Source organism: Hevea brasiliensis, chromosome 9 (assembly GCF_030052815.1).
Source record: "Hevea brasiliensis isolate MT/VB/25A 57/8 chromosome 9, ASM3005281v1, whole genome shotgun sequence".
Classification (NCBI taxonomy): domain Eukaryota; kingdom Viridiplantae; phylum Streptophyta; class Magnoliopsida; order Malpighiales; family Euphorbiaceae; genus Hevea; species Hevea brasiliensis.
The window spans coordinates 27,866,944-27,939,032 of NC_079501.1; the positions used below are offsets into that span (position 1 = coordinate 27,866,944).

General features: G+C 32.4%; 5 protein-coding genes and 1 non-coding gene across 6 annotated transcripts; 4 read left to right on the top strand and 2 right to left on the bottom strand.

Moving 5' to 3' along the window:
• The first annotated feature begins 5,807 nt into the window (after window positions 1-5,807).
• Window positions 5,808-5,913, top strand: LOC131183495 (small nucleolar RNA R71). Its single transcript, XR_009151548.1, has one exon. It is a non-coding gene; the product is annotated as a small nucleolar RNA R71 (small nucleolar RNA).
• Window positions 5,914-19,175: 13,262 nt separating this feature from the next.
• LOC110651918 (leucoanthocyanidin dioxygenase) lies at window positions 19,176-21,452 on the bottom strand. The gene is made up of 2 exons (XM_021807398.2): window positions 20,796-21,452; window positions 19,176-19,932 (listed from the first exon to the last, which is right to left on the bottom strand). The coding sequence occupies exons 1-2, from the start codon at window positions 21,296-21,298 to the stop codon at window positions 19,368-19,370; spliced, it is 1,068 nt and encodes a 355-aa protein (XP_021663090.2). The 5' UTR covers window positions 21,299-21,452; the 3' UTR covers window positions 19,176-19,367.
• Window positions 21,453-31,413: 9,961 nt separating this feature from the next.
• On the top strand, window positions 31,414-36,772 carry LOC110669043 (PGR5-like protein 1A, chloroplastic). The gene is made up of 11 exons (XM_058153630.1): window positions 31,414-31,809; window positions 32,056-32,171; window positions 32,321-32,417; window positions 32,528-32,628; window positions 32,912-32,968; window positions 33,808-33,884; window positions 34,099-34,150; window positions 35,613-35,723; window positions 35,810-35,907; window positions 35,996-36,071; window positions 36,528-36,772. The coding sequence occupies exons 1-10, from the start codon at window positions 31,614-31,616 to the stop codon at window positions 36,063-36,065; spliced, it is 975 nt and encodes a 324-aa protein (XP_058009613.1). The 5' UTR covers window positions 31,414-31,613; the 3' UTR covers window positions 36,066-36,071; window positions 36,528-36,772.
• A 3,865-nt stretch (window positions 36,773-40,637) lies between these two features.
• Window positions 40,638-42,960, top strand: LOC110669051 (uncharacterized). Its single transcript, XM_021830505.2, has 2 exons — window positions 40,638-41,941; window positions 42,445-42,960. The coding sequence occupies exons 1-2, from the start codon at window positions 41,040-41,042 to the stop codon at window positions 42,563-42,565; spliced, it is 1,023 nt and encodes a 340-aa protein (XP_021686197.2). The 5' UTR covers window positions 40,638-41,039; the 3' UTR covers window positions 42,566-42,960.
• Window positions 42,961-54,397: 11,437 nt separating this feature from the next.
• Window positions 54,398-59,669, top strand: LOC110669084 (B-type cell cycle switch protein ccs52A). Its single transcript, XM_021830566.2, has 10 exons — window positions 54,398-55,053; window positions 55,176-55,298; window positions 55,421-55,525; window positions 55,957-56,136; window positions 56,358-56,420; window positions 56,714-56,908; window positions 58,245-58,346; window positions 58,426-58,488; window positions 58,615-58,683; window positions 59,176-59,669. The coding sequence occupies exons 1-10, from the start codon at window positions 54,553-54,555 to the stop codon at window positions 59,227-59,229; spliced, it is 1,455 nt and encodes a 484-aa protein (XP_021686258.2). The 5' UTR covers window positions 54,398-54,552; the 3' UTR covers window positions 59,230-59,669.
• A 1,234-nt stretch (window positions 59,670-60,903) lies between these two features.
• Window positions 60,904-62,927, bottom strand: LOC110669045 (protein STAY-GREEN homolog, chloroplastic). Its single transcript, XM_021830499.2, has 4 exons — window positions 62,391-62,927; window positions 62,103-62,276; window positions 61,628-61,795; window positions 60,904-61,525 (listed from the first exon to the last, which is right to left on the bottom strand). Exons 1-4 carry the CDS (start codon window positions 62,502-62,504, stop codon window positions 61,163-61,165), a joined length of 819 nt encoding a protein of 272 aa, XP_021686191.1. The 5' UTR covers window positions 62,505-62,927; the 3' UTR covers window positions 60,904-61,162.
• Window positions 62,928-72,089: the final 9,162 nt, after the last annotated feature.

A 72,089-nucleotide genomic window follows, 5' to 3' on the forward strand; every position in this document is an offset into this window, starting at 1 on the left:
GGGTTAAGCATAAGGTTCAGCAGAATTTGCTTAAGACTCTGCTTGACAAGCAATGTCATCAGCAAGTTTCGGCAGGTTTTGGGAAAAATTGTAGTTTTACTTACCAAAAGTAGTCCAAATGCTATGGAATGCTATCATGACCTTCAGCAATTACCAAATACACACAAACACCATAAAATTGAGAAATTTAAGCTCATCATCTCTTAGAACTCATCAAACACTATATATGTTCATTTAGCTTATGCAAGTATTTTTCAATTTAGGCACCAATTGTGACTACCTTTTTGCACATTCAATGAAATGGTCTCCTTTCTAAACTTATACCAAAAGCATATTTTCAGCAGCATTTGAGACAAGTTCCAAACATTCAAGAATTGCAGAAAAGACATAGAAATTGACCTTTTTAGCAGCATGAACAGTAGCATGAACAGTAGCAAAAATCTGCAGATTGCAAAAAATTAGCAGCAATTCAAACAAAAACATGTAAATTCCTAACAGACTACAAAATTATATATACACTAAAAGGTAAAACCTAACAAACACTATTTTTGCACTTCAATAAAGCTCTCATCAGTCCTAAATATCAAAATTGATCCTCATCCAAGTTGTATATCACATAATTTACACAAGACACAAAATCAAGCATGTGCTATCAAGTGGATTGCAATATCAGTAATTTAGCACAAGTTTAAAGGTGTTACTGTTCACAAGCACTGGATAAAGTGTAGAATGTTGCTTATACTTGCTTCCCTTCAATTCTTTGTTTTTGCCACAAGTGTAAACTTGCCCAATCTTCATGAATGACCTACAAAAGATAAACAAATGTCACTTTTGAGTTTACTGAGGGTAAAAACTGAAAATGAAGTGAAATGGAAAATTAATAATCTATAAAAGGATACGCTTGGGTTGCCTCCCAAGAAGCGCTTGTTTAAGGTCTTAAGCTTGACCTTCCACTCTAATTCTAAGCATCCTTGATTGGGGAACTAAGCCATGAAACGTCTACAACCCTTTGCGTGGGTTCTCCAACAATATAATGCTTTAATCTCTGCCCATTAACTTTGAAAGTCCCTGAGGTTTCATTGCCTATCTCAACAGCTCCATAGGGGTATACCTTTATAACAGTGTAGGGTCCTGACCATCTTGACTTTAATTTTCCCGGAAATAACCTTAACCTAGAGTTGTATAGAAGAACAACATCACCTTCCTGAAATTCTTTCCTCCTAATATGCTTATCATGCCATCTCTTAGTTCTTTCCTTGTAAAGCTTGGCATTTTCATAAGCATCCAGTCTAAGTTCCTCAAGTTCATTTAGTTGCAGCATTCTTTTTTCTCCTGCAGTTTTTAAGTCAAAGTTCAGTGTTCTTATGGCCCAATATGCTCTATGTTCCAACTCCAAAGGTAAATGACAAGCCTTCCCATAAACCAATCTAAATGGGGTAGTTCCAATAGGAGTTTTAAAAGCTGTTCTATAGGCCCAAAGAGCATCATCTAACTTTAGTGACCAATCTTTTCTTGAACTATTCACTGTTTTTTCAAGAATTCTTTTCAGCTCTCTATTGGAGATCTCCACTTGACCACTAGTTTGTGGATGGTAGGGTGTTGCAATCTTATGCTTCACTCCATATTTTTGCAATAATCTTTCAAATTGATGGTTGCAAAAATGAGAACCTCCATCACTTATAATGGCACGTGGAGTTCCAAATCTTGTAAAAATGAACTTTTTAAGGAATTTAATCACAACTCTTACATCATTAGTTAGAGATGGTATAGCTTCAACCCATTTGCTCACATAATCTACTCCAACTAAAATGTATTTTGTGTCCCAAGGATGATGGAAAAGGTCCTATGAAATCAATGCTCCACACATCAAATAATTCCACTTCCAGTATATTTTGGAGGGGCATTTCATCTCTCTTTGAGATATTACCCATCCTTTGACACCTATCACATGCATTTACAAACTTCCTCACATCCTTAAACATGTGTGGCCAAAAGAACCCTGCTTGAAGAACTTTTTCTGCAGTCTTTGTCGCACTCATGTGACCCCCATAAAGTGAAGAATGGCAATCTTTGATAACATTCCCTATCTCCTCATCAGCTAAACATCTTCTAATCAGCCCATCTCCACATTTCTTGAACAAAAATGGCTTCTCCCAATCATAATCCTTCACATCAAAAAGAAATTTCTTCTTTTGCTGCCATGTTAGATCAGGTGGAAGGATTCCACACACTAGATAGTTCACAAAATCTGCATACCAAGGGGTTTTTGCATTCATGATTACTAACAGTTGCTCATCAGGAAAATAATCATCTATTGGGGGTTCTTTTCCCAGATTGTCTCCTTGTTCTTGCCTCAATCTAGATAGATGATCCGCTACCACATTTTCTACTCCTTTCTTATCTTTAATTTCCAAGTCAAACTCTTGAAGGAGTAACACCCACCTTATCAATCTAGGTTTAGCCTCTTTTTTCTGAAGGAGATACCTGATAGCTGCATGATCCGTGTATACTATGACCTTAGACCCCACAAGATAGGACCTGAATTTATCTACTGCAAATACTACTGCCAAAAACTCTTTCTCTGTAGTAGAGTAATTTATTTGAGCATCATCTAAGGTCCTACTTGCATAATATATTGCATACACCTTCTTATCTTTCCTTTGTCCCAAAACAGCCCCAATGGCATAATCACTAGCATCGCACATTAACTCAAAAGGTAATGACCAATCGGGTGGCTGCATAATAGGGGCAGATATCAAAGCTTCCTTTATCCTGCAAAAAGCATTCATACAATTAGTATCAAAATTAAATTCCACATCTTTACTCAATAAATTGGTAAGAGGTTTAGAAATCTTAGAGAAATCCTTGATGAATCTCCTATAAAATCCAGCATGCCCCAAGAAACTCCTCACTCCCTTCACAGATGTTGGGGGTGGCATTTTCTCAATAATTTCTACCTTTGATTTATCCACCTCAATACCCCTGTTTGACACAAGATGTCCCAAAACAATTCCTTCTTGTACCATAAAATGGCACTTTTCCCAATTCAAAACTAAATTGAACTCTTCACATCTCTGCAAAACCTTAGACAAGTTAGATAAGCATTCATCAAAAGATTTACCATACACAGAAAAATCATCCATGAACACTTCCATAATTCCCTCAATCATGTCAGAAAATATGGACATCATACATCGTTGAAATGTAGCAGAGGCATTACATAGTCCAAATGGCATCCTTCGATATGTAGAGGTACCATAAAGACATGTGAAGGTAGTTTTATCCTGATCATCTGGGTGAATAGGGATCTGAAAGAACCCTGAATAGCCATCCAAATAGCAAAAATAAGAATGATGAGCTAGTCTCTCAAGCATTTGATCTATAAATGGTAATGGAAAATGGTCCTTTCTAGTTGCCTTATTCAATTTCCTATAGTCTATACACATTCTCTATCCAGTTACAGTTCTTGTAGGTATTAGTTCATCATTTTCATTTTTCACCACTGTGATGCCCCTTTCTTAGGTACAACATGAACTGGACTTACCCAATTGCTGTCAGAAACAGGGTAAATAATACCTGCATCAAGCAATTTCAAGATCTCCTTTTTCACAACCTCTTTCATGTTTGGATTCAATCTCCTTTGTGATTCTCGAGAGGCTTTATGGTCATTTTCCAACAAAATTCTATGCATGCACACAGAAGGATGTATTCCTTTAATATCATCAATGGTATAACCAATTATCCTTCTATGCTTCCTAAGAACTCTCAATAATTTTTCAACCTCACAATCAGTCAATTTAGCACTAACAATCACAGGATATGTAGAATTTTGCCCTAGAAAAGCATACCTGAGATTTGTTGGAAGAGGTTTCAACTCTACCTTAGGTGCTTTACCTTTTTCAAACTTTGATGATGAAGTCGTTTCTTGCTTCAAGTTCCCAATCTTTTCAATATCAGCCATAGGCAATGGTGGATTTCCTTCCAAAATTGTAGCATATTCTGCAGCTTCCTCAATCTCATCCCCTTTTTTGATGTTATGAACCAAACAAGCTTCTAAGGGATCTTTAGGATGTTGCTTTTTAAGCATTTCTCTAACCTCTTCATCTATCACATCAACTCTCAAGCATGAGTTTGAATCATCTTTCTTTTTCATTGCTTGAAACAAATTGAATTCTACTTTCTCTTCCCCAACTTCTAATGTAAGCCTCCCATTTTTTACATCAATCACGACTCAGTGTAGCAAGGAAAGGTCTACCAAGAATAATAGGAATGTGTACATCCCCCTCCATCTCCAATACCACAAAATCCACTAGTATGAAAAATTTCCCAACTTTCAGAGGAACATTCTCAACTACCCTAATTGGAAATTTAATAGACCTATCTGCTAACTGTAGTGATATGGTAGTAGGCTTCATTTCTCCAATCTTCATTTTCTCATAGATAGATAATGGCATCAGACTAACACTGGCTCCAAGATCGCATAAAGCCTTATCTATACTGATATCCCCAATGTGACATGGTATGGAGAAACTCCCAGGATCTTTCAATTTGGGTGGAAGCTTATTTTGCAAAATAGCACTGCTTTCTTCCGTGAGAGCTACAGTCTCAAATTCCTCCAATTTCTTCTTGTTAGATAAAATCTCCTTCAAAAATTTGGCATATGAAGGCATTTGTGCTAAGGCATCAGTGAAAGGAATAGTCACATGCAAAGACTTCAATACCTCCAAAAATTTCCCAAATTGTTTATCCAATTTTGCTTTCTGAAACCTTTGTGGGAATGGTAAAGGTGGCATGTAGGCTTTAGGTGCAACATATTTAGATTCTTCCTCTTTGCTCTCCCTCTCCTTACTTCCTTTTTCTTCCACTGAATTTTCTTTCTCAGTTTCAATTCTAACTTCAGCTTCAGTTTGTTCATCTCCTTCTCTGCTTTTCTTTTCTTCAACTTCCTCTTCAATCTTTTTATCTCCATTCTCCAATATTTTTCCACTTCTCAATGTAATAGCCTTGCAATGCTCCCTTGAATTTTCTGGTTGGCTAGGAAGCTTCCCAAATGCTTTGTTACTTGAAGAGCTAGCTTGTTGAGCTATTTGATTCTCTAACATCTTGTTGTGTGTTGCCATTTGATCCACTTTAGATGCTAATTGAGAAATCATTTCTTGTTGACTTTGATGGCTCACAAGTAGAGTTTCAATCATAGATTCCAATCTAGCTGTCTTGTCTAGTTGTGCTTGTTGTGGTAGAGGTGGAGCAGGTACATTTTGAGGTTTAGAAATTCCAGGAGGGGGACCTCTATTCTGCTGAAAATTCTGATTTTGCCCTTGTCTACCTCCCCATGAGAAATTGGGGTGGCTTCTCCATGCTGGATCATAAGTTGCAGAAAATGGGTTACCACCTAGTCTTTGATTGTAGTTCCCCATATAATCCACTTGCTCACTTGAAAAATCTTGATTTAGTGCAGAAAAATCTGCTGCACAATTGACATTTGCAGCTCCAACTTCTACTGAATTACTAGAACCTCCGGCTGAAGAATCTACTTTCATGCTTAGCTTGTCCATTTTCCTTGTCAAAGCATCAAACTTAGCATTAATCATATTCATGGCATCAAGCTCAAACATACTAGCATTGGTTTCTTGATCTCATTCCTCTCACAACTCCATTGGTAGTTGTTATAAGTAATTTTATCAAGAGCAGAAAAAGCTTCATCTTCAGATTTCTCCATAAGGTCACCTCCAGAAGATGCATCAATCGTACTCCTAATGGCTGGTGAAACTCCATTGTAAAAGTGTTGAACAAGCATCCACTTAGGAATCCCATGATGTGGACATCTCCTTTGCAAATCCTTGTACCTTTTCCATGCTTCATACAAGCTCTCATCATCTCTAGGTTTAAAAGAAGTCACTCATTTCTCAATTTGTCTTGCTTGGTGGAAAATATTGAGCTAAAAATGCTTGAGAAAGTTCATCCCATGTTGTGATAGAACCCGGTGGCAAAGAATGTAACCACTCTCTAGCTCGGTCCTTCAGAGAAAAAGGAAATAATCTGAGTCGAATTGCATCATCAGAAACTCCATTTATCTTCAACATATCGCTGATCTCAAGAAAGTGTGCTAGATGCACATGTGGACTTTCACTTGGATTTCCTCCAAATTGTGCTTATTGTACCATTTGACAGAGTGCAGGCTTCAGTTCAAAATTATTAGCTTCTACTCTTGGTCTTGTAATACTTGGCATGAAATCTCCAATGTTAGGATAGGCATGATCTTTCACAGAGCGGTTGTTGTTGGCCATTTCTTCTTGTAATTGCTCTTGCTCTTGTGCTCTTTCTTGTTGTTGTTGAGCTTTAATTTCAGCTTTTCTCCTCTTAGATTCTGCTCTTAAAGCCTTTCTTTGTCTTCTATTTAGGTCAAAGAATAAATTGATTTCTTCACTTTTTGTCCTTCTCATAAAATAAAGCACCTGAAAAACAAAAATAAACAAATTCTCAAAGTAAAATGGTAAAAAGAAAATAAAATAAAATGCCCAAATTAACCAAACAAACAATTGTTCAATATCAAACAAAAAAAAAAAATCAAATCCCTGGCAACGGCGCCAAAAACTTGATGGGGCGAATCCGCAAGTATACGGGTCGTCTCAAGTAATAAAGTGATGAATCAAGTATCGTTCCCACGAGGATTTGCTGTTTGATTACTAAACTATGAATGAAGCGATTATTTGGGCTAATGATTAATGAATAAATGGTAAATGTAAATGAGCAAGGTAAATTGATTAATCTAAATTGAAATGGGTAAAGAGCAAACAAATAAATTCTAATTCTAGTTCGCAATTAAACTAAAATTAACAATGGGTAATTTAAACGAAAGTCTAATTATGGTAAAAGTGATTCCAGAGTTGGGGGTTTATGCATAAATTAATTGGGATTTGTCTTGGGCATTCCAATTTTTAGGGAAAAATAGAGTTTGAAGGAAATTGATTCTAAATCCCTTTGATATCTTTTTCAAGCAAATCAAAGTGTATTCTAAAATAACCAAACCTACTTTTGTATGTATTTGATTACTTTAAAACCCATTAAGTTTTGTAACCAATAATTAATTCCTCATAAAGTCCTAGTTTATTTCTAAATCTAGGTGATTTTAAGTTCCCATCCATGATTACCCATCAATGACTTTCACCTTTCGGTCCTTCAATCAAAGATTAACACAATACCCAATGGGTACCAACATTAGGCAAGTAAATCAAGCACACAAGGAAGGAATCAAAACTCATATTCATATAAAATAAGGAAATACCCAGTCCAAATCCACAAATTAATCTAAAACATATTTCCCAACTCTGAAATCTAAAGAAATTACTCACTCATGATGGTATTTACAAGAAATATTGATGGAAGAATAAAGAAAAACATGACAAAAGGACTGAAATAGGAAAACCCAGGTGGAAGAACCAAGGTCTCTGGTTTCTGGAGCTCCAAACTCGTGCAGCAGCTCCTCTTCCTAGAGAGAATGGCGTATTCTCTCCCTCTTTCTATATAATTTTCTTTCCTTTTTGTTTTTCCTTCCCCTCCTCTTATGGCAAAAATAATGAAATGATGAATTTATATGGTCCCTAAAAGTTGCCCTAAAAGTAAATAAAAGACAAGGAGTGGATAGGAAATGAGGTGTAAAATTATCCAAGTCAGCAGCACTATTCACGTTCTGGGCATTCTGCTTAGGGTTCGGCTTAACCCTAAGCAGCTTCTTAGCAAATTTTAGCCTCTGGTCGCACTGTCTGCTTAAGGTTAAGCAGACCTTCAGCAAATCTCGGCAGACTTAGAGTAAAATGGACTTTTCTGCTCATGCTTGACTTGTGCTGCATCTTAAGCATTGCCGCTTTACCCTAAGCATGACCTTAAACAAAGTCTTAAGCAAATTTCGGCTAGTTTGCTCTTTCAAGGCTTGATTTCTTCAACTTTCCTCCATGCTTAAAAAACTTTAAATCTCTTCAAATTATTTCCTATTGCACTCATTGATCTTCGATTTGCCACAAAATCCTATCAAAACAATAAAAATTACGAAAATCAAATATAAAGTATCTAAAATTAACAAATAAGATAAAATAAAGCTAAAAACATAAAATATACTAAAATATGAGGGCAAAATGGATGCAAAACTATCCCAAAATGCCTATATGAAATGAGTGTAACAATGTACCATAGACAAAGGAGTAACCCATAAACTTGCCATAGTCTTGCAACTTAAGGCCTCAGCCACTACATTAGCTTTCCCTGGCTGATAGTCTATCAGACAATCATAGTCTTTTATCAACTTTAACCATCTCCTCTGTCTCAAATTCAACTCCTTCTGAGTGCCCAGATACTTCAAACTCTCATAATCTGTGTAGATATAACATTTCTCCCCATACAAATAGTGTCTCCAGATCTTAAGAGCAAATACAATAGCTGTAAGCTCTAAGTCATGTGTCGGATAGTTCCTCTCTTGCGGTTTCAGCTGGTGTGATGCATAGGCAATGGCATTCCTCTCTTGCATCAATACACAACCTAACCCATTATGAGAAGCATCGCTGTAAACAATATACTCTTTACTCGGGGTAGGTAAAGTAAGGACTGGAGCCTCAGTTAAACATCTCTTCAACTCATCAAAACTCTGTTGGCATTTATCTGTCCATTAAAATTTCACATCTTTTCGAAGTAATTTGGTCAATGGAGATGCCAACATGGAGAATCCCTTCACAAATCGACGGTAGTATCCAGCTAAACCCAGAAAACTGCTAATCTCAGTGATATTTCTGGGTGGCCTTCAATTAAGGATAGCTTCTATCTTACTTGGATCTACCTTGATGCCCTCTATCGATACTATGTGCCCCAAGAAGGATATTTCCTTCAGCCAAAATTCACACTTCGACAATTTGGCGTATAGCTGTTTCTCCCTCAAAGTCTGCAGTACAATCCGTAGATATCTATCATGCTCCTCTGCACTCCTCGAGTAGACTAATATATCATCTATGAATACCACAACAAACTGGTCGAGGTATGGTCTGAAGATAGTGTTCATCAAATCCATAAAAGCAGCCAGAGTATTAGTTAACTCGAATGGCATAACCAAGAACTCATAATGGCCATAGCGGGTTTTAAAGGCAGTTTTAGGAATACTCTGCTCTTGTACTTTAAGCTAATAATAACCCGATCTCAAATCAATTTTGGATAACATAGCTCAACCCTCAACTGATCAAACAAGTCATCAATGCGGGGTAATGGGTATATGTTCTTTATTGCCACCTTATTCAACCACTGATAGTCGATACATAAGTGGAGAGTGCCATCCTTCTTCTTAACAAACAACACTGGCGCTCCCCAAGGTGATACACTAGGGCTGATAAAGCCCTTGTCAAGCAGCTCTTGCAACTGCACTTTTAACTCTTTCAATTCTGCTGGTGCCATTCTATATGATGTTATAGAGATTGGGTCCACACCAGGCATAACATCAATTTCAAACTGCACCTCTCTTTCTGGAGGTAATCCTGGCAATTCATCACGAAACACATCCGAAAAATCACATATAGTAGGGATGTCCCTCAGTGCTGGACTCCCCACTTGGGTGTCTACCACATGTGCCAAGTATGTTTCACACCTCTTTTTTATCATTCTTCTGGCTAGTGCAGCCGAAATGATATTTGATGGTAGTAACTGCCTCCCTCATGTATTACCACATCACCATACAGAGGGAGACCAAAAGTGACTGTCTTCAGTCTACAGTCAATCATGGCGTGATCCTTGGCTAACCAATCCATGCCTAAGATGATATCATAATCTCTGAAGGACATTTCAATCAAATTCAATAGAAAAGTGTGTCCTTGGATCACCAAAGGACAATCTCTATAGATTCTATTGACTCGGACCTCTTGTCCTAATGGACTAGTTACTAGCACTTCAAAATCCATTTTGGCAGACGAAACTGCAAGTGAACTGACTATGCTAGCACTAACATATGATTGGGTTGAACCCGGATCAAACAGTACAAATACATCTTGATCAGAGATAGAGAATGTACCGGCTATGACATCAAAAGTCTCAGCCTCTTCTCGCTGTCTCATCGTGTAAATCTTGGCTGGAGCACTCCCTTGTGCCGATCGCTAACAGACTCGATCGCTCAAACATTGCCTCTACCTCTGCCTCTTCGCTAACCTGGTTGTGAACCTCTGCAGCGTGACTCAATAGATCCTTCTCTAGTAGTAGGAGCTGGACCAAATCTAGGGGCACTAGTGCAGTCCTTAGCGAGATGGCCCTTGCCTCCACAATTAAAGCAAACTCCTATTGCCCAATAGCATTCTCTCCCATGAATCTTGCCACATGTCTCACAGGAGCGAGGAGGATGTGAACCCCTGGTCGACTGCTGACCAGATCTAGGGGGTCTCTGTCTAGAGAATCTGCCCCTTCCAAACCTTCCACTTCTACCTCTGCTAGGTCTCCCAAATTTTTTCTTTTTTCCAGATGTACCACTGGGACTTTGTTCAACTGATTTTTTATCTTTTTCTTTCTCTGATTTTTTAGTCTTCTCAACTTTCTCTTTTACTGGTGTTGCTTCTAATTCAATCATTTCTAGCTCAAGTGCCTGAGAGATGAGCTCTGAGAAGTTACTATGTCTGAATCCCACTACTTGCATCCGTAGGCTGGGCTTCAAACCAGTCTCAAATCTCTTGTACCTTTCTTTGCTGGTGGACAGGAGACTCCTAGCATAGTGGCTTAAGCGGGAGAACTCCCTCTCATACTTTGCCACTGATCTATTGCCTTGCCACTGATATGCATCTAGGACATATTTCTGTCTGAACTCTATGATGAAGTCGTCCTAGGTCAATATTGGCGGTTCTGTCAAGCTATAGGGGATGGTCTTCCACCAATCATACGCATCCCCTAGCAATAAGGACACTGAGTATTCAAATTTAAGCTCATATGGGCAGTGCAGCTTTTTTAATACTCGATCCATCCTCTCTAACCACTGCCCTACCTCTAAAGGGTCTACTGTACCCTTAAATTCTGTTGCCCCATACTTCAACAGCTTGTCATACTGTCTAGCTGGAGGCTATGGTTGTACCACAGGTGTCTAAAGTGGAGCTGGAGTAGGCATGCTTCCAGCCATTTATTGAAACATTGCCGCCATCTGTTGTGCAAATTGTGCAGAAAACTGCAGCATTTAGGGGGATGGTGCCACCAACCCACTAATATTTTGGAGAGCTGGGGCTTCTCCTTGGGCCTCAACCTCTATAGACTGCTCAACAGAGCGATCCCCTTCTTCCATTTCAACTTGGAGTTGAGATATCTCCTGAACAAATAACACAAGGAGTTTCCCTCCGTTAGTTCATATTTATGATGTAATGCACTGTATGTAACAATTAAGGATATTGAGCAGTTGTAATTATCCAAGAAAAGACACAATTCATAAGTCAAAATATACTTCAAAAAAATTCGCTCTGATACCACTAAAACATGTCACACCTTACCCCTCTGTAAGGCATAACATGATCCCGTAGAATACCTAATGAACTACCGAACTTCACCTACTGATAACTTATTAAGTACCCTACAAGGGATTTTAAAAAACATTTTTCTTACTTTTTGGAAGTTGTGAGCATTTTCTTACATTTAATATTAGTTTAAAAGCTAGCTAAAACTTTTGTCCATTTTTATTTTTACACAAATTTTGGAAAAATTTCGGCAGAGTGCCGTTTGTATTTTAAGAAAACAGTTCTTCAAAAACCTGTAAAAACACTTCCAATAATTTATTTCATCAACTCAACAACTACCACAACAAACTTCAACATCATTTCTCAAACTCCAAAATTCAAATCAATAATTCACAACTCAATATTTCCATTCATTTTTCATTAAAGTAAAAACAAATTACATTTATTAACCACTTTACATTAGCAAATCCAAAATGATATTATTACAACTTTATACAACTGCTCATGATCAGTTTTTACATATATATATATATAGTTACATACACAAATATAAACATTACATTCAGGGTATAAATTTATACCTGACAAAACTTCAAGAGTGTAGCTCCAATATCCTCAGCAGCTCACTCTGCTGCTCCTCTAGTGTCTATATCTGCAACAGCAATAACAGCCATCGCTGAGTACTATGACTCAGTGGTGCACAATATAATAAAATAACATTTATACATAATTCAAATCATATTTATTCAAATACAGTAAGGAAAATGAATTCAAATATACTTATACCAAGTTTTAATATGCTAAACTTGACTTTTTTTAAAATTTGTATTTCGGGGTTACTATTCACGACACTATTCAAGTTAATTTGTTGACTTTCTAATGCTTAATAGGTATAGGAATTCTAATTTCACCCACATATCACATTTTGGTTACCTAACTTGTTGGTTTTGGTTGTTTTCTCAAATCTTAAATCTTTTAGGCACAAATTTCAAATTTTTAGTTTTGGTGTCCTGTTTTACACTGTTCCGTTGGTCATGTTGCTGTGATAATTTGACTAATTTTTCTTCATAAAAGTTGTTCCTTATTGTCTTAACTTTATTTTCCTTTTTGAATCACTCCATTTGGAGTTTTGAGCCTAAGTTATAGCCCTTTGAACATGACTGGCTGGATTTGGGGTTACCCAGAATTCTAGGCAAATTTTGGATTTTGGTAATTTTTGTGGTTGACTGCAAGTGGATTTTCAAGTAGGTTATGGTCAAACTTTGGGTTTTTTTTCTTCATTAAAGTTTTAGGGCTATGTCTCAGCTTTCTACTGATAAAAATTGTTTTGTTATGATTTTAAGTTACTTTCTAAGTTAATTAAACTAAGAACATAGAAATTTAACAAAAGAATTCAAATTTACATACTAACCTTTGTTTGATTTTCCAATCACTAATTTTCTTCCTTTTTTTCTTCTTTCTTGCTTCTTCAATCTCCTCTTCTAGTTGCCCAAACAAAGCTTAATCATAATTTAGTGGAAATTTTAGGAGATTTATGGGGTTGATTCAAGCTTTGAAAGCTTGAATTTCATGGCTATGGAGGAAACGAAGGAGAAAAGAGAGAGAGAGGAGAGATGGACGTTTTTTGTGAAGAAGCAGAATAATTTTTTTTTTTGTCTTTTAATTGTTAGGATTTATCCCAAATTTCAATTTTTTAATATTAGGTTTATTGCATCATGCTTATGTCATGCGTGATGCAAATAAACTTTTTCTTTTCTTTCTTTTTCTTTTTCATTTATTTTTCTATTAGTTCTTTAATTTAATTCTTGATCCCAAAATTTTCTTTTCTACGATTTTATTGGACAGTTAGGTCAAATGTCAGCTCTATAGGTGAATTGACCAAATTACCCCTCGCTGGTTCAATCCAGTTTGCAAATAATTCAATATTTCTTCCGGATCCCTGACCTAATCATTTGACTTGCTTAACAATTCTTTTCTATGATTTTCTCTTTTCTAATGTGTTCAAAATAGTTCTAAGCACCGCAGCATCACATTTTATGGTTCGAAATTTGAGTTTAGACTGACCTCGCAGTCATTCCGTAGAAAGTCACCTATCGCTGTGACTCCTGGCTCATTTAACTTCTTGTGTTCTGTTTTTCTTATTTATACTTAACTATTTGACAATTACTAATTATTTGTGTTCAGGACTTCTCTAGGTATCTTAGATGTGGTTCTAATTCTCTTGCTTGTCTGTATTGACACCGATCACCAGAATAGTGAAATATACCAGGCTATGCCAATAGGGGTGTTACAATAGTACTATTCATTCACATATTATATGTCCATCTCCTCATATATCATACATAAAGAAGAGCGCTAAAGCTACCCCTGTTGCTCTCTCTCCAAAGAACTCTTCTAATCTTGCAAATCTGTACCTAAGTGTTAGGGGAAATGTGTAAGCTTACACAAGTTCAGTGAGTAAATTAACAATTAATTATATCATTCATTCATACATATACAAATGCATCATCCAAATGAGTTTTCACATCATAAACATTTTATATAAGATAGACTTGTCACCAGTGACTCCACAAATCCAATGTGCCCGGCTCATACAGAGGCTCTTCAGGAATTTCGCTTAAAACATGACCTATGTCATTCACTAAGGGCATCATAAAGTTCTCCCCTTAGATTTTATGGATCCATAATATACATAACATAGTCATAACATGAGGCGAGTCAATGGGTCATCCATCATTTGTCAATGCACCGAAAATAATTATGCAAATATGCAACGTATTCGTGTTCTAGATGTATACATCCTAAATAAATATGAAATGATGCATGAGGATGATAAAAAATTAAATTTAAAAAATTTACGTTTATTAATGTTAGAATTACTCAACTCTTATAGTCTATCAACCTACTATCTCGAACAGTAGCTACCATAAGATCCTTAACCTTCTGAGTCCCTCAAGCCCAACTCTATATACATAATAAACATCCTATTCTAGGCTCTTAGAAATAATGAAATTAGGTTTTGGAACCTTAAAAAAGAAGAGAGAAAAAGTCAGACAAAACCTACTTCGGCTGCCAAAGTCTTGGACTTCAACTGTTGAAGTCTCAAGCTTCAGATAGCCTTTTAGTTTAGTGCTGACTACAACTGTCGAAGTCTAGAACTTCAGCTGCGAACCTAGAAATTTTTCAGATTTTTTGAGAAATTACAAGCTTCGGCTGTAGAAACAATGGTTTTTGGCAGCTGAACCTGGGAATTTCCTTCTCCCATTAACACCTAAACTCGTTCCAAAATTCCAAAACTCAAACCAAACATATAAACAAGTCTCTAGAGCCTAAAACAACTTGAAATCATACTCAACCAAAAACTCAAATCCTAGGTTTTTTCCAAACCCAACATAACATATATAAGGATTCCTTTAAATCCATCAATGAAAACTAGCCACTTAAGACCCATAACACTTAAACATGCCTAATCTAACAATAAAAAAACATGCAATTTTAACATAATTACAAAATCCTAACACTAATATGCATAAACTTTCCAAAACTCAGCTTAAAAATAACTTTAAATAAAATTGAAGTTATAGAAACCTAATTTCTCATGAACATGCTTGGATCTATCTATTAGATCAAGAAGAAAAGAATGTTACCTCTTTCCTTAGAGCTTAGAGGTGAGAGAATCAAAGCGCTAAGGCTTGAATCTACTCTTTCAAACTTCTAAATGGAAGAATCCACTTTCAAATCTTGAAAAACCAAAGGAAATCTCTTTAAAGAGCTCGTTGTATACTCTAACAGTTGAGAGAGAGAGAAGAATAGAAAAACCTAAGTGTTTTGGCAGCAAAATGAGCTTTTGACCCTTTTTATACCCTCACTGTCGAGGGATTTTCGGCTGTCAAAGTCCATTCTATCCAAAAAGAGTATTTAAATAGAAAAAGGGACTTTAGATGCCAAAAGTCCATCATTCGATTATCAAAGTTCCTTATGCCAAAAACACATATTTAAAAAATTTTAGGAAATAAAGCCTTTAAAATATTTTTCATTATTAAATACATTTTGAATACCTCAAACACATATAAACATATATCCACATCTTACCGCCACTCCTTTGTTAGTGGAATTTTATTTTTACCAGAATATTCCGTCAATGACAGACATTCTGACATCGACAAATAGCGAATATTACATACTCCAAGTTAGACTTGATAACAGTTGGGCTCAATTTGGTTCGTTTAGAAAACAAACTAAGCTCGAATTCAATTTTTTGGCTCGTTTAATAAATTAGTTAAACTCATGCTTTATAACATTCGGTTGTTAAGACTCGTAAGCTACTCATTAAGATCTATGAATCGGCTCGTTAAGACTCATAAACCAGCTCATAAATAGACTTATGAAATAGGTAGTAAACAAACTCATTTGTAAAAATATTTATATTAGCTATTATATTTTATTATATTATAAATATTTATTATTTTATTTATGAATGTTCTAACAATAATATACAGTTTAAAACTATGATATAACCAATATATAAAATGTATTTTATTAAATGTAGTTATTTGTAATTTAAATTTAATATTTCATGAAAATTGAGTTATTATTTTATATGAGAATTAATCAAAACTACATAATTTGATATTTATAGCCCTAAATATAAAACTTACTTTATAAATATGTCGAACTATTCATGAATTGTTCGAATCTCAAGTCGATAAAAGCCTAACTTGTTTAAAGTTCATTTTCTAAACGAACCAAATTTGGACATGTTGATATTCGGCTTGAACTCAAAAAAGTTTTGATAAATCAAGTATGAAATTTTCAAAGGACTCAGCTTGGTTGGTTATCACTCCACAAGATAGGCAGCTATATCAGCAATGGGTAACCACTCGAGCATGAATGGAAAGCAAGAGCCCAGTTACTACGCCCAGTTTGGAATTGAAAATTCACATTTTGAAAAGAAAAATTATTAAAAAAAGGAAAAATTGTTCAAGTATTTTAAATTTTTATAACTTAAATATATTAGTTTAATTTTAAATTTTTTAATTTTTTAATAAGAATTCCAATAATAATATTAAACAAATCCTACTATTGCTATTACTACTGAATTGTTGATGCCTTATAACCATGAGTAGTACAGTAATTATGTACAGAGCAGAGCACAACTAGAACGTTTAGATTGGAGGAGCCATGAGTAATAGTGACAATGAAAATTTTGAATATTTAAATAATTTTTTTTTAATTTTGCAAATTACAAATAATTATAATACTTAAAAATATATATAAAAATTTTAAGAATCAATTGAAGATTAAATTTAAAAGAATTAAAAAAAAAAGATGATAATAAAAGGATTTGAAAGATTTTAATCAAAATTTAAGGCAGCCAAATATATAATTCTACAAGGATATGTAGGAGTTTTGCAAGGTTGGAAGGCCAAATATATATTTGTAATCAAATTTTATAGAAAATATAAGGGTATAAATAAAAAAATTTGCAAAGTTTGGAGGGCCATGGCCCTTTCAATCATCAATGTAGTCCTATCCCTCAAACCTTATACAAGACTCATCTCGGTTCTCTTGCTTCCTATTCCAACCTTCTTTTTGCTTAACCACCATATGTCACTCATGCATGGGTTCAATGAGTCTTTCCACCGTAAAAGAAAAATAAATAAAAATAAAAAAATAAAAAAAAAATTATAAAAATTAAAAATGAAAACTTCATTTTATTACTTATATTAGAAAAAAAAAATCTAAAATTTCTACAAAGCAAAACTTGTTTTAAAAAAAAAAATTAGTAGAAGCACACAACCAAATTAATCAATTGCTTTTAAAATAGGGTAAAATAGAGGAATGATGATTACAGCTCAAATGCAAATTAAACTTATTGATTCAACGATTAAATAACTATATAAGTGATATAGTCCACTCAAACTTCGATTTCTTTTGGGTGGATTCGTCAGATCATACCCGATTTCATATGAATTGAATGCACTCACGCAGTGACTCAGACGTAACTCAAGACAATTCAAGCTATCCCCGATCTCATGGAGATCAGATAGTGATCGCCCAGGTCTTAGGAGATAGGCACTATAGATCCAAGATCGTAATAATGTAGACACAATACAATTTTGTAATATACGGCTAAAGGGAATTACATTGATAAAGGCACATTTTCATTACGTATGCCTAAAGAAGAGCATGAGATAGGCTGGTAGGATCATGTAATTAGCACTAACTTTCTCCTACCATAGTATAAATAGCCCTTAGGTGCCTACTTAGATATGCTTTTCACACCTTAGCAAACATACCATTTCATAGCCATTAGCATTCATAAAGCCCTTTCTAATGTGAGCACTGGAGTTGCTGCCAAATGACCACCGACCTAGCTTTGTTCTTGATTTCAAGCTACCGGAGATCCATCTACTCGCATCCAACAACCCAAGGAATCATGGTAGCATCAATAAGGATCAACAAGGGATTTAGTTTATACGCAGGTATAAGGGGTTGAATCTGATGACTCAAGGCAATCTCTTGTTAGTTTTTCTCTTCTTTTCCTTCTTTTTATTAATAAAATTTTCTTTGGCTTACAAAATAAGAATTACATAAGGATCAAATGTCATTCACTCATACCATCAAACATCAAGCTCAACATATAAATAGCAATCCATTAAATTAAGGGAAAATTACTATTTAGTCCTATATTTTAATGAAACTAACTACTTGATCCTTGTATTTTAAAAAATACACTATTTAATCCCTATAGAAACTTCTGTTAAACTATTTAGTCCCTACATCAAATTTTTCGTTGGTTAATATTGGTTAACCTACTATTTAGTTCCTCTATTTTAGTGAAACTAATTAGTTGATCCCTATATTTTGAAAAAACATATTAGTTAGTCTCTATAATTTGACTCTATTAACTATTTAGTTTCATAATTATTTTTTAATATCTAAACTATCATAATTCTCTTGACTTTATTTCTTTCTTGCCCTTTCTTATTTTTCTCTTTAAGTTTTTTTCCTCTACACCCACACCTTTCTCTCCCTTGTTCTCTCTTTATTTTTATCTGTCAATAAAAATGATGTAAATTGTCTACATAAAAAAGTTAATTAGTTTCTTTAAATTTCTAAATAATTAAGGAAAATTATTTCTAAGTAGAAAAAACATAAAAATGATGTCCAAAGAATTGGAAATTTAAAAAAAAATGTGACTTAAGATTTAGTTTCCATATAGCAAAATTTTTATTTTTATCTAAGAATATATTTAATTTTTTTTTATCTAAGAATATATTTTTCAAAATATATAAACCAACTAATTAGTTTCACTAAAATTGAAGAATTAAATAGTTATTTTTTTTAAAATACATAGATCAACTAATTAGTTTCTTTAAAATAGAGGGATAAAATAGTAGTATGAATAGTATAGACAGTGGAAAATTTGACGAAAGGACTAAATAGTTTAATAAAAATTTTTAAAGGAACTAAAGTAGTTAGTTTCGTTAAAATAGAGGGACTAAATAATAATTTTTTCTTAAATTAAAAGTGTAGGAAATTAACAGTTAAGGGAATAGAAATATCAAATGCAAGAATTTATACTAGTAATTGAATATTGTGAACTATTAGAGTACTAATTTTATAAATTTATAGTGACAATAAACGAAACAAGATTATTAATTGAACACTGATGAACTAGTGGAGTACTAATTTGATCAGTAATATACCCTGCCAAAAGACAAAGAACACATTAATTTTTATTATTCAATAATGCAGGTAGCTCTGAAGAAAGGAACCTAAAGAGGAGCACATACACATGCCAAAATAGAAGTTCAAAACATAGAAGTTCAAACCAACGCAAAACATCACGGCCGGACCCATAGATTAATTAATTTTATAACATGTTGGAGTAGTTTTTGGCATGCAGCCTCATTTGGAGAGAGGAGCCTCTTGGCTCTTCCTGAACAGCTTGTGTTCAATATGCTGAGCAAATGTGCGAGGAGGGTACTGTGCTGGCTCTGTCTCTGTGACAATCTCAGGCAATGGCTTAAGGATGATTTTCTCCCTTGGTGGCTCACAGAAAACTGCCCATGAAATCCTCACCTTCTCCTTATTAACAAGTCCCCTGTGAAGAATACTCTTGTATTTGCCATTGCTCAAGATCTCAATAGTGTCACCAATGTGCATGATTATAGAATTTGGGACGCATTTGGCTGTCACCCACTTGCCTTGATAGAAGAGTTGCAGACCTGGAACCATGTTGTGAAGGATGAAAGTGAGGGCACTTATATCGGTGTGAGCTTCAACTCCTAGGGCAAGATCTGGTTGAGGGCACTTGGGGTAGTAGTTGATCTTCATTTGGAGTAGCAGCTCTTCAACTCCACCAACCTCTTTTTCTAGTCTGCCTTCTTCCAGTCCCAACCCAATTGATAGTACTGACAAAATTTTGGTCGCTAGGCCTCTCAGTTGCCTTGCATACTCACTGGTCACCTCACTGCAATTTTTTTTTCCATGTTTTGGATTTGTTAGTTTAGGTATCATGATAAGGAATATTTGGATTTTTGGCTGAAAAAAAAAATTTACAAAATCTTAGGGCGGAATCGAGCTAAACAAGTATATAAGCAAATCAAATATATGTGCAAATCAAATAAATCATATATTTATATTCAATCCAAATATAATGTTAATATTTAACAAGCTAATTCAAATAAATTTTTTTATCAACACTAATTCATTAATATTTTAAACTTTATATAAATATATCTAATAATTATATACAATTAAAAAAATTTTAAAAAATAACTTAACCTGATTTATTTAGTGATTGAAAATATATTATTTGATTCAGATTCAATTTTTTACTTTTCATCTCTTATTACAATAAATAAAATAAGAATAATTTATTTGTTGAGAAATTTAACAAGAATTAAAGACAAAAGGAGAAATGAATAAAGGGTTAGAAAGCCAATTCCCCTACGAGAAATTTTAGAGGCTACAAGCGGACAGGAGCAGACAAAATTAGACCTTCTCGGCTTCATTTGCTCACAAACAGACAAAAGCAGAAACCAATTCCCTTCCTTAATTTACATTGACCTAGTGAAATGGGTGGATCCCCACCCAGCTTTCAACTCTCAACCAACCATTAATTATCCTAAGGTGAGGGAAATTTTTTACAATTCGTAAAATGTATTTTCTAGAGTTTTGTATCAGTGACGGGAAAATAAGCATTTTATGGTATATATTACCAGCAGTCTAATAAACATCCAAACAAAATTCTGCCAGGTTTCTCCTCCAAGATATATATGACCATTAACATTTTTTTTTCGGTTCTGTTAACAAACATTTACATCAACTTACATGTAGTCGTTGGGCGTCTTAGGCCAAATGGACAAATCCCGCTTCTCCTCAGGAAAAATAAGATGGAAGAAATAGTCCTCCCACTCGAGCTGCCCAGAAGCATTGTTAGCCAGTTTGCTTCCATATCCTTGAATTTTCCCTGAAACCTGATCATTGGCATACCTCTCCTTTTCTTCAATAGGAAGATCAAAGAAAGCCTGCCCAGCTTTTTTGACACGATCAATGAGATCATCAGAAATGCCATGGTTAACCAAGTGCATGACACCCCACTCTTTGGCTGCCTTTACAAGATCTGCCCTGCATTTCTCGCGAACGACTATGTCCTCAGAGTCCACTTCCTTCAAATCAATGGTTGGAACTTGAGGCCCTTCCTCTTTCTTCTCCTCTTCGAAGACATTGCCGATGCTTGTCAATTCTTCTTGTGGGCGCACGTACTCTTTCGGGATTGAATTAATCCCACTGCTTGACAAGCTCTCAACTCTGGTAGCCATCGTTGTCACCATTGTAGCAAGAAAAACGAATGCTTTGGGATTGGGAAACTACTAATAAATTTTTGTATGCTCTATGGAATACTGCCTGGGATTGTAGGGTTAAGCAATATGCATGGCATATATAATGCCAATATGTTTAGTGTTATATGTAAAGACAGTTTACATGAGCGGTTGTGGGTTAAGATAAAAAATTTAATACAGAGTACGTGAGCAGTGAGCCAGACTCTGTGTGTCAGTGTGTACCGGTGGTGGTAGCTTTACTACAGATACTAAGGGATTGAGAATGGTAAGTTGTCCACGTGATTGAAGCTAGCTAATGCAAGCTGACAGCCGGGAGAATAGGTCTATTAGCATGAAAGAGTTGACTGGAGGGTTCAAGCACGAGGCCTTCTAAGTTTCAAACCCCACCCTCCACAATATAAAATTCAAAATATTTTTATTTATTTTCCTTATGTTAGTCTTGATGCACAAATTAATTATGGAGAAAATTAAATCTCAAAGATCAACTTTAATTAATTTTAGAATGGTAGTAATTAAAATTAATTATTAAGCAAATTATTTAAATTAACTTTGAAAATTTGCTAACCACCAGTTGAATTATAGTAAATCACCAGCAGCTTAATTATTTAGTTTTCAATGATATTTATACAAATCAAGGAAATTCTCTAATACTTTCTTAGAGAAATTTAAAGCTTCGAGTGCTAGCTCAAAGCATAAAAATGATGGCTCTTATAGGAGCTAAAATTTATAATTAATAATTTAACCCATTAAATTGATTAATTTTAATTTGATCCTATAGGAATTAAAATCATATAATTTGTTCCTAAAACTCTTGAAACTTTAAATTAAGTCCATTCGTAATTATTATGACATAAAGCGGTCTAAATAAAATTTATGCTTCGATCTATAAGGCTTCAGAGTTATTTTATTTTATTTTCAATCAAGTTCCTTACTTATAATCTATATGTATGTGACCCATTAGATTCCTAATATGTTGGCAACAAATATAATTATAATCATTTTCCAGAATAAAATAAGATTAATACTTTAATTTTATTATCAATTCATAATTAATTAATTATATTTGTAGATTATTATTGACATCTTGTGTAGAACTTGTTAAAGTAGTTTGACTAACCTTTCAGTAATCAATCTATTAGTATAATTAATATCCCTTCATCATAATATTTCAATCTATACACTGATGCATGGAATATGTTTGCTATGTATAAATCGTTGCTTTTCTTTCAGTGTGACTAATTAATTAAATAAAATTCTCAATTTTATTTTACTTTGCTTGGGGATTTAACAATTCATATTAGTTAAGAACAATTGAAATATTTCCATAATTATCTATAGGATGATGAATTCTATCTTAATAATTAAATATCTTCATATAGTTCATACTATATCCAATAACTATCACATGTATTATCCTTATATAGAATGACAATGTGAGTAGTATTAAAATACAATAATTCTTATATAAGATAACTTAGTATCTTAAGTTCAAGGATTACTTACACGACTGTTACGCTAGTCTTTTCATAGACACAGATGAACTTTCATATAGAATACTCATGTGGGTCAAGTCAATGAACTTGTGATTGCAAGCATCTACACATTTATTCTAAGTATCTCATATATCTCAACTTAATGAGAACTGCTACTTCCTTTCAGAAAGGAAAAAAAAAAAAATACATGTACTGGCCTCAATAGTTAGATCGATGTCCAGTTTCAATATAACATTGATTAGGAACATTTTAGAACAATGTTATAATGTAATCGGAGTCTCACAATTATAATCATATTATAATTTCTACTACTATACATATAAGTTCTACGAGCTTTATCTTTACTAGTTAATATTCATTAAAACTAACATCAACATTAAAAATAAAAATTATTTTTATTAATAACAAAATATATTTATATGAAATTAAGTTCATCGACCCATTCAAGATATTGCTTTGTTTTTTTTCTTTTTTTTTTTAAAGAAAAATCCTTCATAATATTTCCTAATTTTTTAATGTAACAGAGTCAGGCATATATTTGCGAATAAAGAAGGATACAGAGATTTCTCTTAACTTAGTGTTGGAGAATTTTATTTTGACACATAAAGAAATATCGATCTGCACGATCTCTAGAAAATACTCTCTGACAAGCTCATTTTAGGGTGTGTTTGGTATGAGGTTAAAAAATTAAGGGTTAAGTGTTAACCTTGTAAAATTTAAAGGAGTAATTATTAAGGGGGTAAAAGATATTTAATGATGTAACAATTAATGATGTTTGGTACAAAGTTAAAAAATTGAGCTCACATGAAAATATATAAACATCTATTTTTTATATTTGAATAACAAATATCAAAATTATTTTTTTATTTTTATTTTTGGTAATATTATTTTTATTTGTAAATAATTTAATTTAAAAAATTTATTATATATATATATCAAGGGATGTCCGTATGTTTTGATTGGTATAGTACAAAAAGAAAAAATTCTATCAATTTGCAGATTATATATACAGATTTCATTAGGTCATAGCAAGTAAAGGAAATTTGAATATATATATATATATAATTTTTTTCAACTCATAATGAAATGAACAAAATAGAAATCCATATTTTTTATACCCAGAAAATTTATAATCTTGCTCAAGTGATTGAAAAAAAATTTGTACCTTCTTGTTATCGTACTTTCTTGTTGTTGTAAGAGAGGAAGAGTTTTTAGAGATGAAGGGACCCAAAAATAAAACAAGTTGAGAAGAAATAGAAAATGGATATATAAATAATGTGTTTAGTTTCTGTTAACCTACCCACCCCAAGGTTAACATTTAACCCCTAAAAAAATGTTAAATATTAATGAGGTTAAAAATTAACTTGCTCACTTTAAAGCATCCAAACAGTATTAAAAATTACAAGGTTAATTATTAACCCTTATCAACCTTGTACCAAACGCACCCTTAGAGTAGTCATTCACTTTTACCAAGTTAGCTTCGAGTTTTGTAAAAATTACAAGGTTAATTATTAACCCTTATCAACCTTGTACCAAACGCACCCTTAGAGTAGTCATTCACTTTTACCAAGTTAGCTTCGAGTTTTGTCTTAGGAATGATGCCATTTATCTATTAGCTGCAAATGTGTCTTGCCGTGTGGAGAAATATTTATCTACATCTGAACTCAATATATAATTATATGGAATCAATGAGTTACATCATGCATTTTATATTTTAAATTCATGATAGACTGACACTAAATAAGAAAAATCATACCTTGTAAGGGGTTATTTTCACCTGCAATTGATTTATCTTAAGTGGGTATTTGGTTTTTTCTAGTCTTGGGTTTTTTTTTTCCAACTTTCTCCTTATTATTCTTTTTCTCAGTTAATAAACTTATATATATAAAAGAAAAATTCTTGAAATGAGAGAAAATCAAATAATAGTGATATGTTGCAATATATTATAGTGAGTTTTAATATTTGCTTGGATTTGTATTTAGTAAAAAGTTGTATTCTTTGTTGCAGTAGGAAATTTATTCCATATTGATAATAATATTGTGTTATAGCAAAATATGTAAATTTGATATAAGACTTAATTTTGTTAGCAACTTGAGCAAACTGACTTCATATTGGAGTCGTACAAAAATGGCAATAAGTTTTAAAATGCACTCTTGAAATCTAGGGTTTAAGTCCCATACGTATTAAATATTAAATTCTTTTAGTAAGATGTTCCATTCGGTTTAGGCCTGGCTGGATTGATCAGTTCACTGATTACTCGGTTCAATTGATAGCATCAACCCCAATTTAAAAAACAAAAAGGTTTTCTATGATTAAAATTGAATTAATCGTTGGTCTAATTTTCAATTAAACTAGTCGAACTAACTAGTGTGATTTGGTTTTACAACAATTGATCAAATAGTTGTAATCCTTGTTAGAATAGAAAATTATTCCATATTTATGACAATCTTGTAATCCTACTCGTGTTAGGAGTATAAGTTATATCTCAAATAAAAGATTTATTTATTGTTGAAATAGAAACATTTTTAAATTAAAAAAAAAATAAAATCTATTAAAAATATAAATTCAAACTGAAATCATTAATAATATTGATTTTTCATTCAAATTAAACGCCTATTTAATTCAGTAAAAAAACAATAATAAATAGTTAGAGTTAAAAATAAATGAAAATTCTAATTTTTAGCAAATAAATTGTTAATTTAGAAATTTTTCTTATTTAAATCCAGTTTATCATGGATCTAAGATATATGATATATAGTATGACTCAAAAATATATAGATCTCGCATATTTATATCTTGGATACATAATATATTGAATTTATATAATAATTCCTGTTAATTTAGTAGCACTTTTAAAAATAAGAGTTTGATATTACTAAAAAAAATAATTTTTGCAATAACATAAAATAATAGTTTATTTATTGTTATTATAATTAGTCCATTTGCAAATATATCTGAGATTTTGACTCTGATGTTATATGAAAAAAAAAAAAAAACTATTGAACTACCTGGTAAGCATGCACGTTTTATCTAACCTGCCAGTTTGCCATATCCCAATTTCCGTTTGGAGAAGAGAAGAGAAGAGAAGAGAAGAGGAGAAGTTCCCAGCCTAATCCCACTTTCGTTTTCGGTCACATCTGCAACAGAGAATTTTTGCATTTTGATATGAATTATCTATATAAAATAGCAAAACTGACTATTTTTCAGATACGATCTTTTTCTATTTTTGCTGACATATACGTTCTTTATTCATGGAAATTTTTGGGTTTGACATTGTCGAATTTGACTTGAAAAAAAGGTTAAAAATTTTATTCTCCTTTATTTGAGAAAAATACCATCCACCACAAAGACATTTCAATATTACAAGAAAAAGCAACTCAAAATCTGAAAAAGATTGTTGTAAATTAATTAATTTTTTAATATAATTGATTTTAATTATTTACAATTTTGAAAATAATTCCAATGTGATGTGCTTCTAAATTTTGCTTTCTTGATGAAGTTATTTTTACTGTATTTATGGAGAAAGTTCAACTTAACTTAATTTTCTTTTCTTTTTTTTGAAATTAATCTAAAAATTTTAATTGATATTTAATTTAGCTTAAAAAAATTTTTTAATTGAAATCAATGAATTAAGAAATTTAATCCAAATCAAAAAATTAAATTTCTTATTTTTTTATTTAAATAAAAAACTCAGTTCATTAATATTAATTTTTAAGTTAAAATTAATTTAAATTAAATTTTACGTATTAATTTAAATAAAAAATAAAAAATATATTAAATTAAAATTTTTTAATAAGTGCATGAGTTGAATTATATATGTAACTAATTTTCTTGATGAGTGGTTGGTGACGCGTGCTCATAGCTTTCGGTCAGCCTATTTTATATATTTTTTTTCCTCTCTTTTATCGAAAGTCTTTTATGTCTCCACCATCGATTTGCGGCTCTGCTAACGTCGTGTTTTTGGAGAATCACGTACCGTACTATCTACTTAGCAGATTTTTCTCAGCACAACAGGTCGACAGCAAATCAGACCCCAAAATCTTACGAGGTTCTGATACCATTTGAATTGAAAAAAATTTTCTGTTCAGTCAGTGCATCAAACTCCCAACCTTAAAAGACTTAAAATCATTTATATATTTTAAAATAATTTAAAAATATAATTTTTATTATTTAATTATAATATTATATATTTATATTTTATAATATCACTTTCTTTTTAAAAAAAGTATTTTCTTTAAAAAATATAATTTTTTTAATAAAAAAATATTTTTAAATTAACTTATTTTTTTAATGTTTTAAATATTAAAAAATTTAAAAAAAAAATTGGAAAAATATTTTTTTCAGAACAAACGGAGCTCAATTTATAAAAAAATATATATATATTTAAGGGATAAAGAATTTAGACGGGCGTCAACCCCATGTTTTTATGGGGAGTTTCTAGAAGATTCAAGGTTTAAATTTTTCCATGATGGAATTAATTCTCATAAATAGTTTAATGATCATGTTACGAGATTTTTTCTTTTTTTTTTTTTTTAAATCAGAATATGAAGTCTTGCATATTGAATTTAATATCTATTATTTTTATTAATTATTTCTTTTTTTATTATAATTTTTCCAGTGGTACTCTTTGTGCATATTAAAATTTATTTAATAGGCTCTATTAATATGAAAAATAGTTTTTTTTATTGAGTATAAATATGCACCAATTAAATTTCATTTAATAATACACTTTTTACACCTATTAAGATTTATTTAATACACTTTAGAATTGTTCTGAACAATGATTTTAACGACAAATGCACATTTTTCTAATTTACAATAAAATAATCATAATTGATAGATTAATGAATCATATTTTGAGACCATCAAAGTAGATCTAGTTAAATTATTGAGAGAAGATATTGTTAGAGAGTGAAATTAAGTCTTCGTAAGGTAAAATTTGGTGAAACGGAGGTGATGACTTATTGAGGTAATAAATGATGGCCGAGAGAGATGCATGCTCTGATTTGATAGGGGAGAAATAAGCACGTTGGCTAGTGATGGTGGAGTGGGTGTAAGAGATTGATGTTAAATGAATTTGTGATACATGAACATTGAGGAGAGCTAGTCAGTAAGTGGAGAGGTAGAAGATAAACTTTTGTATTATTGGTTAAAGTTGTATTATTTTATTGAAAATAAATTCTGTTTTATTGTAACTTAGGTTTAGTTAGTATAAATTTAGGAATTAGAAATGCTGACTTGCTATATTTGTTAATGGGGTAACTAATAATAGGGTTCCATTGTAATGAATTTTAAAGTTCAGGAAATATTTATTAAAAAAAAATATAATTTAGGCATACAATTGCAAAAAAAAATGTAAAATTTGAAAATTTTCTAGACTTTTTAAGATGAGGTGACAAAATCTGTTAGAATCAATAGATGAATAGATGATAGGGTATAATTCTAATCAAATTAAAAATTTAGAATATTTTTATTAAAAAAATTGAGATACAATTGTTAACAACATCATAGTTTTAGAATTTTTTTAAATTAGATTTACCCTTTTTTAAAACAATAATCACCAATCCTAATCTATATCTTGTGAAGATAAAATTTTAATTTTTATTTGCAAAGATTAATGTAAATTTTAAATGATTTAAAATAATAAAGTAATTATTGGTTAGCCAAAAGATAAAAATTATATATGAATTTTGTGTATTAAATTATTAATTTATAAAATATTTTAAGAGTTAGAACTTTGGAAGGCTAACGCGTACGACATTTATTAAATACATTGGGAGTAATAAAAAAATAATAATTCCTTTTAAGGTGTGCCGTTCTAATTTTGATTTGATTCTCTATAAGAATTAGAATCATAATTAAATTTTAATTTTTTTTATTTTTTAAACTAAAAGTAAAATTGAATTTTGGTTTGATTCTAAGTGTTTTCAATCTAGATTCAATTTTAATTTTGATTTTATGTTTGATTCAGTTTAGTTTTTAATTTCTACACACTAAGTTATAGTATTATTGTATTCTTTTTAAAAGAAAAATAATAATTATATATTTCTAGCATAAAAAATAAAATAATAGCATTAATATTAAAATAAAAATACTGATAAAGTAATACAAAAATAATGGCTTATTCAAAAAAAATATTAAAATCAAATATCAATTACATAAAAATATAAGAAAATAACAAATATTCATAATAAGTCATATAATATTTTCATTCAAATTAAAAAATAACAGTCAATCAGTAAAAATAATATAAAGTAATACTTCACTCTTACATAATTCAATCTTGTAAAGCAATATATCTGCAAATTAAATATATATATATATATATATATATATATATATATATATTGCTAAACTATATAAAAAAACATATGGATAAAATCAATAGTTTAGTTTAGTTTGAGTCTGACTTGATTCTGTTCCGTATATGATTCAGTTTTTAATGAAAAATTAAAATAATAAAATAAGTTCGATTTAGTTCGATTTGATTCCTATAATAATAATTCTTTTCCTACAATAATAATTCTTTTCTAGTTTCAATTCAATTTAATGTAATTTTTTGATTCAATTTGGGTCTCATGAATTATTAACAGCCTTGTTCCCCTTAGATACAAATATTCAACCATTTTTTTTAATTAAGAAATGATTGAGGGCTCAACCTGACTCACATTTAATGTAAACCAATGAACGCCTTATTTATTTTTCACATTTTTTAGGCAAATTCTTTATTTTGTACGCTTTTTCCTTTTTCTGCTCTATATTTATTGATTTTCTCTTTTATAAGCAAATAATGATAAATTATATTTTTATTTTCAAAATAAAAAAACTTATTCTCTAAAAAAAATAGGAGTTATACCTAATATCTGAATTTTAATTTTAAAAAGCTATTTTTATTATATATATATATATATATATAGATATATACACGTAGATAGAGAGAAATAAGAAGAGAGAGAGAGTGAACATATATTAATTATACCTTTGAGTCGATTAAATATTTAGTAAAATAAATTAAATTAATTGATTTTGTGTAATGATGCGTTGATTGAATATATTTAAATAATTTATAATAATTATTAGTATATTATCATAATATTATTTGTTGCAGAAGCAAGCTACCATTCTTGGCTTCCAGTAGCCCGGCTTAGATGCGCGCATTGTCGGCAGGAGAAAAAACGTGAAACATGGAGGAATAATCCACTGTAGTTTGGACTCTCATAGTCTCTAGGGCTTAAGCTACGCATTGTAGGCAGCCATTGGGCCTTTGGCCTAGGGACTTTCGAGATCCAGAACCGCCCCGAATATTCGCAAAAATTCTTCTATGTAAATCTGAATATTATTATTATTATTATTTAAATTAATTTTAAAAATTTTGATTAAAATTTATTTTAAATTATTCAAAATTCTTTGTCAAATCAATTATTATTATTATTATTATTATTAAATTCGTTTAATTTTATATATTTTAATTAATAATTTATATTTTAAAATTTAATAATTTTATAAATATTTAAATTTTATTTATTTAAAATATAAAATTTTACAAATATTATTCTAAAAATAACGAAGTGACATTAGGTGATTGAATTAATTGCTATAGGTGATTTGATCGTCTTGCTCTAAATAATGAAATATTAGGCGTTAAGAATTAAGATTAACACCTTACTAATCCTATTAACCGTCTGCCCTCTCCGCTAACCCTTAATGTAATGCCAATTATTTGAAGAAAAACAATATGTGGCATGTGAAGAACGTGACACATGAGAATATTCTAACCTCTGGCCCAAATGCATACACAGAAGACAAAGGCCCAAAAGGCCTAAACCCAATGCCTAAATGACCATGCAATCCACACCCACATTTTTACATTAATTTAGTCTACACGTAATATATATATAAACTTAACGGTAAAATATTCAATTTAATCTTGTAAAGGAGGTTGAATTTAATTTATTTTATTTTAAAAAATAATTTTATAAGAGAAATTTTTTGATTTAAATTAAAAATTATGAAATTTAATTTCTTAATTTTCAAACTAAATTTCTTGTTTTCTTAACTCAAATTCAATAATCAATAAGTTTAATTTCTTAATTTTCTTTATTTTTAGATTAAATTGAATTTAAATTTAATTTTTTGAATTAAATTACATAAAAAATTAGAAATATGCTAAATTAAACTTTCTTAATAAATATAAGAGTGTAATTAAGTTTTAAACCAAATCTTAACTATTAATATTGCTTAGCCTGCGTGATTAAATGACTAAAAGTATGTATGTGACTTACTTATTGGATTTAAGTTAGTATTCTCACTCTCTTAATTTCTTATTTAAAAAAAAAAAAATTTAATTACATATAAATTACTCAAATATATTTTATAGAATATAGTATCGTTTTATACTTGATCTTTTATAAAAATGAATTTCACAATCATTCTATTAAATACTTAATTTAAATTGATACATTTATTTTATACATTTTAATTGATATATTTATTATATACATTTTAATTAAATTTATATAAATTTTAATATAAATATTTAATTTAATAATTATTAAATTAATTCACACCTCCGTTTATAAAATCATGACTTGGCAGATTTTGTGAAGTCACAACATCAAATTATTTGATCTTTTGAAAATACCGTTACATTTCCCTCCACACATTTCTCCATTGCCTTATCCTTAGAGGTTCTCTCTGTGTTCGTTTCCCTCCAAACAGGAGAAAATATCATCACAAAAATTGCAACCCATTAACCAAAATAATCTCCATTTCAGACTGACACCTACACCTGAGAACACAGTTTCACGGTTCCAATGGATACCAAATTGGCCTTCTCTTTTACTTCCCCTCGTGTCTCCTCTGCTCCTATCCAGAAACCTTTCTTCTCTTTATCTTCTTCTCCTTGTTCATCTTGTACAAGGGTTCAGTCATTTCAGCTCAATGGAAGGCATTTCTCTGTACGACGCAGAATTTTTTTGCTTCCAGTCAAGGCTACTGCTGATCAACAAGGTTCAGGCAGTTTCTTGAAAGTTAAAACCCATGTTTAGTCTGTGTGATGAAGTGTTTGATGATGTTGTTTTTGGTTGTTTTTTTAGTGTTAAATTTAACCTGTATTGATATAATACAGACCCTTTTTTTTGGATTTTACTTATGGTTTTCTTTTTTATGCAAAATAACGTGAATTTCGCTTTTATTTTATGGAGCTTTTCTCTTATTGCATCTCAGATTCTCAGAGAAATTTAATGTTCTTTTCAGGTCAGGTCGAAGAAAATGAGATTGTTGATAGTAAAATTCTGCAATATTGTAGCATAGACAAGAAAGACAAAAGGTCAATAGGTGAAATGGAGCAGGAGTTTCTTCAAGCATTACAAGTATGTAGAAGTAGAACTTTTTTTTAACTCCATATCATTGCTTTGGTATCGAATACATAGTTATTCTACCAAAGAAGAGAGATTACTCTGGTTTTAGTTGTTTCCTCTTCATAACATATGGAAGGTTTTTTTTTTTTTTTTTTTTGCAGGCATTTTATTATGAGGGGAAAGCTATAATGTCGAATGAGGAATTTGATAATCTCAAGGAAGAACTAATGTGGGAAGGAAGCAGTGTTGTTATGCTAAGTATGGACTGATTTCTAGTGTCTAAACAACCTATATAAGTTCATGGCATTTGTCCATTGTTCAATTATAAGATCTAAAACTTATGTGTTATTTCTATTACAATGCTATAGGTTCTGATGAGCAGAAGTTTTTGGAAGCCTCAATGGCTTATGTATCTGGGAATCCAATTATGAATGATGAAGAGTTTGATAATTTGAAGCTAAAATTAAAGGTTAGTATTTGGATGTGGAGGGATTCTCTTATTTTGACACATGTAGTGTGTTCTTCTTTAAGATTGCTTTTGGACCCTCTTATGCATTAAGTTGAATCCATGCCTTAGTTTTTGGTTGAAGATATATCCATTATTTTTTCAGTTATATTATGTCCATCATATTATTGCTTCCGCAAATGTATTACTAACCAACTGAAATTGTGCCAATGGACGTAGTTTCTTCTTATCCAATTTTGTTTATACCATTTTCATATATTTTATTTTGATCAAAATTTTTCTGCAGCAAGAAGGCAGTGAAATCGTAGTTGAGGGTCCAAGATGCAGTCTCCGTAGTAGAAAGGTGTGTGTTGCTCTGGATTTCTCTCCTCTCATTGTGCTTGAATTTGTGTGCATCGACCTTACGCTATTGTGAATTCTAAATAGCTAGTCTCAGAAGCATTTGCTTTTCTGGTGCTTATAAATGGTAAAATATGTGCAGTTGCTATTATGTTATAGACTCATATTTAGGTGAATTAACCTAAATCATATTCTCTTTTAGGTCTAACCTCAAGGGATATATTGTTCAGTTTACCACCTGTAACCAAGCTTCTCAATACTTTTCCGCCTTTCCAACATTGCAGTTATCCTGTTTGGATCTGCATCTAATGTATGCTTGTTGCAAAAACTTAATAAACAATGTAGCTTTAATTGTATACCTTTTTCCAGGACGTTTTAAGCATCACGTCAAAGTCAACATTCTGTCTGACAGCCTTTCCATTTCCAAGCTAGTGTTGACTTCCATTAATGCATAGAGATACTTATCAATGCTATCAACTAGTTCTGCTGTTACAATGTAACATTCAATAGAAAATTGCCTGGAGATCAGAAAATATTATGTTCAATCATTATCAGGAGCAATCAAAGATTCTATTAATCATGTTTTTTACCTATATATTTATTTTAATCATATACTGTAATAGACCTTATTTTGCAATTCTGTTTCATGCTTCCGCTGCAACATTTTACCACAGCTTGCCTTGTTTGAGGCTTTCTTCTTGTCTTCATTTCCCATCTTTTGGTGACATGAATGCCAATACCCCACCCCAACCCGCCCCATTTTCCTCTTTTTGCTCTTAAGGTGATATCTGAATGGAATACAGAGGTTAACCGAACTTGTGATGCTCAACTGTCTTCCTGCAGGTTTACAGTGACTTATCCGTTGACTATTTAAAGATGTTCTTGCTGAATGTCCCTGCCACTGTTGTTGCACTAGGCTTGTAAGTAATATTCCCTTCTTCACTCAAATATAGATTATGAGTACTTGAAGTTTAAAGGCTTATGAAATGTCCTTGTGAAACTTCATTTGTAGTTGCTGGTTCTCTATCAAGTCTTATTTAGTGCTGCTGCCTGACTAAACTTACCATTACCACTTTAACAATAATTTCATTAAAACTGTGTAGGTCTGAATTTCATTTGTGTTTGTTCTAACAGGTTTTTCTTCTTGGATGATCTGACTGGATTTGAAATATCATATCTCTTGGAGGTAAACAATTCAATTTAAAGTAGTTTAGCATAAGTTTATTCCACAAACAACTCAATATCAAGGGAAAAATAATTATGAACACTAATTAATTATCAAACACTCACAAATAATTACTACACTCATAACTCACGATTGTAAATCTCATTGCACACAAATCACAAATAATCTAAGTGCACATAACTTATGGCACCCAAGTCAATGAGAAAACCCTCATAATTATAAGGTTCACTTAAGCCTGCGACGCTAAGTCAAGCCAATTTCTACATGGACCTGGACCCGCACAAGATTCCCTCACTATTTCAGTTTATAATACTGAATTTCACTGACCTCCCCTTTTCTTCTTAAATTTTTCCTTTAATCTTCCTTATTAAATTTTAAATCTAATTCTTAATCCTATTTAAACTTGTACTTAACAATCTTCATCTCTAAATAAAATAAAATTAGTTTTCATAACTTGTGTAAAATTCAATTTTCACTTTATTACTTATTTACGCTTTTGATTATTGATTTTGTCTATTGCTTCAACCCTATACTTCCAACCAATATACTACCTTTCAATTTGGAGAGATTTCTCACGTTAAACTTCCCGCTCTTCATGATCATGAAACTTGGATATGTGCAAATGAACATTTCGGTTTATTTCTGAACTGCAAAACCGAAAAGCTAAAATAGGAAACTTTGAAATTTCGAATTAAAGCTCTATTATCACTCATTATTAAGATTACTCTATAGATCAATAATATAAAATTTAAAGTGATTTGGCAAAATCCCATTCCAAAACAGTCAACTATCAACAAAAAATAATTGCAAATTATACTTTCAAACACTCTCACAAATAATTTCTACTCTCACAACTCATGGCCGCACACCTCATTGCACACAAATTACAAATAATTCAAGTGCACACACTTCTTCAGATTGTGACACCATAATCCACCCCAAACTACAGCTTGCTGCAATCAAATCAAGGAGAAAGCTCTCCTATTTATAAGCTTCACAACATAAGCCTGCAGCACTTCAAGGAAAGCCAAGTTATACATGGACTTGGACAAGACTCCCTCACTAATTCGGTTACAGAATTTCACTAACCTTTCCCTTTTTACTTTTTTGCCTTTAACCTCTCCCCTATTTCTTTTCTTTTTTCCTTTAATCCTAATTAAATTTCAAAATCTAATTAATTTTTGATCCTATTTAGAATTGGGCTCAACAACAAATTTACATAATTCATTAGCTACTCAACAATGATTACAGTACAAACTACAAAGAACAGTCATTTTTCCATTCATTGAATGTGTTGGTCAATCGGATAGAATTTACCCATTGACAATATTGTTCATATTGCCAGTGAGTGAGGTATGATACAGAATAAAACAATCAGTACTTGGAGTTTCTTGGATATCATCTGTCATTATTGTATGCACTTTCCGTTTCAGTCATAGATTTTTGTAATTTTTTTCTGCAGCTTCCAGAGCCATTCAGCTTCATTTTCACATGGTTCGCTGCTGTGCCCCTCATAGTTTGGTTATCTCTATCTTTTACAAATGCAATTGTAAAAGACTTTTTGATATTGAAGGTAGAATCCGCAATGATGTTTTTTCTAAGCCTCTAATGAGCAGGCTACTTAATGACATATTAGTGAATAATTGCGTCATTTTCCAGGGCCCCTGTCCCAACTGTGGCACCGAGAACCAGTCCTTCTTTGGAACCATATTGTCAGTTTCAAGCGGTGGTTCCACCAACAACGTCAAATGCTCAAAGTAAGTTCAAAGTTGTTAGCTAGTCATGTTACTGCAGTATTTCTCGTGATCTTGCTTAGTTTTACATTTCTGCAATATTTTGCTGCAGTTGTGGAACAGAAATGGTGTATGATTCCAAGACACGATTGATTACACTGCCAGAAGGAAGCAGTGCTTGATTTGAGGTAAGAAAATGATTGGCGCATTAATGAACGCTATTATAGTAATTATAGAGAGTTAATGAGTTGTTAAGAATATGATTACAAAAAATAAATGAATAAAATACAGTTACAGAAACCAAATTAATCAAATGCAAATTTTAAATAATAAAATATATAAAATGGGTCATTATATCGAGCAAAATTCTTTGAGGTAGTTTGTCAAACAGTCATATTTGATTATTAAGCTTCATTGCTGAAGAAAATGTTCAACAATTGACTATATGTTCTATGAAAGAAAATGGGATTTGTTTATAGAATCAACATGATCAAAAATATAAAATACAGATTCCTAGCAACTTTCTTGCTGTCAAGTGGCTGACTGGAAAGGTTTGATCAATTCTCCTGGCCTCTAGATCTAACGTGGGATTGGTTTTTCTTTTTCAACTGTAGTGCTAATTTGATAATGGCTATTGAATGCAGGATCAATCCAATTTATGGGGTCATAGTATACAACTGCTACTAACTCATAAAGTTAGAAGAAATGTCACCTTATGCATAAGTTTGGGTGACAGTTGTGGAGGGAAAGTAAATTTGCAGAAGTCTACTTTGTAATACTTTGTAATATGTCTCCATGGTGTGTTAATATTGTAATGTGTAAGTACACGCTTAATACATAGACCTATTAGAGGCTTGCCAACTAGAAGATGAGATCAGAATTGTAATCATGCTGTATATTTTTGTCGGGAATTAAAGCACATATAAACGCTGCTAAAAGTTAAAAAAAAAAAAAATTTAATTCCCACAGGATCTGATTTAAACGAGTGCATAGAAAATAATATGATTATGTACCTTATAATAAATAATTATTGCAAATCACTAACCGTTCACATGTTCCGCCTCCAAGTAATCTACACAAATTGCACTCTTCTATCACTAAATTTGTGTCATATAGCACCGACTTTATATGGTGTGCCAACTATTTTAATTTGTTAATTTTACTCTTTAAATTAATTACAAATTAGTCCTAAACGGTTAAATATATAATATTTAACCACATAATTTTGAATATTTAATTCAATTAAGTCCTCATTTAATTACAAAGACCAAAATAGTCCCTGTAAATTATATTTTACTCCCTGAAACATTAAAGTTATTTTTTAATCTAATCAATTGGTTATAGTGCATGAAAACTAACAAGTTTATCTATATTACAAATCATCATTATTTATGGTAACTCAAAAATTAACACACTAAGGCAAGCTAAGGCAAATCAAAAATCAAGCTAAGGTAACTCAAAAATCATCATCATTATTACAAATCATCTATATTACAGGCTAAGGCAAGGATCTTCAAGAAACTGTAAAAGATAACTCTTCTTTTAAGCTTAGAATTCCCATCAAGAGGACATAATCAAAAGTCATAGAAAGCTAGCTAACTCCATAAAAAGGAGAGAAAACTAAGTAAATCCATGAAAAATTCTATGGATCTAAAAGAATTACCTTTATTACTAAAGAAAATATCTAAAAACCCAAAGAAATGAGAAGTAGAGGCCACCACTACCGGCCAAAGAAAGGCCGTTAGCAACCCTTAGTCGTGCTGTAAAGAGAGAGAGATGGAGAGAGAGTAAGACGGACGCTGGAGAAATAGAAGTTTATTCAAGGTGCAAATTGCAGAATTCAGCACTAGCTATTGCATACAGCAGTTAGCAATACCTGAATCACTCAAGACACTAGGAAATTATTTGTTACTGATTGCAAAAGTTAGGTTTCCTGGGATAGCTAGGGCTATCTGTTATTTAGGATCAGGGTTAGGCATCCTGGCATGATCTACATGTTCAAGTCTCTTTAACGCAACGTTTTTGTCTTTCCAAAAGCCTGAACACATGAAGAATGGCAAAGCATTTTATGTATAATTTAGCACTCTCCATAACATTGACACTCTTACATATGTTCATTCAATGATAAAGGAACCATAGGGGACCTATTTAATGAAACTTTTATCTTAAAGTGATAAAGCGAGAAACTATATGGTACATTTTAAAAATTAGCCCTAACAAATACAAGTATATAAAATGAAAAGTTTTAAAAAGTAGGAAACTTTTTTTATGAAATATGATAACTCGATGTTTAGTATGTTTGAGTTGGGCTGATATCCTTTACAAACGCAAGAATTAGAGTCGAGAGTGTCGAGTCAGGTCGGAGGAGTCAGAGTAAAGGACACCAAATCATGTTAGGCTCTTTCCATCCTTTGTTGTGAAACTTCCAACTGAGGCACCAATGTCCTGTGGAGTAGCTCGTAGTACCACTGGTCATAATCTTATATATATATATATATATATATATATATATATATATATATATATATATATATATATATATATATATATATATATATATATTAATGATGACTTTGGTGAGATGAAAATTTCTCCCTAGTTTATGTGTGTGCATGTGGGGCAAATATGCTGCCATGTTTGACCAAAGTTCTTCTGTTTTTGCTGAAGAAGTAGCTTGATGAGGGTGTTGCTAACATGCCTTCAGAAGCAACTTAAAGGAACTATATATAACTCTAAAGGCGGCCATTAATAAGATTACTCATTAGAATTCTTTTTTTAGTATAAAGAAAGAAGAAAAAACAGAGGGAAAGAATTCCTTCTATGAGATGATGAAAGCTCAAATTGCTGAGATGAATTTTTCTTTTCTAAGAAAACGTTTCAAAGTGCTATTTTTATGTGGCTTGAATTTTTTTTCTCTAAGAAAATTTCAAATTGCTGAGATGAATTCCATCCAAATGTCAGAACACCATGAGAATCACCGACTACCATCCACTCTTCTACCATTTGTTCATTTGATAGAGATCTGGGGCCCAAAATGCTTGGAAGAATCCTTTCTTGATGTACCTTATGAAAAAAAGGCTTAGGGCTTGACACATCTAACTCAAAATCTTAAGGTAATGAGACTATGAGTCCTTTCTACTTATGTCTTTCACTTATCTCATTTTTTTCGAATGTGAAAATTTCACTTACATATTCCCAAGGGTGCTATATTCTTTCAGGGTACCATGCATAAGACCTGGTGGACTTAGATTCTCATTCCAAGGAAATGGGTACTAATTGTTGGTTTATGTAATGAATGTAGGAGGAGACGGTGACATTGCTAACATGTGGGTGAAGGGAACCAAAACAGGATGAATCACTATGAGCCATGATTGGGGAGCTTCTTACCAGGCCTTTGCCAGCCTTGGAGGCCAAGTTCTGTCTTTCAAGCTTATTTCATATACAACCAAGGAGACTGTTTATGCTTGGAATGTTGCTCCTGCAAACTGGAATGTACGGTTGACTAAGACAAATGTGAACTTCCATTGATTATTCGCTATGACTCTTCTTTTATGTTCTTTTTCACTTCTTTTTGTAAGGGGGAGTCCCATATGGTTCTTGTTTAGCACTTTTTATTTTTGGGCAATTTTCTTTGTACTTTATGATTAAAGTGGAATTTCACCTGCCATAATGATGACTAGCAGAAGGTGCCAAAATAACTTGACCCATCTTTCTTGAATCTTGATCCTATTTTGATACTTGTTTCCCCTGCTTCCTCTTTTACTCCAATCAGACTGAACTCCACCGAATAGAATCCAAGAAAGTAATTATTCATTGGTATATTAGATGGGTAAAATTTTTCAATTTTGGTCTGGGTTGTCACATTATGATCTTAATTATTCTTAAGCTAATTAATTAATTATGGTAAACGAAATACCATTTTTAATTGTTAGAAATGTGTATATTGTAAAACTTGGAAGAGTAAAAGCATTAGAACTTTGAGAAATACTAGCTCCTAAATAGCATGACATTAGTCAATTATGAATTACCCAAAAGGGTTTAGTCTAGTTGATAAGTATGGGAGGTTCTCTGTTAGAGAGTATTTCAGGATTATTTATTGTAGATACATTAGGCTAATGTGGGGGAGTGTATACTTAAATTTGTTAAAGGTAAAGCTTAGTCTTGATGTGTGAAAGTTAGATCGAGGATACTTTGATGGTAAATATAATGAAAAAAAAATCCCTTGAAAAAGCTTTCCCGCTAATTGGTTGACCTCCCATGTGAAATTGGGTCCATTAGTAGGAAAAAAAATCAATTAAACAAGTGTAATTAACATTAGTAGCTAGCAAGGGAGACCCACAGAAGCTGTTGCAGTGGGAGACATGTCATCAACACAATTAAGAGCATTGAGGGACAATCCCCTCATTTCATCTCATAAGCACGCCAATATCTTTTAAATTCCTTTTGGTATGGATTGTCATCATCAAACCACACCCCAAAATCATTTCTTCTAAGGGCCCAAACCTTCCCACCTCACCCTTACCTTCCCTTTTGCCTCTTCAAACTTTTCCTTCCAAAGCAGAAAAACAACAACTTTCCTACTATACTACTATACATTTTTCATTTTGCTAATTTTTTTTTTGGGTTTTATCAGGGTATTTATCCCTGTTCGTTTTACTGTTCACAGAAAACTAATCTTTTTGGAATTCGTGGATGTGGATATCCCTGCCAACAATGGTAGAAGCTTTTCAAATACATTTTTCATCTTGCTAATTTTACGTCATGTATAAATCAAATGCATTACTTGAAGTTTTCTTTGCCAAAATACATTATGGAAACCTTATTATCTTTCATTTCTATATATTTACCCATATTTCAACTATAGTGTAAGGGTACTCCATTATATGGAAAACAAGACAGGAACTTTCCTTTCACTTTCTTCTTCTTTAATCCACCAAAAAGCTGCTTTTTCTCATCATAAATTTCCCCAGTCAGTCTCGGCTTTCCTCTTTGCAACTTCATTCCTGTTACATATCCACAGGAAGAGAAGTAGCTTAAGTGGAAATATTTTCCATAGAAATCAATTCCTTTCCCTCTAATGTGCCAGCGCCAGAGAATTACAGGAAACAACACCATAGTCCTGACCAGCACCTTTTAAATCAAGCTCACATTCTCACATGGGCTCTCTCCTTTCTTTCTCCTTGATAATTCTGCTTTCCTTGGCATCCATCAGAATTGAAGCTCAAAAGATCAAGTCTGCCCGTCTTCTCGATCTTGTCATTAGAGATTACACGTTCAAGTCCTATGACACACACGTCAGGACAGGTATAATACACACTGTACATTTGCCTACAAACTTCTCTGGAATCAAAGTGGCCACTGCAAGGTTCCGATGTGGCAGTCTTCGTAGATATGGTGCTCAGGTAAAGGAATTCCATTTGGGTATTGGTGTAATTGTGAAGCCATGTGTAGAGAGAGTGATGGTAATTAGACAAAACTTAGGACATAACTGGTCTTCTATATATTATTCCAACTATGATTTATCAGGATATCAACTTGTGTCACCTATTTTAGGCCTTTTAGCTTATAATGGTGGTAGTGATGTGAATTTTAGCAACCCTTTTGAGCTTGGAATCCATGCTGGAGAAAAACCAATTACTATAGACTTTACCAATACAACCAACCAATCAGGAATTAGGCCACTCTGTGCTAGTTTTGAAAATGATGGCAAGGTGACACTGAAAAACCCTGCGTCTCATCATGTTTGTGTAGTCAAAAGGCATGGCCACTACGGTTTGGTGATCGAGTCGCCTCCACCACCAGTTGGAGCACCAGGTCAGCCAAGAAAAAAGATCAGCCCGTGGAAAGTGGTGGTGGGCAGCACTGTTGGGACTGCCTTGGGTATATTCCTATTGGGCTTGCTTTTGGTGGCAATGTTTGTTAAGGTAAAGAAGAAAGCAAGAATGGAAGAGATGGAGAGAAGAGCCTACGAAGAGGAAGCTCTGCAAGTATCAATGGTCGGCCATGTGAGGGCACCAACGGCATCTGTTACTCGGACCATGCCTACAATTGAACATGAGTATATACCTTATCATCCTTCTTGAATTGTTCATTTCTCATTATGAACATAATTCTTTTTGTAATAATATTTTAAAACAAAACGAAATTGTATTGATTTGAGAAGAAGGACAGAATCAACAAAAAAATTTGTCTGTAGTTTATATTTGAAACAGGACAACTCTGTTTCACATACTCTTTATTTTTTGGTACCATTGGCTCAGTGACTCCACCTTGAGAACTATGTAGATAACTCCAATACCACTAACTTAAAGCTGGTTAATTCTGTTTCACTTACCCTGTTTTCCCTATGCTTCATGTTCTGTAATTAGAATTTAGAATTTCCAGGTTCATTAACGATATTCAATTTCTTGTAACCAAATTAAGAATAAGCCAAAAGTCCAAAAATTAAAAAAAAAAAAATTGTTTTGATCAGTATTTGGTAAAGGTGGATTGGAATTCAAATTGAGAAGAAAAAGAGATATGATTTTGTTTCTAAGAGAATGTCAACTGATATTGTGGCAGCACGAGTAGGCATGTTAGAAGGAACATTGAGAAAAGAAGAAGAAGAAGATGTTGGAAGCTGCTTTCCTGTCAGTGGCTGAGTCAAATCTCGTGCATGAACAGAGTGACTTCCGGTGGTTAAACACAGAACCCGCAATTTATGGAAATTGATGCTAGAAGCTTCGATTGTCTCTGTCTTGGCCCCGACATTCTTAGAAATAGAAGACATACCCTGGTGAGAGAGACATGTAATCAACGTTAGTGTTTCATGTTTTAGAATAATTTTCCTATATTTTGATTAAGAATGAATTTATTGCCTTCAAAGTCTCAAGAAAAAGATAGTTTTAAGCTTTAAAGAAAAGTCAATAGTTTTAAGCTTTAAAGAAAAGTCATTTCAGAAAGTGTGGAAAGGATATGCGTTGGCCCATCTAAAGATGAAAAAGGAAGAAAGTAACGTGGCTTAGAAAGCATCTGTAGTTGATTATATACACCTTGCGAGTTCAGGTTAAGAATGACTAGAATATTAGGATTAAGAACAGGAAGCGACAGGTGAACAGACTCATCATATATTTGAGATATATTTTATTAACAAGGAATCTCTCTCTCTCTCTCTCTCTCTCTCTCTCTCTCTCTCTCTCTCTCTCTCTCTCTCTCTCTTTTAAGATGAAAGATGAATTTTAGGATAGATTATTATTTAGTCTCTATATTTTAATAAAATTAATTATTTGGTCTTTATATTTTGAAATATATAGTTTCTGTATTTTATTTTCATTAAACTATTTAGTCACTCTGTCAATAATCACTCTGTCAATTTTTTCATTAGTCAATACTAGTCGAATTATTATTTAATCACTCTATATATTTTAGTGAAACTAACTCAATTAACTATTTAGTCATATAATTATTTTTTATACCTAAACTACCATAATCCTTTCCTCCGTATTCATCTCTTTCTATATTTTTTCTCTTCTATACCCACGCCCTTCTCCCCATCATCCTCTATTTATTTTCATTTGTTGATAAAAATGTTACAAATGATCTACACGAAAAAGTTAATCAATTTTCTTAAATTTTTAAGTAATCAAGGAAAATTATTTCTTAATAGAGAAACACAAAAATGATGTTTAAGGAATTGAAAATTTAAAAAAAATATAAATTCAGATTTAGTTTCTATACAACAAAATTTCTATTTTTATCTAAGAATATATTTTTCAACTCCGCCTAAGTAGTTTGTGCTTAGCCGGTCCCAAACCCGGATAAAGGAGGAGCATTGCGGTAGGTGACAACCAGCGTAAAAATTTCATCACACCTCATGATATTGATTCAAATGATAAAAACGTTGGGGCGTCCTCTACTATGTACAAACTGTGGTTTACCTGAAAGGAGAGAAACAAGAACAGAGTGGGCATAATCATATACAGGACATTGAAAGATGCTGTAATAGCTGTGAAAAGAGTAGGAGATAGAATTATACTAGTAAAGCTAGTACCAGAAGGAGAAACAATAAATGTAGTTAGTGCTTATGCCCCACAAATAGGACTAGATAGTGAAAGTAAACAAAAGTTTTGGGAAGATATGGATAATCTAATACAAAGTATACCGAATGAAGATAATGTTTTTATCGGTAGAGATTTGAATGGAAATGTAGGAAATGATAGGCAAGGTTATGAGAATGTTCATGGAGATTTTAGTTTTGGCAGCCGAAATGAAGAGGAAAAAAATATAATGAATTTTGCTATGGCATACGACCTAATACTAGCAAATACCTACTTTATAAAAAGAGAGTCACATTTAGTGACTTTTAAAGTGGGCAACATAGAAGCTAAATTGACTTTCTCTTAACGACGAAGACAAATAGAGCTCTATGCAAGGATTGCAAGGTCATTCTAGGAGAGGCTTTAACAAGTCAACATTGGTTAGTGATCTTAGATGTCAAATTTAGGAACAATTCAAGTAAGGTTAGAAGAAATAGTATAGCTTAAACAAAGTAGTGGGAGTTAAAAGGAGTAAAGCAAGTGAAGTTCAAAAATGAGCTTCTCGAGTCTGAAGCATGGAAGCTAGATATGGAGGCCAATGATATGTGGATACAGATGGCATCAAAGATTAGAGAAGTAGCTAGAAAAGTACTTGGAGAGTCTAGAAGACATGGACCATGTCACACCTTACCCCTCTGTAAGGCATAACATGATCCCGTATAATACCTAATGAACTACCGAACTTCACCTATCGATAACTCATTAAGTACCCCACAAGGGATTTTAAACAATTTTCTTACTTTTGACAAGTGGTGAGCATTTTCTAATAGGTATTTAAAACATATGATTAAAAGTAAATCTAGTTAATATTTTTAGTTCATTTTATTTTTTCACAAATTTTATAAAAATTTTGACAGAGTTCCCTCTGTATTTTGAGAAAACAGTTCTTCAAATACCTGTAAAAAGCACTTCTAAAAATTTTTCTCAACAACTGTTTCAATTTCATACTCAATCTCAATCAATTTCTCAACACATTTATCAACTTTCAAATTTCAAATCCACTATCCAATGATCATCAAAATACTAGCAATCCATTTCATTCAAATTAAATAAAATAGTTCCATTCATATTTCATTAGAAACAAAACAATTTAGATACATCATTATAAAATTTACATTAAGAGAATTTCAAACTACAATATATATTACAACTTTATATAATTTTTATACAAACTGCTCAAGACCCATTTTTACATGTCCATACATTTATATGCAATACATACATGAAAAGAAATATTTACAATTAGGGTATAAATTATACCCGAAGACTTTAAGCTGATAGCTCCTCACACCTCAAGAACTCACGCTCCTCTAGTCTCTCAGATCTCATGATAAAGAATAGAAGCCATCGCTGAGTACTAGGACTCAGTGGTGCACAACATACTAAATAATCTTTATGCAAAAATAAAATCACATTTATTCAAAAATTTGACTAAACATAAGCATTAAACACAAAACATGAATTATGAGATTTTAATGTAAACCAAGTTCATTTCAAAGTATCAAAGCATATTTCATAAAACCCATAGTTAGATCATGCCATTCGAAACAAATAGAATCTCAATAGCCAGAGGCTAAAGAGAAATCATATCACAAGGCTAGCTAACTCAAATATATGGATATCCATTCACATCCTCTTCTACTGGCACACCTCAACACTTCTCCAGAGAAGGAATCAAAATTCGAAACTAATTACCCCCACTAGTCGTGCTAGTGAGGTGTTCAAATATATGGTCATGACACTGTGGTTTCAAAACTTATCTTAACAATTTGCTAAACATTGCTATTTCAAATATACACAATAACTTTCACAGTTTAATCAAAACATCATAAATAATGTCACAAATAAACTTTCAACAATTCCAAATCACAAGTAAAATACATATTTCGTTCACTTTATCAATGAATTTTAAAGCATGAAGATGTTGTGCACAAACCTCAAATGAGTTGCCTTTTGGCCTTAACTCGACTCCTCGGGTTCTGTCCCGGTATTCTTTTCCACTGAAACACATAATTTTATAGTGTTTCAGTACCATAATTTAACATAAATCCAAAAATAAATTTAACTTCACTTATACCTAGCTCTAACGTGCTAATTTTGACGTCCTTGAAATTTTGTGTTTCGGGTTACTATTCACTGCACTATTCAAGTCAAATAGTTGACTTCTAAGGCTTAATAGGTATGGGAACTCCAACTTTACCCACATACCACATTTTGGTCATTAAACTTGTTGGTTTTGGTCGTTTTCTCAAAGCTTAGGTCATTTTGGCAAAATTGCCAATTTTCGGTTTTGGAGTTCTAAATTGCACTATTCCATTGGTCAATCTACCGTTGGAATTTGACAAAACTTCCTTCATAGAAAATGTTCCTTATTGTCTTAAGTGTATTCTCATTTTTGGATCACCTCAATCAGAGTTTTGTAGCTCAAGTTATGGCCAAAATAAAATTACTGTTCACGTGCACTGTTCATGCTGAGATTTTGGGTTCTGGCAGATTTTGATCCAATTTTGGTCAGTAATTTGATTAAGTTAAGTTCATAATTTGGTCTAAATTTCTTCATATGAAATGTTCTACTATGTCTTAGGTTTCCATTGGTTCAAGAATCGCCTAAATCGGAGTTTTGTAGAGAGAGTTATAACCCTTCAAACATTACTGCTCAATAGAAATTCTGCAGAGTTGCAGGTTTAGTAACTCAAATTTGCTCAATAATTTGAATGGGTTAATGGCATAATTTGGGGTGGTGTTCTTCATAACAGTTTTAGATCTATACCTTATCTAATTGCTGGTAAAATTTCAGGTCAATTTGACCTTCCTAGCTCGAGTTATGACCAAATGAACAGTTACTGTTCATTTGGTCAGTTTGGTGCAGTGGCAGCTTGCTCTCATTTCACTTTGATCAAATTGTTCACCCAGTTTTGGTCAGTTTTTGGGCATGGTTCCTTAATGAAAATTGTGCTCTTTTATGTCTATTTTCATCCCCAATTTGTGGAATATCAATTGGACTTGTAAAATTTGAGTTTTGGTCCTTCAAAGTGGGTTTGGTCATGCTGCCAACAGCATGACCATTGGACCTACGAATTTGGTTTTCATTCCAACAATTCCCACACATTTCCTTTGGTTATTATTGACCATTTTTCAGTTCATAAGTGGCCAAAGATATCCTTTATGCATTTCTTCAAAAATTTGGTTCACAAACCCTAAGTCCCAAAACCCTAACTTACTAAATTATTGTATTTAACTACATTTATGCATCTCTATCCTACTACTATACTCATACAAACTTACTACACCTTTAATTCATTCAAAATACATCAAACTTTCCTACATCCATGGCTGGCCGAAATTTCAGTTTGTCCTTCCCCATATTTTTATTTCATTTTAACACATTACAAGCTAATTCAACAACTAATGATGCATTAAAAATGGAAAGTAACAAGTTAACATGCTCACCTCTCTTAAATCCTCAAAACCCTATCTTTAACTCCTCTTTCTTCTTGAAATTCTCTTCTCAAGTTGCAACTACAAGCTTTAATGAAGTTCTTATGAGAGTTATTAAGGTTGGGTAATGAAAAATTAAGCTTAAAGGTAAGCTTAAATGAAAAGCTTTCATGGAGGATTTATGGAAGAGGGGAGGCGGCAACAAGAGAGAAGAAGAAGGGTTTTTCTAATTTTTTTTTCTTTTGTTTCCTTTATTTATTTAGGCTTAGGGAAGACCATAAAAAATTTAATTTAATAAATATTTAATTAATTCTTTTATGACATCATTCATGATGTCATCACCTTTGACTTTTCTAACTTCTTTCTTTTTTTTATTTATTTTTTTCTATTAGTTCTTTAATTTAATTCTCGATTTTGAAATTTTCTTTTCTCCGTTTTTATTTGACAGTTAGGTCAGGAGTAAGCTCTCGGGGTCAATTGACCAAATTGCCCCTCGCCGGTTCATCCCGGTTTGCAAATAATTCCATATTTCTTCCGGCTCCCTGACCTAATTATTTGACTGGCTTAACAGTTCTTTTTCATGATTTTCTCTTTTCCACTGTGTCCATAAGGGTCTTAAGGATCGCAGCGTCACTTTTTACGGTTCGAAATTTGAGTTTAAAACGACTTCGCAGTCGTTCCCGAGGAGGTCACTCATCGTTGTGACTCTCGGCTCGTTTAACTTCTTATGTTCTGTTTTTCTTATTTATAGTTAACTAATTAAACATTACTAATTATTTGTGTTTATGACTTCTCAAGTTGTCTTAAGTGTGGCTCTAATCTCCTTAATTGTCCGGACCGACACCGGTCACCGGAACAGTGAAATCTACCAGGCTATGCAAACGGGGGTGTTACAGACCACCTTCAAAAGAGAGATGGTGGTGGAATGAGGAAGTATAAAAGGCAGTGAAGAGAAAGAGGGAATGGTATAAAAAATTACTTAAGTGTGATAATAATGAGGTATATGAATAGTATAATATAGCAAAGAAAGAGGCAAAAAAGGCAGTTAGTCAGGCAAGAGTGCAGACCTTTGAAAAATTATATGAGAAACTTGGAACTAAAGAAGGGGAGAAAGATATTTATATATTAGCAAGGAGGGGAAAAAAATGTCAAGATCTCAATCAAGTTAGGTGCATTAAGGATAAAGAAGGAAAAGTGTTAGTAAAAGATGAGGACATTAAATAAATATGAAGAAATTATTTTGATGATCTCTTTAACAATAGTCAAAGTGGTAATAGCATGAATATAAACTACAGAGCAATAGAAAAGAATGTGAATTATACTAGAAGGATTAGATCTTTAGAAACAAAGGAGGCACTTAAGAGAATGAAAGTGGGTAAAGCTTGTGGACCCGATGGAATACCAATTGAAGTGTGGAAGTGTTTGGGAGATATGGGAGTAGCATGGTTAACTAAATTATTTAATAAGATTCTAAACTCAAAGAAAATGTCTGAGGAATGGAGGAGGAGTATTTTAGTACCTATTTTTAAAAATAAGGGAGACATACAGAGTTGCTTAAACTATAGGGGAATTAAACTTATGAGCCATACTATGAAGTTATGGGAAAGAGTTATGGAACATCGACTACGTCATGACACTTCTATCTCTCCCAATCAATTTAGCTTCATGCTTGGTCATTCAACTATGGAAGTGATCTTTCTCATTAGAAGCTTGATGGAGAAATATAGAGATGTGAAGAAATATCTACACATGGTTTTTATCGATTTGGAGAAGGCTTATGATAGTATTCTAAGATATGTCTTATGGAGATTGTTAGAATAAAAGAAGGTATCTATTAGGTATATACAAGTGTTAAAAGATATGTATGAAGGAGCAACTACTATTGTGCGCACAGTGGGAGGGGACACAAGAGATTTTCCTATCTCAATTGGATTACACTAAGGTTCAGCTGTAAGCCCTTACCTTTTTATATTAGTTTTAGATGAATTGATGAAACATAGACAAGAGAGCATCTCTTGGTGCATGATGTTTGCAGATTATATAGTTCTGATAGATGAGACGCAAGAAGGTGTCAATAGAAAGCTAGAGCTTTGGAGAAGTAATCTAGAGTCAAAGGGTTTTAAGTTACGTAGTACGAAGATAGAATACATGCATTGCAAGTTTAGTAAATGTCGAACTGGTGATAGGGAATGAGTTAATTTGGATGGAGAGGTACTGCCCCAAAGTAATCACTTTAAATATCTCGGTTTAATCCTTCAAGTAGATGGGGGATGTGAGGAGGATGTTAGTCATAGGATTAAACTGGATGGTTGAAGTGGAGAAGTGCCATGGGAGTTTTATGTAATCACAAAATTCCCAATAAGTTAAAAGAAAAATTTTACCGTACAGCCATACGACTGGCCATGTTATATGGTAGTAAGTGTTGAGCACTGAAGGAGTCATACGTGTCTAAGATAAGAGTTGCAGATATGAGAATGTTAAGGTGAATGAGTGGTCATACTAGATTAGATAAACTTCGTAATGAGAGTATTAGAGAAAAAGTAAGAATGGTGCCAATTGAGGATAAGTTGAGAGAAAGGAGATTGAGGTAGTTTGGTCATGTGAAGTGTAGACATACAGAGGCTTCAGTTAGACAAGTAGATCACATTATGTTAGAGGATAGAAAGAAAAGAAGGGGTAGACCTAAACTGACTTGGAAGAAAGTAGTACAATATGACCTAGAAGCATTACACATTTCTGAGAATTTAACCCAAAATTGTTTAGAATGGAGAAAGAGAATCCATATAGCCGAACTCAAATTCTTGAGATAAAGGCTTAGTTGAGTTGAGTTGAGTTATATCTAAGAATATATTTTTCAAAATATATAGATTAACTAATTAATTTTACTAAACTAGAGGGACTAAATCGTAGTATTTCCTCTAGTTTAGTAAAATTAATTAGTTAATCTATATATTTTTTAAAATATTATATTTTTTAAAATATATAGATTAACTAATTAATTTTACTAAACTAGAGGGACTAAATCGTAGTATTTTTTAAAATATATGTATCACTAATTAGTTTCCTTAAAATAGAGAGACTAAATAATAGTTTGAATAACATAAATAATGAAAAATTTGACGGAGGGACTAAATAATTTAACAAAAGTAAAATATATGAACTAAATAATATATTTTTCAATATAGGGACTAAGTAGCTAATTTCATTAAAATACATGAACTAAATAATAATTTTCTTTATATTTTATTAAGAATAATAGAATTACAACCATGGGCTCAATATAATAAACTTAAGGAGAACAAGAACCCAAACCCTTACACAGGAACCTAAGAGACCTAAACAAGGACATAGCATCTTCCTCAGTGTCGCTAGCCATCCTTGCATTGAAGTTGAACTGTTGACTAGGAAGAGAGAGTGACCCAAGTGTCTGTGGGGAAGCTCAAACTGAGCAAGTGAAGCCACCAAAAAACCACCATTTGAAGCCAATTCCTAGCTGGCACTAAAACCTCAAGCACTCAAAAAACAGAATTATCAGACCACGACCTTGGGAGGGTGACACTAGGCAAAGCTCACCAGCATCTCAATCTCTTTTAGCCTTAGGGGTCAACCATCCAATTGACAAAATCAGTTTTGTGACCTTGGAGTTGTCTATCATCATAGCTAGAAGAAGAACCCACTGAGTTTTAGCAGCTCCAAACCCATAAAAAAATGTTAGCTTGATAACACCTATTACACAGGTCTAAAGCAACATGCTCTCTATAAATCCTTCAAGACCTATAAGACAAAAATCATTGCCAAACTATTTACACTCGACCTAAAGGTGTAGAGGGATAGAACCCACAGTTCAAGCCAAGAAGAAACCCAATGCAAGGGAAGTCCATAAATGGCAGCAGTGAAGGGCTAAACTTGAGAAGGACAAGAACTGAAGGAACAAGTAAATTGCTCTCTCTAACTTAGGGAGAGAAGAAAACTATGGTCATATACAATAAGGGATTTATCTTCTCAATATAATCATAAGCATTGACATAAAGTGAAAACATTTGCCTTTCTCCATTACAATTCATCATAGTTTTATTTCCACTAGAAATATATATATATATATACACCATACTGAAAAAGTGTCTACAGTTGTGAGCAGGAGCGTGATAATTTAATTTTGAATCAAATTGAATCATAAAAACGGATAATCGAAAGATAGTAATATGCAAACAGAACTGAATCAAAAATTTGGTTATGTGCTATTTGGTTATATCAGTGTTTAAAAAAAAAAATCCAATTCAGTCAATCCATTTCCTATATAATATAGATTATAAGAAAAAAAAATCTAGTGTCAATTCAAAAAAATTCCTTCCAAAAATGCAACAATATGCAATCAATAGTCAATCTAACATTTCTTAAAAAATAAATAAATCAATCAATCAATCAACGGTTAAGTTTTAAAAAATAAAGACAATCAAATGCCCAAAAGATTGACCTCAAAAAGCAACAGCAATAGTAACACCTAAGCCATCCCTAGTTTGCTTTTTGACAATAGCAAGTTAATTATCATAATGAGTCTATAAATAAAACATAAAAACTAAGCAACTAGACTCTATTTACAGAATTAGGAATTTCAACCCTAATTCAATCATAATGAGAAAACTAGAAATAAATAAATTAATAAAATAAAATAACTATTTTCTATATTTTTTTTTCTTATGATAAGTAGTCCTTAAATATCTAGGATTTCATATATCATTCCCCTTTATTGAACAGAACTCAACTCGGAAGGGTTAATTTGCAAGTAAGACTCCAAGAGAGAATAATCTGGGTTGCCAAGCTCTTTTTCATAAATCCAAGTACCATTTGGAATTGGATCGATCGTGCCACTTCATGAAAAATATGTGAAGAACACTGTAAGAGGATGTAACGAACTCATTATTTGTCATATTGTCAATGGAATCTTATTATCGAGGTAAAGATGGCAACTTTGGCATATGTTGATTTGCAAAAACACTAGATGGCAAAGTAGTAGGCTCAAAAGTGTCTCAATAAGGTGACAAATCCTCTACAATAAAAAAAAGACTAATATTCATATTATTAAGCAATTCAAGTAAATATAAATTAGATCCAAGCCTTTTTAAGATGGGAAATAAGCCAATAATCGAGCATGTAGTTTCTTTAAAGAATTCCTAGAGTCATTTTTAAGATCTCTCATGTTTTCAAAGAAGCTAACAATTGTGCTGATTGGTTAGCTAATTTTTCCTATGACTTTTCATTGGGTGATCACTATTTGGATTCTCCTCCTAGTGTTCTTAGTTTATGGATTAGTTGTGATTTGCAGGGTGTTTCTTTTAGTAGAGTAGTGTAGGTTTATTTGTTTTGGGCTATTGGCCTTGTTTCCACCAAAAAAGGATATTTTTCAAACGAACACAAACCATGCATAATCACTTACATTGAACTCTTTTATTTCTACAATGCACATCAACAGTACGTTTGTAAGTTTCATTACTTAAAGCAATATTTCACCTATAACCTTCGCATGTAAATTCCCAAATTCGCTCTTTGACCATCAACAATAATTACAAGTTTGCAACACCAAATGGAATCAAAAGCTTACGATTGTGAAACCAAAAGCTTCACGTGAAAAGGAAAGGAGAGTAGGAGTCCTATTCTGAACGATATAGCATCATATACCTAAGTTTGGTTAATTTGGTTAGTTTCTTTTTTCTTTTTACTAAATTAACTGAATGGAATCAAAATATTGAAATTCTTTGAAAATGATAATTGAAATCTAAGTGATTAATTTAAAAAATAAATCAAATTGGTTTATCTTGATTTTTCAATTAAAATTGATTTTTGCTCAACCCCACACGTGAGATTATAGGTTTAAATCTTGGCGTGATCAATTTTTATTCAAGGATTGAACTTGTTAATGTTAGGATGTCTTGAATTCGGGCGATTAGATCTTGAAGTCTTAAGACCATGTTGCATGGTGATAGAAATTTAGTGGGCCATTGTCTCAAGTCCATTTGAACACAGAGCTTAAAGCTTTGTGAAAGCCCACGTTCACTTTAAGTGAGGACCAAGTAGGCTATAGAAAAGCTGGTTCCTACTTCACGCCTCTGATATAAAGATTGAAGCATGGCAACATTAAGCTCTTGATAGGGACCGTGGCAACACTATTGTGTGATAAGGTGAGATTGGGTGCAATTGATTTTATTTTATTTTTTAGATAAATTATTTTAAGTATCATTGATAATCTCTTTTTTTCCCTAATTTAGTATATTTTGACAATATTTTTGAAAAATAAAAATAATGTTTCTCTATAAACATCACATTTTTTTATTTAAAAATCAATTTTAACATCTTTAACTCCCTCAAATCTTCCAACTCTCTCTATTATCTCAATATTTTCCAATTTCTCAACACCATTAATTTTTTAATTTCCTCTACCATATATATCTTTTTTTCGAAAATACAACATCAATTTAATTAGAAGAACTTGCTAATTTAGTATCAGTTAAGCGCCTCTCTCTCATTTGGAAAAATTTATAATTTTAAATTTTTATCAAAATTTTTTAAACCTCAATTTAAATAAATTTACTAAAATTATTCCCACAATATAAAATTTCACTTATAAAATAAACTTATGAATGTAAAATTTTATTATATTCATATGTTAAATCTCTTTTTTGTATTTTAATTTTACTTGTGGCTCAATAATTGATTTATTTATAAAAAATATTAATTGCGTATTTAATAATTTTACACTTTTACCTTTTCAAACTTACCAACTAAATTCACATATTTTTATTAAAATCGTAAATATAATAATTATTTTCAAAAATAAAAATAATAAATAATTAAAGGAATTAATTATTGTCATAAAATAAAAACATTTAATGATTTTTTAAGAGATTTCTTTATGTATGTATATAAACGCAAACACACGTAAACTCACCCACACCCAATTTGAACTCTCACTTTCGCGCTAGCGCATCTGTGCCTCTGTCTGTTAACGATTATTTCCCGGGAAAATCAATAGCCTGATACCGAACGGTCTCACATATTTCTACCCTCTACCCGCCAGCACCCAAACCCAATCCCACCCGTCTTCTTCAACCTAACTCCTCTCTTTTTCTCTTTCTAGGGTTTCTCTGTTGTACATTCCCCTATGGATGATCCCATGATTTCACCATTGACAGTCCAATCAGCTCCTTCGTCACAGCTGAATGTTCCTGCAATAATGCCACGCCCCTCTCTGAATCTCGAAACCCAAGCTCCACCTGACCACGTGAACCGCTTGATCAACTCCAGCCATTATATCTCTCCGTCGAGAACAATTTATTCCGATAGGTTTATTCCCAGCAGATCCAGCTCCAATTTTAATCTATTCAACATTTCGTCGTCTTCGCCGCCGTCATCAACAAATCTTCCGACGTCTGACGGAGGAAAGGACAGCTCCAGTGCCTACGCGGCACTACTACGTTCTGCTCTTTTCGGACCCCACACGCCGGATAAAAGGGACTCGCCGGGACGCAATATTTTCCGGTTCAAGACGGAGACTAGACAGTCAATGCACTCGCTCTCGCCTTTTGGGTTTGAAGACAAGAGACCTGGCGTTAGTCATAGCCCGGTTAAGACTCCAAGGAAGGTTCCAAGATCACCTTACAAGGTAAATTTTGAATTTTGAATTTGGATTTGAATATGGAGTGTGTGTGTGTGTGTGTGTGTGTGTGTGTGTGTGTGTGTGTGATTTATCGTGATTGACTTTCTTTTGATTTTGGGTTTGTTTAGGTATTGGATGCACCCGCATTGCAAGATGATTTTTATTTGAATTTGGTGGACTGGTCCTCACATAATGTACTCGCTGTGGGTTTGGGTAATTGTGTGTACTTGTGGAATGCTTGCAGTAGCAAGGTGAGTACCAGGTTTTGAAGTTTGCTGCTGTTCGAGTTCTTTTGGTGCCGTTCTGAGATTTTAATTAATGGGTTTTTGCAATTTTTACTCATTCTTGGTGTGGTATGGTTTGGTGAAAATAGGTGACAAAATTGTGTGATTTGGGAATTGACGATAGCGTGTGTTCAGTAGGATGGGCTCAGCGTGGGACACATCTAGCTGTTGGAACTAGCAATGGGAAAGTACAGGTTAGTAATGGTAATAATTAGTAGTTTTGTTTATATGCATATTTTCCCGCATGTGCATCGTTATGTGCTTGTAAAAATCGACTGGTAGCAATGTCAAACATGAAAAAGGGAAGAGAGACAATATTTGACATTTGAGAAAACAGATTCTTTGATCAAATAGAATTTTAATAAGATGGCAGACTTTTAAAAGATTTGAGTTAGGCCAAGAAATTATAAATGGTCCCTAGAAGAATCAAGCTATTGCATTAAATTGAAACAACTTCAAGAGTTTCTTATGTTACTAAGTTGGCTGTGTTCTTTGTTCCTTTTGGCAATATCAAGAAAATATAGCATGTTTATACCACAGTTCTGCGAAACACTCTATCAATGTTCTTATTGGATTCTTGCATATTTCAATGACTCATTAAGCCCTTTTATCATCTTGTTTATAGATATGGGATGCGTCTCGCTGTAAAAGAGTAAGAACCATGGAGGGCCATCGATTACGTGTTGGGGCCTTGGCCTGGAGTTCATCAGTGTTATCTTCTGGTAGTCGGGATAAGAGTATTCTTCAACGAGATGTACGTGCGCAGGAAGACTTTGTTAGCAAACTCTCTGGACACAAGTCAGAGGTTGGACTTCTAACATTTTTTGCTTGAAACTTCTTGACTAATTAATTTTACTTTCTAATTTTTTGTTATTGTTTTGGAATTCACTTAGAATCATTATTTTGCATGCTTCGCTGTTGATTTCAATCTACCAATTGTGATTTTTTTTTAGAAGCTATACCTATCATTTTGTGCATTGAATTTGATTATTCTTGTTGGCCTAATAATAATTGGTTGTGGTCAAGGTCTGTGGATTGAAGTGGTCGTATGATAACCAAGAGCTGGCATCTGGTGGGAATGATAATAGAGTAAGTAATGGCTCCTTTTTCATAATAATTTATTTTGTACAACTCTTCTATTTTGCACGGATACACTTTGGTTGTCGATTTTGGTGGGACACACACGAGACTCACAATGATCAATGGTCAAAATACAACCATTGTACATATGACGGTTGTATTTTAAAATTTTCTGTTTTCATATATAGCTCAGTGTTGAGGTTGCTGAGAAGTTTTTATTTTTCTCCTTCATTGTTGAGATTGCTGCAAAGTATTCATTTTTTTGTGCATCAAGGGCTTAATTTTTGTCATCCATATCCCAGCTGTTTGTTTGGAATCAACATTCAACTCAACCTGTGCTAAAATACTGTGAGCATACTGCGGCTGTAAAAGCAATTGCTTGGTCGCCCCATCTTCATGGACTTCTAGCATCTGGGGGCGGGACTGCTGATCGGTGTGTAAGGTTCTGGAATACGACGACTAACTCCCATCTCAGCTGCATGGACACTGGCAGTCAGGTTAAGTACAGATTCTTATTTTATATATTTGGCCCTCTAACTATTGACCAATAGTCATATTAGCCTTTGATAAAAATTTGTAGTCAAACAGACCCTTCAGTTCTTAAAATGAATCAAATAAACCCTTTATAATTTAATTTTAATTCAATTATGTTCAAACTACCATCAAATACCTATAGCAAAATAATATAATATTATTTTAAAATTTTCATTCATTTAAAAGTAAAATATATATATATATATATATATATATAATTAATTAATTAATTAATAAAAAAATAATTTTCACATCAAAATCGAGTTGCTGCTTCTCCTTTTCTTTTTCTTGCCCTTCTCCTTTGTTGCTATTCAGGTTAAGAAAAAGAACCAAATTCAAAACAAAACTCAACATAATCATGATGAGGTTTTAATAATCATCCATAGGATGTTCCAAGAAATTAATATTTAAGTATCAAAAAAAAAAAAAAAAGAACTAATTTTTGGAAGGAAGAGACATTACCTGAAAGGTGACTGATGCAAGGGGTGCACCCATCCCTCTGTAGTGTGGACTAGGCCGTTTGGCGGTGATAACGTGGCAGAGGATGCTCAAGGCCGAGAATAGTTGGAGTTCTGTTGTTGCCAGATACTCAGAGTATCAAGTGGGTAACCGGAAATAAACCTGCAATGCCACCAAAACCACTGGCAACAAATTTTCTGTCCCCAACTGCTAGCTAGGAACACTGGCCGCAAAACCATTGTGGCCTCACTCTCATTCTCTGAAACAACTAAAAATTTTGAATCTTTTCTTCGTTTGGACACAAACCCAATTCTTGTTCCTCTTTATGATATGCCCAAAACCTATAACAATTAATCAATTAATATGTATAATCCTCTTTGCTTGTGCTTATAATCTTCTTTTTTGTATTTCATTAATTTACTAATTTCATTTGCAATAAACTTTATAATGACCAACCATAGTTTTTTTACCTCCAATAGAAGAGAAGTGTAGAAAAGGTGAGGGGGACCAACCATTTTATGCTCTAGCTATACCTTCCAAGGACCACGTCACATATTTGAGAGCTTATTTTTGCATAGTACATAAAATGAAATATATTTCCTTGAGATCCATAACACATTTTTGGGAGACAACAAAAATATATTTTTGTGTGTGTTTATGCATGATTATTACTAATTATGGTTCATTTCCATATTATGCATGAACCTTTTTTGTGAAGTAATAGACGCATAGCAAGAAAATATATGAAACATTGCCTATTCAAATTATCCTCTCTCTCTCTCTCTCTCTCTCTCTCTATTTGCCCTTAGATGTACTGACTTCTTCCTTTTAATGTGGCAGGTGTGCAATCTTGTGTGTTCTAAGAATGTCAATGAACTGGTCAGCACACATGGGTACTCTCAAAACCAAATAATAGTATGGAGATACCCCACCATGTCAAAGGTCCAAAACTTTGTATTTTCTTATAATACAAAATTCTCTTGTTAAATTTTTTTTCTTAATGTTTATTCTGCTCTTGCAGTTGGCAACTCTTACAGGTCATACATACAGAGTTCTTTATCTTGCCATCTCGCCAGATGGACAGGTAGTTCATCCTCCATTGACAATAGTTGTTGTTCTTTTTCCTAATAAATAAGCATTTTTCTCAAGTACTTAATTTTTGTTGGAGCATTTTCTTCTCTAAGCTATATAACAACTGTTTATGTTTCAGACTATTGTCACGGGAGCAGGTGACGAAACTCTACGGTTTTGGAATGTGTTCCCTTCCCCTAAATCTGAGGTTAATTCTTCATTTTATTATCCCATCCTATGTTTTATCACCGTGTTTGATAAGCTAGTATGGTTTAATATATGTTACCATGTCCTCCAATTCTCTTTTCTGCTAGAGGTTTCTCTGGTACACAAATATATAGTTTTAGTTTATGTCCATAGGATGGGTGCACCAATAACTTTGCCAAAAAACAGTGGTTGTTTTTCACCAGTAAATGAAATTAGAAGTGTTCCTGTACCTTTATTTGCTATACCAATAATGTGAGCTTACTAATTTATAAAGAGGTTGTGTTACATTTGACTTGGAAAATCACATTCCTGAGTTGTCAATACTGCTGTACAAACATCAGATGCTGAATATCTTATGTGTAGACTTGTTGAACTAGGTTAACGCATTTTTGTCCGTAGAATATATATTGTGGGACCAATGATATTTTAGTTTGTATTGTTTCCTCTAGCCTTACAGAAGACTCACTTGTGTATGAATTGATTATTATTGCAGAACACTGACAGTGAAATTGGAGCATCATCTCTAGGGAGAACTACGATCCGGTAATTCATGGAGACGGGTTTTCATTTAAAATATCTTAAGGCTATTTCAGTAGAAGGAGAAAAGATTGTAAATATGTGACAAGCTTGGAAGATTATTCTGCAAAATAGAGCCTTATCAGATTGGTTTTCTCGAACCAACCCCTAATCGGCCAGGAAATTTGCAGGGACCTGAAAGGCTGAACATGCGAATGGATGTAATGATATTTCTAGTAGTTGCTGGAAATAATTAATTTTGTTTTTGGTCCTTTTATATCTTGATTTATAAATTGTATAGTGGGAGGTGTTTCTTTTGTATTATTAAATGCTTCTTGCATTTGTATATCAATAGAAGATGTTGAAGGATTTTTTGTAGGGAAGATGTTTTAGATGTTCAACATTTGGTATAGCACGTTTTCAGAGTTTTTGTAAATAAAATCTTTGTGTGAATTATTATTTTCTCCATAAGGGTGTAAATGAGCTGATCTGTTTGAACATAATTTGAACCATTGATGAGTGCATTAATTCTAGGTATGTTAAGGCTCACAAGTAGAAGGCCAGTATTGAAACAGAGAAATTTCTCACTAATAAAAAATTACATTTATGTATTTTTAATTAGAATTTAAACTATAATAGTAGTTGATAATTGCCTGTGTAGACAAAAATTACTATTAAAACACCGTCCATGATATTGATTTGCCGACCATCCAAATTCAACATCGAATCCATCACATTACCAACTGCAAAGAATCCAGAGGGGCCATGCCCTGTGCACGCATTTTCAACCTGCATATTCTAAATCCACTACCTAAATAAGTTGCAACTATTGAAAAAAAATACATACTATATATTACAAAAAAAAAAAATCGTAAAATAATGTCAAAATTTATAAACCTAAAATAAAAAAAAAAAAAATTCCAAAAGTGAATACATCATTAACCTAAACACACCCGAAATTCAATCTACTTTAACTAAAATTCGCTTAGCACTTACAGCCAAAATGGCCAACCGATGGCCCCCTCGGGTCTACCGCCCACCTCAATAAAAGGACCATCATATATAATGAATTTTAATTCAATCACCTCAATCAAAGGACCAACCTATGAATTTTAATTCAATAATATTAATATCGATTTTAAGAGCAAGAAATTTTGACTTGGTATTCCCATTAGAATCAATCTCTCTTTTTTAAATAAAAATTTCGACATATTTTATATATATATATATATATATATATATATATATATATATATATATATTTTAGTTTATTATATTTTGACTACAAATAAATCGTAAACTTCATATTTTTGAAGATTAATGCACTAAAATTTATTATATAGTTTTATATAATTTTATATTTAAATAATATATTATAATATTTACCATTTTACTCTAAAATATACATGATAAAAATATCAATTAGAGCTCAAACTCATATCTACTAGAATTTTTTTAATTTTAATTGAAATTAATAAAATTATTTAAATATATAATAATAATAATAATAATAATAATTATACAGAATCCAATTTAAAAATAAAATAATAAAATTCTATTCAATTTAATCAAATTTTAAATTTTATAATTATGAGCTGCCCTTTATTGCAGTGGAGAAATCAGAAATTTAGGTTTCATTATAATTACAATTATTTATTCAAATCTAATAATAAAAAACTTTAAATTTTCTTCACAAAGAAAAATATAAATGTTTACAAGTATTTATAATTTCTATTCAATTTTTAAATTAAATTATTAAAAAAATACAAATATTAAACATACTCCCAAATCATTGAATAGCAAGGGAGGCATCAGGCATGCAATTTCAGCCTCTCTCTCTCTCTCACACACACACATATATATATCACAGTTTACACAGCTATATACATGAGCACCACCTTCTGAGTTCTGACATAAAACAATGAGGCAAATATCACGCATCAAGGCACAAATGGACCAACGATTTAGGGTTTTGGAGCTGCTTGTTGAAAGCTCTGTCGGGTCCCTCCACTACTTTCAGTAGCTATGAGGGGCTTTTGTGACCAAGGGATTAAGCTCATTGGTGGGAAACAACACTCGCAGTTCTCATTACATGGCTCGGGCAAGTTCCAATTACTTGCTGGGGTTGCCTGCTGCTTGCTTTCATGGGGCCCATCCTCATACACCCCAGAAGAAGAAGGTGCTCCAGCATCCTTTAATGGGCCCCAACACCCTACCCTGTTGAATTCTGGAATGTTTGAATGGAAATAAACCCATACCAAAGCTTCCTGCAATTCTGGGTAACTGTTCAACAAATTCCCATCTCCATGGACAAAGGCCTTCAACACCTATTTCATAACAAAATTAGAAAAAAAAAAAAGTTAAAGAATGATATGATCAAATTGAAAGAATTTAAATCACCAATTGACAGAAGCTAATGGCAAAGTTACCACAGGGAGTTCTTTGCAGAAGATGTAATATCTGAGCCTTGCACATAAATCTAACAAAAAATGGCCTCCGCTGATATGACAATGGACATGGAGAGACATTTTTCCCTTCACTTTCTTCCATTCTGCTACCACTTCATCTCTGTACAATTTGTTTGACCACCCCTGCAACTGCAACCAAATCCTAATTCAAATCCTCTCTTTCCTTTTGTTAAAGAATTGAAATTCTGATCAAGAAATCAAGCAAGCAACAAATTATATTTCCTTAATACCCTGTTTACACTGTTTCTGCTATGCATATCTTATTACCTTACATGAGATGCATTTCTCTGTAACTATAAAGATTAAATAACAAAGAAGTTTCCAATAAGAATCCGAGTTGGACTTATCATTTGTTTATTTGCAGAATGAATCAAGCTATGATAACCAGACTGAAAAGGCATGATTTAGCGTCTCGGTATGGCAGATAAAGGATTACCTGAGAATTATTTATTGTCTGTGAGATGGCTAAAGTAAGCCTAGCGGTAATATCACTATGGGTTAGTGTATAAGTCCTTGGTAGCTTCGCTGGATGCTTCTTCTCATCAACTCCTACAAACAACACCTTCAGCTTTGAGGCCTCAAAAATCGATGGCCCAAATAATCTTGCCACCTGATCCAATCAAGACCCACAAATCAAAATCAACAGCCAAAATAAAAATTGCAACTTCAGCTAAAAACGAGAAATTTTTTTCTTTAGAAAAATGGTAAGACAAGACAAACTCACAGGACTAATTCTCTTGTTGGGTTTTCTTCTGGAGGGGAAGAAAGGGTTGTTCTGCTCAAACACAGAGGGTCTTGGCTTTGTAGGAAGCAGAGGAACAATACACAAAGCACACATCTCTCACCCTCCCCTTGTCTACTTCTCTGCCTCTCTCGTTTATTTGTAAGAGCCGTAACTAAACCTTGTATAATAGTTGTATCTCCAATTTTCTTGAGGCATCCAGAAATGGGAACTTAATTATACTGTAGAGGAGGGAATATTTTATTTCTTTCTCTTTTCCTTGCTTTTTTTTTCTGTGTCTTTTTTCCTTTCTTGCACTCTGCTTTGCTTGTGTGCTCAACCTTGGAATGAAGACTTGGAAGATTCAAGTTAGGAGCATAAAGAAGCAAGAAGTTGTTATTATTTGGACTGCAAGAGTTAGATCAAGTTGCGTGTGGGTAATGGCTGTTTTCCAAAGGCTTTTGATGGCAGTTGGAGTCAGCTGTTGCTTAACAAAGGATTTTAAGGAGGGAACACTTGAACGCAGTACACGTGGTTGAATTATGTAATTAGCACATCTGTCTCGTTGGAGAAATTATGTTCACCTTCTTCAACTGTCACTATTGCCAGCCTGATCTCTGCTCTGACTAGCAGAGGATAAGATACGAGGGGATTTTTATTTTTCCTTTGCTTCTTTTTTTTTTAAATAAATATTTTATTCCTTTTAACTGAAAGACATGAACCTATAATCTCCTTTTGTTTCTTTTTACTTCCAAAGTATTTAAAGAAAAAGCAATCATCAATATTTAAACTTTTTTTCTTTTACATTATGACAAAAACTTTCTTTTTCTTTTTCTTTTTCTTTTTTTTTTTTTTATCAAATGTAATAATTCACTAATGGGGCAAAGATTAGTAACTAAATGGCCATAGGCCCATATACAATCTAAGCACTAATCCAAAAATGCTACCAAAAGCAAATAAGCTGGAAACCATTGAGCAGGATGGCCAATGCAGAAGAATGAACTTTCGCCATCACCAAGTCGAGGGCGGCTAGAGAAGATATACCAAATTAAAGCAAAAGGGAAATTCAACCTCATAAACAAGAAGAGCAACACAGCTCACAACCGATTGAACTCCTTCCATAAACAGTCCCAAGCCTTCTGCGAGGTCAACAGAAGGATTTAACCGAGGATGTAACGGGCAATGGGCAAAACTATTTTGCACTTTGGCCTTGAGGGATTGGATGCCTGAAGGATAACACTGATAATGTCCTTAAGAGGTATTGCGCTACTAAAACTAGACTCGTCTATCCTCTGATCCAAACAGCCCAACAATACTAAGCACACACAGCACAGAAACTAAGCTCCACTCCCCTGGTTGAAGCAAAGCCCCCATGGTAGAAGGAGAAGAAGGCAGTGCAGGTCCTCCATGCAATACCCTCTCGCTTAAAATCCTGGCCTGCGAAGCAAAAAAATTCCAAGACAAAATAATACCAAAATTTAATAACTAATTTTTTTTAACGAGTGTAATATTACACATTTTTAATGGAAAAAATTGCATTGCATTAATAACCAACATTATAATTTTTAAAACTTGTTAAATATGTTTATTTATACCATTTTACATAGAAAATTATTAATATTACATAAAAATGTGTAATATCATATAGAAAGGAGTGGAATATCACATAAAAAAATATAATTTCTCATATTATCAGTACTTTATTAATAATAAAAATATATATTTAATGAATCTTAAGGAATGTATCATTAGAAAATCATTTAAAAAATTGTATAATTATACAATTAATAAAAATTTATAAATTATACTTCTATCAAATAATAATTCGTGTTCATTTATTTTTTTATAAATTATAAATTTTATTAATTTTAAATAATAATAAAAGTTAAGAAAAAAAAAGGTATATATCACATTTAGGTTAGCATTTTCAGCCTAAACTTAACTTAGCACTTAAAATATTTAGTGAAAAAAGCCTAATACAAAGATATTAAAATACAAAATAAGACATAAGAAATTCTAAGGCTTTTTTCTTTTTCTTTTCTTGTTATTTTTCATTATTTTTTTTTATTTTTTTTATATATTAATATTTTTAATTTTAGGATATTCTAAACAAATATTCACACTATGTAATATTTAATTATTATTGTTATTATTTTATTCACTTTTAAATTTTTTAATATAAATTTCATAAATTTATTGTTATTGGACGGGCAAGAGGAGCCGTCAGAATTCAACGAAAAGGTTGATACTGGCATCTAGGAAAAAAGAATCTCTCTCTACTAAAAAATAAAGTGGAAGAGTGAGAAGTTATTTTTCTATTGATTAAAGAAATAATTAAATTATTAGCTTATAATAAAATATTTTTTAATTTAATTAAATTATTATTTATTTATTTAATTAGTATGCTTTCTAAATTTCTCTTTCTTCCTTCTAAAAACCTTAGAATGTGTATTACATTCTTATGATCAGAGATACGTATGCTCTACACTTACCTCAATAGAGGATCTGTGTATCAGAAATATCTTTGTTATGATATATATAGTGTATAAAATGGCACAGCCAGAGAGTACCTATAGAGAGGAGAGAGACATAACATGAGTACATTGTATGTATGGTAAGGGCTCCCGACTTAAATAAAAATAAAATTAAAAAAATATTTAATAATGTTTCTTTTAAATGATATATAATTATAAAAATGAGTAAAGATAATATTTTATTTGAATACCTACTCAAAATATTATATGATTCAGTGCATTTTATAGTTACCATAACAACCACCCAAACATTATAAATTGTATTTATTAATAGATATTGCAGCATTTTTTTAGAAAAAAAATATATTAATTGTCATAAATTCTATTTCTTTAGAAAAATTTTAGAATATATTTTTTGTGTATATAAAAATATAGTGCACCATATTTTCTTTTAATTTCTTTTATTAAAATTTGGCTAGGGCTCTTCCTCTTTTAGGATTGCTTTATCGATGGCAACTTAATTGTCTTGTATCTTATGTCCCAGCTAAAGGGTTGCATGTATATGAATTATTGAAATTTCATTATCATTTATTTTTAGCCTAAAGATTAGAAAAATCTCATTATTTAAAAAAAAATTAAAGTAAAAAAATTATTAAAATTACATGGCCATATTTAATAATATAGTTTCTTCATCTATCGATTCTCCATAGAGAAAATCTGAAGACTATGCCTATTTAGTATTGAAATTAGAGGGTTAAAATTACTTTTCAAAAGAAAAAAATATATTTTAAATATTATTAAAAAAATAATTAAAAAAAATATTTTTTATTTTAATGTAAATTTTATTAAATTTAATTTTAAATTATTTTTTAATAATTTCTAATTAGTATATTTAAAATATATTTTTTTTCAATAGTAATTTCAATAAGAATACCAAATAAGTACTTACATTTACATAAATATATAAAAATATATAGAGTAGCTCCAATTTTACATAACTCTTTAATGAAATAATACATGTATGTATACATGAAAAATACACAATTAATAACCTTAAAAGATTTAAATTGGAAATATTATCATAATTGAAACAATGCCAAGCAATAATGGCAGTAAATCTACGTTTAAAAAATTGTAGGAAATCCAATAAAATGAAATAAAAAAAAATGAACAGAAGCATAGCATACGAAGCAGCCCAATCAAAGATTTCAGAATCAAATTTTTTCCATCTTAAATGACAAAAGGGCTAAACTACATGCCGTTGCACAAGTCCTTGGCAGCTTTTCCAGTTGCTTCGTTTCGATAAACCTTAAAAAGAAGATCACTCTCTTCAAAGCCTCAAAAATGGCAGTCCCGAGTAGCCTTGCAACTTGATGAATTCAGTAAAAAAAACCACAAAATCAAAATGAAAATGAAAGAAAAAAACTAAAAAAAATAAATTGATACTGTAAAAGAAGAGAGTACTTACAGGAAGCAGAGATAGGTTCTTCATGATGGGTTTTGTTCTTGGAGGAAAGAAGGAATTGTTCTATTGAGAAAGAAGAAGAGGTGTTGACTTTGCAGGGAAGAAAAGAGCAACAGTACTCACAGAACCCATGTCTGTGTCTCGGCGGCTCTTTCTTTTTAACGTCAAAGCAACAGTAGTTTATTGAGCTCTAAACTTCGTCCTTTTCTATATTTTGTTCGCTTTCGGCAACTTTAGTGCTTAATTAGGTGCTTTTTGTTTTTTTTTTGTTCTTTTCAAAAGGTCGTGGAGAATTTCAATTAGGACACTCACGCGTGTCGATAATTGAAGTTTTGTAGCAAAGGAAATAATCAATAATCCAATAAAAATTTAATAAATTATAATTTTAAATATGTTCAATCATAACTTTAAATAGAATTCATTATAATTTTATATAATATGTTATCGATAAAATGATTGGGTATATACGCTCAATATTGATAACATTTTTTTTTTCAAAGATAGGAATATTATTAAAAGCCTTAAATAGGCAGAGAATGAAGTACAAAGTTAACCTAAGAGTAATAGTTATAACTGAAAGAAAGACATGTAAAAACTTAGTAGTTAGAGTGTGTGCCGCTTGGTTACAAGATCTTCTGACTGTAACAAGCTTAACATCCTCTAAACACTTAGTTAGCTCTAAAACATCAAGAAGAATTCTTTGTATAGCAATAGGAAAGACCTCGTTGTAGAGAGCATTGGGGACAATAGAATAATCTCCCTCTAAAATTACCTTTTGAAAATCAGATGAATAAGCAACCTAGTCTGCCTCTCGACTTGCAGTGCTTTCTAACACAAGAGGGTCATGGATAAATGGCCAAAGACTACATTTCCAATCAATGATTCTTCTCATATGATCTCTAGCTATAACTGCCACAGCTCCACAATTGTTCTTTTGATCAAATGCAGCGTCAAAGTTGAATTTGATCACATTTACCACAGGCGGGTTCCACATTGGCTGCAGAATTTCTTAAAAAGGAATGGAACGGGATTCATTTGCAATTGCCAAGAGAAAATCTTCTTGATATTTTAAAGCGTTTGAAATGACTTCCTGCCAGGTGTGAATTTGCTGGTTGAAGATGAGAGCATTTTTGGATTTCCAGATATGCCAAAGAATAAAAATCATTAATTATTGAAGCATTGAACCTTCAGGATGATTAGCAAGATAAGAACTCAAATTTGACCAGCAATTCATCAAGTTGGTACTGGTCAAAAGAGATGAGCGAAGTCTCAAGGGGGAGTTGATCCGAATAGCAGTGGTACGAGGGCATGCTATAAGTGATGCAAGGTTTCACACACTCTACACAAAAATTGCACTCCAGGCCAAGATGAGGGATGCGCCTGTTAAGAAGGGCATTACAAGGTAGCCTTTCCTTTAAAAGACACCACCAAAAAAACCTTTAGTTCATTAGGAAGTTGAATTCTCCAAAATTCTTCCAGAAATGGTTGTCGCAATTAAGGCCCAGGATCTCCAATATTTGAAGAAGTATGAGAAAGGTGAAGTTTCCTTACTGCTTTATAGCCGGATCTGACAGTGCAGCGGCCATGAAAGTCATAATGCCAAACTGTTTAATCTTCCCTCTGAAACAAGTTGACAGGAACTGTTAGAATTTGTTTAATGTCATCTTCCTGGAAATTGGCATGAAGAGTTTGGATGTTCCAAGATTTCAAATATGGATTAATGAGTTGGGAAACCCAAACTATTTCTTGTTGATGGTTTTGGATAACCACTGGGGGAGAAGGAAACAAGAATATGCTTTCCCCAAATAATACTTCGCCATCCCCAAAATGCTCTACTACCCTATCTTGCCTGCAAAAAAGACAAGTGAGGAAAATATTTCCATTTCAGAAGACGGGAGATTAAAGCATTTGGTTGGGAGAGAATCAGCCAGCCCTGCTTAGCCAATAAAGCTCTATTAAAACTTTCCATATCTCTGAAACCTAAACCACCACTACTTTTAGCCTCACAAAGATGATCCCATCCAATCCAGTGCAATTTCCTGTCTTCATTTTTTTGACCCCACCAGAAATTTGATACTAAGTTGTTCATTTTATGGCATAGGGAAGATGGAAACCGAAAGCATGACATAGCATACACTAGGATTTCTGAAGTACCAGCTTTGATAAGAACTTCCTTGCCACCTTTTGATAAGAGTCTTTCTTTCTAGCCTGCTGTTTTTTGAGCCACTCTGTCCTTGATAAATTGGAAAGCTTGTTGCTTGGATCTAGCAATCTCTGTAGGGTGGCCCAAGAAACGATCTTGCACATTTATATTAGAGATATGAAGAAAGGAAGCAATCCTTTGTCTTACCCCTTGAGGTGTATTAGTGCTAAAAACAATAACCGACTTCCCCAAATTTATGCATTGACTGTTAGCTTCTGAGTAGCACGTGAGGACATCCTTAATGATGGTAGCTTCAGTAATAGAAGCCTTAGAAAAAAGAAAAGAATTATCCTCAAAAAGCAAATGTGTGATGGTTGGACCATGTCTCAATATGGATACTCCTTGCAAGGAAGAGCTCTTACATTGTGTTTGGATTGGAGGAAGGAAATTAAGGAGAAGAAAATAAAAAAGTTAATAATAATGAGGAGATAATATATTTTCCCTTTTATGTTTGGATAGAGGAAGAAAAATATAAAAAGGGAAAGTTATTTTATAAATAGTAAAATTACAATTTTATCCCTAAGTTAAGAAATAAAAATTTATATAATATGGGGATATATTTGTAATTTTCTATATTTTCTTCCCTTATTCTTTTCATTTTAGAGAGAAAGTAGAAGTGGACAAAAAAAAATTATTTTTCTCTTAAATTTTTATTCTCTCTTTATTTTTGATCAATTCAAACACAAAATAATAAAAAATAAAATTATTTTACTTTTAAATTTTCTTTCTCTTTTTATTTTCTCTCTATATAAACATAATGATAATAGCGTGAATTATTCAATATCTAAACGTAATTTAATATCTTTTGAAATATCAAAACGTGATAAGCACTTCAAATTGATTCAACATTATAAATTTGTTGACCCCATGTAGCTCAAAATGAGCATTGATTTTAATGATAACAAAACTCAAATAGAATCTATCTAACTCAATTTTAAGTGATGTGTAGATTCTTTATCTTATTCATTAAGAATATTTGAGGTTGCATTAAAAGAGGAAGAATACTAAAAGGCATCTCAAGATGAATCAAAGTTGAGAAAGAACAAAATTATGAAAGCTAAAACTCAAAGTAAATGTACGAAAGTCATAGAGTTAGAAATTGAGTCTTAGGACTTGTGTAAAAAGAATAGATGAAAGTTTTAGTCAAATGGAGCTCAAAATTAATTTTTCTTTCAATTACTTTATAAAATTTTCTCTCATCATGATCTTGGATATTGCTATTGGAATATATTTTTTTTTTAAGGTCTAAATTAGATTTTTAAATATTACAATTTGAAACAGGCATCTGTTAAATTAGTTTGCTAACTTGTTTGCTAAAATATTAGTTTGCTAATATGTTTGCTAAAATATTAGTTTGCTAAATAGTTTACTACTGTCACCAAAAATTTCATTAGTTTGCTAAATGATCAGAGTTGCTCAACTTCGTATAAAAAGACAAAATAACGGCTATTTTTCCTAGAACATAGAGTATAACGTTCCAAAAAGGTTTCAAATAGTTTAAAATGATTTGGGACTATAAATACACCTTCTTTACTTCATTTTACACTTGATGAAAGCTTACAATTGCACTCCAATCTTGATTTTTTATTTATTGCTTTCATTTAAGAGTTTTAAAGTGTTTGAGCTACCATTGGCAAATCAACTCATCTCTTCTTTATAGTTTGATTTGTATTGAGTGAGAGTGAGTGTTAAAACATTAAATTGCATTCAAGAGAGGTTGTACAAGCACCTATTGAAGCTTGAGAGTGTGAGTACTTGAGATAGCACTTGTCAAGGGTTCAAGCTACCTTGGTAAAAGCTTGGTGTTGAAAAAATTGTAAAGGGCTTTTGGTTTCTTGCCTTTAAAAGAGAAAATAGTGGAGAGAAGACTCAAAGAGGGTTCTTTGAGAGAGTGGATGTAGGCTAGTTAAGCCGAACCACTATAAAAATTATTGTGTTTGATTTCTCTAACGTTAATCTCTTTACTTTTGTGTAATTTAATTTCTATGCATGATATTGAATGTTGATTGAATAGATTGAGTTGATATACTTGAAGATATATTGAGTAGGTTGAGAAATTAGTTGAATAGTTTGTGATTCATGTTATGTCAAAAATTGCTATAAATATTGATTGAAGCTTGAATTGCAAATTAAGGACACATTATTGAAACACATATCACTTTCACTATATATAAAGGAGCACCTAGTTGAACAAAGCCACAATTTTTCAGTAGGCTATAAGTAAGGGCCAAAAAATTATTTAAGTCCAATTCATCTCCCTCTTGGACTATTTTGGCACAACAAATTGGTATCAGAGCTTGTCTCTCTTGCTTAAGGTGTCACAACCTTGGAGTGATCCCCAATGGTCGGTTCATCTAGCAACACTGTCGGTATACCCGCACCACTAGCTGAAGGCTACTCAATTACTAGACCACCACTCTTCAATGGCACTAATTACTCATTTTGGAAAGTGAGAATTAGAAATTTCATACAATCTGTAGATATTGATGCATGGAGAATTATTAAAAATGGTCCATATGTTCCTCAAAAGAATGATCAAGGAAATACTAAAGTTCCTAAAAATGAAGATGAATATGATGACAATGATTGAAAGAAAATTTTTGTAAATGCTAAAGCTATTAATATTTTGCATTGCTCACTTGACCTTAATGAATATAATTGTGTTTCAGGATGTCAATCTGCTAAGGAAATTTGGGATAAGCTTGAGGTCACTTATTAAGGAACGGATGTCATCAAAGAGTCCAAAGCAAACCTCCTTATCCGAGATAATGAGCTATTCGAAATGAAGCCAGGAGAATCAATTGCGGATATGAGTACAAGGTTTACCGATCTTGTCAATCTTCTCAAAGCACTTGGTAAAAGATTTAAGGAAGCCGAACTTGTGAAGAAAATTCTTAAATCACTTCCAAAATCTTGAGAAGCAAAAACTACAGTTATCCAAGATACCAAGGACTTTAAAACTTTCACCTATGATGAACTCATTGGATCTCTCATTGCACATGAGATGGTATATAAGAAAGATGAAGTTGAAAATGAGCAAAAGAAGAAAAAAAACATTGCTCTCAAGTCAAATAAGGATGAAGATAAGAAGAAAGGAGTTGTACTTAAAGTTGACTCAAGTGACAACTCAAGTGCTTCAAGTGATAATGATGATGAAATGGCTATGCTTGCAAGGAAATTCAAAAGAGCTTTCAAGAAGTGAGGAAGTAAATACAAGAAATTCTTGAAAAAGTATACTCCCAAGGATAAACGTTTCAAGGATTCAAAAGAAGAAGTTGTATGTTATGAGTGTCACAAACCAAGACATATCAAGCCCAAATGTCCATTGCTCAAAAAGAAGAAAGGAAAAGAAGACAGGAGCAAGAAAGCTATGAAAGTAGTATGGAGCAACAATGAAGAATCTTCAAATGATGAATCAAGTGACAAGGAGACTGCTCACCTTTGTATGATGGCATTTGAAGAGAAAGTCGAAACTTCACAAAAGGAAGAAGAAAGTGATAATGAGGTAAACTCTTTTGAATCTCCTAATGTAGAGGAACTTGAACTTCCATTTGCTAAAG

Bases quoted from the DNA above. Each gene is read 5' to 3' on its own strand.
- LOC110651918 (XM_021807398.2), bottom strand. From the start codon at position 21,298: ATGGTGACAACGATGGCTACCAGAGTTGAGAGCTTGTCAAGCAGTGGG. The intron at 19,933-20,795 runs GTAAGTTGATGT...AAAAAATTGCAG, and splicing joins AAGACGCCCAACGACTACAT to TGAGGTGACCAGTGAGTATG.
- LOC110669043 (XM_058153630.1), top strand. From the start codon at position 31,614: ATGGATACCAAATTGGCCTTCTCTTTTACTTCCCCTCGTGTCTCCTCT. The intron at 31,810-32,055 runs GTTCAGGCAGTT...TGTTCTTTTCAG, and splicing joins GGCTACTGCTGATCAACAAG to GTCAGGTCGAAGAAAATGAG. The intron at 32,969-33,807 runs GTGTGTGTTGCT...GTCTTCCTGCAG, and splicing joins GCAGTCTCCGTAGTAGAAAG to GTTTACAGTGACTTATCCGT.
- LOC110669051 (XM_021830505.2), top strand. From the start codon at position 41,040: ATGGGCTCTCTCCTTTCTTTCTCCTTGATAATTCTGCTTTCCTTGGCA. The intron at 41,942-42,444 runs GTATATACCTTA...ATATTGTGGCAG, and splicing joins ATGCCTACAATTGAACATGA to CACGAGTAGGCATGTTAGAA.
- LOC110669084 (XM_021830566.2), top strand. From the start codon at position 54,553: ATGGATGATCCCATGATTTCACCATTGACAGTCCAATCAGCTCCTTCG. The intron at 56,421-56,713 runs GTAAGTAATGGC...TCCATATCCCAG, and splicing joins CTGGTGGGAATGATAATAGA to CTGTTTGTTTGGAATCAACA. The intron at 58,684-59,175 runs GTTAATTCTTCA...TTATTATTGCAG, and splicing joins TCCCTTCCCCTAAATCTGAG to AACACTGACAGTGAAATTGG.
- LOC110669045 (XM_021830499.2), bottom strand. From the start codon at position 62,504: ATGTGTGCTTTGTGTATTGTTCCTCTGCTTCCTACAAAGCCAAGACCC. The intron at 61,796-62,102 runs GTAATCCTTTAT...ATTTGGTTGCAG, and splicing joins AGACAATAAATAATTCTCAG to TTGCAGGGGTGGTCAAACAA. The intron at 61,526-61,627 runs GTAACTTTGCCA...GTTATGAAATAG, and splicing joins TCTGCAAAGAACTCCCTGTG to GTGTTGAAGGCCTTTGTCCA.